The sequence below is a fragment of the Staurois parvus genome, unplaced genomic scaffold (assembly GCF_062004578.1).
Source record: "Staurois parvus isolate SC_StPar_1 unplaced genomic scaffold, SC_StPar_1.0 ptg001475l, whole genome shotgun sequence".
NCBI classification, from domain to species: domain Eukaryota; kingdom Metazoa; phylum Chordata; class Amphibia; order Anura; family Ranidae; genus Staurois; species Staurois parvus.
Window position 1 is genome coordinate 149961 of NW_028319271.1, and position 72089 is coordinate 222049.

A 72089-nucleotide genomic window follows, 5' to 3' on the forward strand; every position below is an offset into this window, starting at 1 on the left:
TTAACTTTTCTATTCCCCAAAGAAACTGAAAACAAATTATGGTATTAAATGTATTATATACAATATATTTTAATATTACTTAATATATACTAATAAATTATTTTCACTATTGTATTTCCCTAAGAAACTGAAATAAATGTGTGTATATATATATATATATATATATATATATATATATATATATATTATATTTTAAGAATATATGATATATTTAATATGTATTATTAAATGGTTTTACATTTTCTGTTATGGTATTAATTATATTATATACAATATATTTTAATATATTGTATTATATTATTTAATATATATTATTAAATTATTTTCACTTTTGTATTTCCCTAAGAAACTGAAATAAATGATATTATATATTTAATATGTATTAAATGGTTTTAACTTTTCTATTTCCCTAAGAAATTGCAAACAAATTATGCTATTAAATGTATTATGTACAATATATTTTAATATTACTTAATATATACTATTAAATTATTTTCACTTTTGTATTTCCCTAAGAAACTGAAATAAATGATAATATAGTATATTTTAAGAATATATTATATATTTAATATGTATTATCAAATGGTTTTAACTTTTCTGTTTCCCTAAGAAATTGAAAATAAATTATGGTATTAAATATATTGTATTATATTATTTAATATATATTATTAAATGATTTTCACTTTTGTATTTCTCTAAGAAACTGCTATGCACGGTAGCCAATCAGCTTCTCACTTCAGTTCGTTCCATGAAGCTTTGACAATAAAAGCTGGAAGCTGATTAGTTCCTATGCAGAGCTGCACCAGATTTTGCACTTTCTTGTTTTAAGTAAATGGACCCCAATAGCAATGTGCCCCCCAATAAAGTTCATAATTTGTTTGGGTGCAATTATACGCAACATCACAGAAACCAGAGATCCCACCCATGAAGTCCAAACGTCGTGTCTTCTCTGCACATCACATTCCTCCATCTGTGACACCCTTCAGAGAAGACTCAGCGCAGGTTTTTAACATCTTTACAAAAGCAGGTCAAACTTCCTTCAATCTAGAACAGGGGTCAGCAGGAGGAATAGTGCCCCATCATTGGTGTCAGTGGGAGGAATAGTACCCCGTCAGTGGGAGGAATAGCACCCCATCATTGGTATCAATGGGAGGAATAGTGCCCGATCATTGGTGTCAGTGGAAGGAATAGCGCCCCATCATTGGTATCAGTGGGAGGAATAGTGCCCATCATTGGTGTCAGTGGGAGGAATAGTGCCCCATCATTGGTATCAGTGGGAGGAATAGTGTCCCATCATTGGTGTCAGTGGGAGGAATAGTGCCCTATCATTGGTATCAGTGGGAGGAATAGTGCCCCATCATTGGTGTCAGTGGGAGGAATAGTGCCCCATCATTGGTGTCAGTGGGAGGAATAGTGCCCCATCATTGGTGTCAGTGGGAGGAATAGCGCCCCATCATTGGTGTCAGTGGGAGGAATAGCGCCCCATCATTGGTGTCAGTGGGAGGAATAGTGCCCCATCATTGGTGTCAGTGGGAGGAATAGCGCCCCATTATTGGTATTAGTGGGAGGAATAGCGCCCCATCATTGGTGTCAGTGTGAGGAATAGCGTCCCATCATTGGTGTCAGTGTGAGGAATAGCGCCCCATCATTGGTGTCAGTGGGAGGAATAGCGCCCCATCATTGGTGTCAGTGGGAGGAATAGTGTCCCATCATTGGTGTCAGTGGGAGGAATAGTGTCCCATCATTGGTGTCAGTGGGAGGAATAGTGCCCCATTATTGGTATCAGTGGGAGGAATAGTGCCCCATCATTGGTGTCAGTGGGAGGAATAGTGTCCCATCATTGGTGTCAGTGGGAGGAATAGTGCCCCATCATTGGTGTCAGTGGGAGGAATAGTGCCCCATCATTGGTATCAGTGGGAGGAATAGTGTCCCATCATTGGTCTCAGTGGGAGGAATAGTGTCCCATCATTGGTCTCAGTGGGAGGAATAGTGCCCCATCATTGGTATCAGTGGGAGGAATAGTGTCCCATCATTGGTATCAGTGGGAGGAATAGTGTCCCATCATTGGTCTCAGTAGAAGGAATAGTGCCCCATCATTGGAATCAGTGGGAGGAATAGTGCCCCATCATTGGTATTAGTTGGAGGAATAGTGCCCCATCATTGGTATCAGTGGGAGGAATAGTGTCCCATCATTGGTGTCAGTGGGAGGAATAGTGCCCCATCATTGGTATCAGTGGGAGGAATAGTGCCCCATCATTGGTGTCAGTGGGAGGAATAGTGCCCCATCATTGGTGTCAGTGGGAGGAATAGTGCCCCATCATTGGTATCAGTGGAGGAATAGTGTCCCATCATTGGTGTCAGTGGGAGGAATAGTGTCCCATCATTGGTATCAGTTGGAGGAATAGTGCCCCATCATTGGTATCAGTGGGAGGAATAGTGTCCCATCATTGGTGTCAGTGGGAGGAATAGTGCCCCATCATTGGTATCAGTTGGAGGAATAGTGCCCCATCATTGGTATCAGTGGGAGGAATAGTGTCCCATCATTGGTGTCAGTGGGAGGAATAGTGCCCCATCATTGGTATCAGTTGGAGGAATAGTGCCCCATCATTGGTATCAGTAGAAAGAATTATGCCTGATTATTGGTGTCAATGGGAGGAATTAAGCCCCACTATTGGTGTCAGTAGGAAGAATGTTGCTCCGTTTGTGACACCAATGAGAGGAATAATCCTCCCTGGACAAGGGGCTGTAGTTTGGCAGCCTATTCCTCAATAAATGTGATATCTGGTAGAAAACCAGAAACCTCATATAGCATAAAACCTTTTACTGACAGGAGAGGTGACTCCTCCGGTACGTTGAAGTACGTGTTCTGTGAGTTTTCCAGCATGCTCCACCTATGGCGATTTGGGCCGGTCCTCCCTTTCCACAGCCCTTCCAAAGGTCCTACATGTAGAAAGGTTTCCACGTTATACCTGTTGTCAGTTTTCGGAAGGAATTGGCTTACTCTGATTGTACTCGGCTTGCTGCTCCTGACTCGGCACTGCCAGATGCTGTACTGTAGGGTTTCTCTACCGGGGGGTCCCATGAATTTCTAGGGTTCCTCCAGATCCCAAGAGCAGTGAGCAATGGTGGTTCGATCTCCCACCTACACTGACCACCAATGTAAGGAGGCCGGTTTCCACTCACCTCTTCTACGCTGGCCACCAACATTAGAGGACACCACCAGTTTTTACATTCCGTGTTTTCATTTCTGTTTTCTGCAGGTATTGCTTGTGAAAAGAATAGCTGGCGATCCACGGGAACCTGAAGAATATTTCAAGATTCTCTTGAGGCAAAAAAATGTTCAGAAAGGCTGATTTGTGGATCTGGTTTTCCTGCCAGAGCAAAAGCTGAAACATAGGCATTTGTTTGTCAAGGCTGGTGACCTTGGAGGCCAGCAGACTGGTGGCTTCTGATGTGCAACGTTTGGCTGTTGGACTTCTTTTATGGAGGACATTAGCCATTGCAAGCTGTTTAAGAAGCTCATTCATGCTACTACATGTAGCACAGACCCCGGGGTCTTGCAGTTTTGTCCAAGGTTCTATTCCCCATTGGGTGCGTGGCAGCCAGGCACACAGCAGCTCCACAACTCAATGACCAGTCAGCAAGTGTCTTTTTAATGCACGTTGAACTTGGTTGGGGTGTAGGGTGCGTCTTGGGATACTCCAAGTTTAGTGCACAATGTAGCAGAGGACTCTCTGATTATAAGTAGACTCCCCAGGGTGACCCCCTTCGGGACTAGCAGTAGGCGAACATACAACTCAGGGGGCTCCAAACACAGGAACAGTCCTAAGTCAGCAACTCTGAAGCCAGTGCTCAAGGGGTTAGGCAGCAATGGTCACCACAATCTCAATCAGGCCAATTCTCTCAATGTCCCGGTGTACCTGGATGCCTCCTTCCAATACCAGCCAGACGCTTTGGCAATGAGCCCCTCTGAATTTGGCTTCAGCAGCTTCTCTGAAACCAGGACCCATGGCTCTTCCTGAGCTGCGACCCTGGTGCTCTTTCAGAAAGTAGGTCATCCAGTTCTTCCTGAGCTGCGACCCCCGGTGCTCTTTCAGAAAGTAGGTCATCCAGTTCTTCCTGAGCTGTGACCCCCGGTGCTCTTTCAGAAAGTAGGTCCTCCAGCTGTTCCTGAGCTGTGACTCTGGTGCTCTTTCAGAAAGTAGGTCCTCCAAGCTCTCCTGAGTTGGGACCTCGCTGAACTCCAGCTAATCTGCCCCAAAGGATAGCAGACCTTCAGGCTGGGTCTTCTCTTCCAGGCCCATGACTATTTATACACCTGCCAGCCCCCTACTGGGCAGTCCCTCCCCCAGCGATTGGCTGAGGGTGCTTCATTATTCACATCCATAGTTTGCCTTTTCCAGACATATTCTAGAATCCACTAGAGGGCGAAAGTAGTTGAGCCTGCAGCCAGTAAGACCCAGAACAGTCAAAAATAATCACACTCAGCTCCACTGACTACAGAGGGCTCCTTTTTTGGCTCAAAAAGGCTAAATTTACCTTCATCACACTAGCAACCTAATCTTGGAGGGTGCTACATGTGGACCTGTCCTTGGCTGTCTTTGCTACCTGAGCCAAAGCCAGCACATAGGCATTTACTTCTTAAGGCTGGTGACCTTGGAGGCCAGCAATCTGGTGGCTTCTGATATGCAACATTTGGTCAATGGGTCTCTTTATGAAGGGCGTTAGTCCTTGGAAGCTGCTTAAAGCGGAACCTTACCCAGCTTTCCAATACCTTTCTTTAATGCAGTTTGCCGGCACTTCCTGTCCCATCCTTGTTAGGTGATTCCCTTGGACTCCTGGGATATCGCCATCATCTAGCCCAGGAGTCTTCTCTATTAGTGAATTCTTGTGGTATTTCGAGATCGTAAATCACGCAACCAGGAGGAGTTAGGCACCATTTTAAAGATGATCTACCCAGGGGGGATGTACATCGGGGCACTGATCACCGAGCGCTGTAAGTGGACACACTAAGCCGGGCACTGTCCTTAGTGCACATGCACCAGATTTGGTGGTGCATGCTGGACAAGCCAGCTGCCCAACATCCTGGAACTCACCGGGACCGTTTTTGAAGAGGATCTACCAAGGGGGATGTACATCGGGATACTGATCACCGAGCGCTGTAAGTGGACACACTAATCCGGGCACTGTCCTTAGTGCACAGGCACCAGATTTGGTGGTGCATGCTGGACAAGCCAGCTTCCCAACATCCTGGAACTCACTGGCACACACCTAAGATGGCTTCAGATGTCCACACCTAAGATGGCCACCGTCAAGGGGCCAGTAATCCAGACATTTGGCAAGTAAGCGCTTCATTTAAAATATTGTCCACATCCAAATTTAGAAAAGCGTTTTGTAAGGCTCACGAGTAGGAGACGGTAGCTCCTCTCTTAAGATGCTCCTCCATGTTACTCCACAGCCATTTCGCCGCACGCACGGTAAAATGACTACGAATTTCCTAAAACGGAACCTGTTGGGGATCCTAAATCGGAGAAACCGCGGCATAATGCTGCCAAAATCCACGGTTCCAATTCTTGCGAGGAGAAATGAGTTCTCAAGCTTGGCCTTTAGATAAGGTGACGAGGATCTGCAAGCAGCTCTGTGGGGCCTCTGCATGCCGGACTGATGTATAAATAATTTCTTTTGATCTTCGACTCGTCTGATATGTAGAGAGGAAGCCGGATGGTTCACCTTCCTTTATAAATTATTATTATTTTTAACATTCATCAAACCTTAAAAAAATAAACACCTGTGTGGCAATTGGAGGCTGATGGTTTGTGTGCCGTCTCGGGGTTTCCTGTACACCGTCCTGGTAATATTGGGGTTAAAGTGTCACTCTACTCTACTAGGGACTAAAGGAATGGAAGAACCTTCCAAATGAATCCGTGCATTGCACCGTAAAGCCTTCTTAGATCAGGACGTATTCACATGTCTCATTCCATCACATATCCCCAAAATAACATCAGTCCTTGTTTCGGGACAGTGGGTGGAGCCATACAGACCATTGCTTTACACCCCAAGGAGCCAACCATTGGTGTATACTGTAGATCAGCCATTGTCAGCTAGGGTTCCTCAGAATGTCACTCGGGTTTCCTTGAACTGTGGCTGGTTGACTTCCCTTTTGATGGTGCTTGCTGAATTCTGGGGCCAATTTCACTTGGCAAAAGCAGATGTATGACTCCAATGATCTTTTGAGTTGTGTAAGGATGGAATTGTGACCACCAATGTAAGGAGCATTCCTCCCGCTGACCACCAATGTAAGGAGCATTCTTCCCGCTGACCACCAATGTAAGGAGCCTTCTTCCCACTGACCCCCAATGTGAGGGACATTCTTCCCACTGATCACCAATGTAAGGGACATTCTTCCCACTGACCCCCAATGTAAGGGACATTCTTCCCACTGATCACCAATGTAAGGAGCATTCTTCCCACTGATCACCAATGTAAGGAGCGTTCTTCCCACTGACCACCTATGTAAGGGACGTTCTTCCCACTGATCACCAATGTAAAGGGACGTTCTTCCCACTGACCACCAATGTAAGGGACATTCTTCCCACTGATCACCAATGTAAGGGACGTTCTTCCCACTGATCACCAATGTAAGGGACGTTCTTCCCACTGATCACCAATGTAAGGGACGTTCTTCCCACTGATCACCAATGTAAGGGACGTTCTTCCCACTGACCACCAATGTAAGGGACATTCTTCCCACTGACCCCCAATGTAAGGGACATTCTTTCCACTGATCACCAATGTAAGGGACATTCTTCCCACTGACCACCAATGTAAGGTGCATTCTTCCCACTGCTCACCAATGTAAGGGACATTCTTCCCACTGACCACCAATGTAAGAGACATTCTTCCCACTGATCACCAATGTAAGGGACATTCTTCCCACTGACCACCAATGTAAGGGACGTTCTTCCCACTGACCACCAATGTAAGGGACGTTCTTCCCACTGATCACCAATGTAAGGGGCGTTCTTCCCACTGATCACCAATGTAAGGGGCGTTCTTCCCACTGATCACCAATGTAAGGGACATTCTTCCCACTGATCACCAATGTAAGGGGCATTCTTCCCACTGATCACCAATGTGAGGGACGTTCTTCCCACTGATCACCAATGTAAGGAGCATTCTTCCCAATGGCCAACAATGTAAGGGACATTTCCCCAATGATCCCAAATAAATGAAGGGTTCCCCTAGACCTGTAAATTATTTCAGGGGTACCCCTGGGGTGAAAAGGGGAAGGTAGTCTTTTAATCCATTTATTCCAAAACTGCATACAGCTCTTTCAGTCATTTTGCCCTTCATCAGTGCAATGAATGGAAACCATGGCCTCCATGGGGCTTCTCGGACATGAACTGAGGAGCACCTGGTATGAAAGGTCATCTCATTTGATGGTCTCTATGAAACATTTATTGAGTTAGGAGCATCAAATACAGCCAACAGGTTTTGAAACGGGGGGGGGGGGGATGCCTTCTTCTTCTTCTTCTCCTTCTCCTCCTCCTCCTCCTTCTCCTTCTTCTTCTCCTCCTCCCTCTTCTTCACCTCCTTCTTCTCTTTCTCCTCCTTCTCCTCCTTCTTCTCCTCCTTCTCCTCCTTCTCCTTCTCCTCCTCCTCCTTCTCCTTCTTCTTCGCCTCCTCCTTCTCTTTCTTCTCCTTCTCTTTCTCCTTCTCCTCCTTCTTCTCCTCCTTCTACTTCTCCTTCTTCTTCTGGGCTTGAGCAGTCGATGTTAATAGACACAACAAAATGCACTTGGGGACCTTTGTTAAGGCCCGATGAAGACTACTGTCTCTGGGTGGCACAGTCGCCTTTAGTGCCGTCTGGAGACTCCTAGTCGGTTCTGGATGCTGACCTATAGGTAGGCACCAAGGAAGGATACTTGGAGAGCATCTATTGTTGCTGGGAGGGGTAAGTGGTTTCTAGAAGGGGGCCTCTTGTTCCAGGAGGGGTCTATTGTTGCTGTGGGGTCTGTTGTTGATGGGGGGGTAGGTGGTTACTCACTTGGGGTCGTTCTGGGAGGGTATGTTGTTGCTAGAAAGGTCAATTGTTCCTGGAGGGGTCTATTGTAACTGTGGGGGGGTGTATTGTTGCTGGGAGGATTTTTTTTTTTTTGCTGCTGCTGGAGGGGGATTTTTTTTTTGTTGCTGAGGGATATATTGTTGCTGGAGAGTAGTTTATTGTTACTGGCTGCTGGAGAAATCTGATGTTGCTGGGAGCAATCTAATATTGGTGGGGGGATCTATTGTTGATGTGGGGGATTTGTTGTTGCTGGGAGGATTTTTTTTGTTGTTGGGGGATCTATTGTTGCTGAAGAAAAGTCTATTGTCACTGGCTGCTGGATGATATTAATATTGGTGGGGAGTGATCTATTGTTAATGTGGGGGATCTGTTGCTTGGATGATTTTTTTTATGGGTGATCTATTGTTGCTGGAGGAATCTAATATTGGTGGGAGGAATCTTATATTGGTGGGGGATCTATTGTTGATGTGGGGGAATTATTTTTGTTGCTGGGAGGAATCTAATATTGGTGGGGGATCTATTGTTGCGATGGGGATCTTTTGTTGCTGGGGTGGTAGAGGTCATATTTTCTTGCTGGGGGAATAGATGGGGGCTGGGTCTATTTTTACTGGAGCGGGTCTGTTGGTGAAGGTAGTGATTTTCTACTTTTAAGGGGGTCTCTTGTTGCAGGGGGATCAATAGTTGCAGGGGGGAGCTATGATTACTGTGGTCTATTGTTATACTTTCTTGTATTAAGATGGCACCACAAAATGATTTGTTCTGTATTCCTTAAAACGGATGGTGCTAGGAGGTACTTAGGGACCAGCGACCAGGAGCGATGATCAAAGTTGGGTAGGGGGCGGTAATGAGGGTAACTCGGGGGAGGGGCGTTAATGAGGGTAAGTCGGGGGAGGGGCAGTAATGAGGGTAACTCGGGGGAGGAGCAAGTACCTGCATCTATTCTCTGAGACATAAAGCCTTGATTAATTATATACACTGCTCAAAAAAAATAAAAGGCAGACTTTGAAACCCATCAGATCCCAATGGGGAGGAATCTCCTGCTGGGTCTCCATACTGACATGGACGGGGGATGGGTGAGGAATGTAAGGACGCCCCATCTTTGATGGAAATTAAAATGATCGACCTACAGAGGACTGAATTCACAGACACCCCGAAAATCAAAGTGAAGAAATGATGCAGTAGGCGAGTCTATTCTGGTGAAATGTCATTGCAGGAACTCAGAATGGTCCTCAGTAGTCTGTGTGGCCCCCACGTGCTTCTATGCATGCCTGACAACGTCAGGGGGGGGGGGTCCTAATGAGACCACGGATGGTGTCCTGGGGGATTTCCTCCCAGATCTGGACCAGGGCATCACTGAGCTCCTGGTCTGAGGTGCAACCTGGCAGCGTCGGATGGACCGAAACATGACATCCCAGAGATTTTCTATTGGATTTAGGTCAGGTGAGCGTGGGGGCCATTCAATGGTATCAATTCCTTCATCCTCCAGGAACTGCCTGCATACTCTCGCCACATGAGGCCAGGCATTGTCGTGCACCAGGAGGAACCTGGAACTCCCTGCACCAGGAGGAACCCAGGACCCACTTCACCAGGAGGAACCCAGGACCCACTGCACCAGCGTAGGGTCTGATAATGGGTCCAAGGATTTCATCCCGATACTTAATGGCAGTCAGGGTGCCATTGTCTAGCCTGTAGAGGTCTGTGCATCCCTCCATGGATATGCCTCCCCAGACCATCACTGACCCACCACCAAAACGGTCATGCTGAACCATGTTACAGGCAGCAGAACGTTCTCCACGGCTTCTCCAGACCCTTTCATGTCTGTCACATGTGCTCAGGGTGAACCTGCTGTCATCTGTGAAAAGCACAGGGCTCCAGTGGTGGACAATTCTGGGGTTCAATGGCAAATGCCAATCCAGCTCTATGGTGCCAGGCAGTGAACACAGGGCCCACTAGAGGACGTCGGGCCCTCAGGCCACCCTCATGAAGTCTATTTCTGATTGTTTGGTTAGAGACATTCACACCAGTGGCCTGCTGGGGGTCATTTTGTAGGGCTCTGGCAGGGCTCATCCTGTTCCTCCTTGCACAAAGGAGCAGATACCGGTCCTGCTGATGGGTTAAGGACCTTCTACAGCCCTGTCCAGCTCTCCTAGAGTAACTGCCTGTCTGCTGGAATCTCCTTCATGCTCTTGTCTTCTGGAATCTCCTCCGTGCTCTCGTCTCCTGGAACCTCCTCCGTGCTCTCGTCTCCTGGAACCTCCTCCGTGCTCACGTCTCCTGGAACCTCCTCCGTGCTCACGTCTCCTGGAACCTCCTCCGTGCTCTCGTCTCCTGGAACCTCCTCCGTGCTCTCGTCTCCTGGAACCTCCTCCGTGCTCTCGTCTCCTGGAACCTCCTCCGTGCTCTCGTCTCCTGGAACCTCCTCCGTGCTCTCGTCTCCTGGAACCTCCTCCGTGCTCTCGTCTCCTGGAACCTCCTCCGTGCTCTCGTCTCCTGGAACCTCCTCCGTGCTCTCGTCTCCTGGAACCTCCTCCGTGCTCTCGTCTCCTGGAACCTCCTCCGTGCTCTCGTCTCCTGGAACCTCCTCCGTGCTCTCGTCTCCTGGAACCTCCTCCGTGCTCTCGTCTCCTGGAACCTCCTCCGTGCTCTCGTCTCCTGGAACCTCCTCCGTGCTCACGTCTCCTGGAACCTCCTCCGTGCTCTCGTCTCCTGGAACCTCCTCCGTGCTCTCGTCTCCTGGAACCTCCTCCGTGCTCTCGTCTCCTGGAACCTCCTCCGTGCTCTCGTCTCCTGGAACCTCCTCTGTGCTCTCGTCTCCTGGAATCCCCTCTGCGCTCTCGTCTCCTGGAATCCCCTCCGCGCTCTCGTCTCCTGGAATCCCCTCCGCGCTCTCGTCTCCTGGAACCTCCTCCGCGCTCTCGTCTCCTGGAACCTCCTCCGTGCTCTCGTCTCCTGGAACCTCCTCCGCGCTCTCGTCTCCTGGAACCTCCTCCGCGCTCTCGTCTCCTGGAAGCTCCTCCGTGTTCTTGTCTCCTGGAATCTCCTCCATGCTCTTGAGACTGTGCTGGGAGATACAGCAAACCTTCTGGCAATGGCACGTATTGATGTTCCATCCTGGAGGAGTTGGCCTGCCTGTGCAACCTCTGTAGGGTCCAGGTATGGCCTCATGCTACCAGTAGTGACACTGACCCTAGCCAAATGTAAAACTAGCAAAAAACAGTCAGAAAAGATGAGGAGGGAAACAAATGCCACCTGTAAAACCATTCTTGTTTTGGGGGTCATCTCATTGTTGCCCATCTAGTGCACCTGTTCATTTCATGAACACCAAAGCAGCTGAAACTGATTACCACCCCCCTCTGCGACTTACCTGACCAGATCCATATCCCAGGAGTCTCATTGACTAGATTACAAAGTGTCCTTTCATTTTTTTTGAGCCGTGTATTTTCCTTCAGCCAGCAGCTGTAGTTCTTCTCTAATCCCGGAAAACTTCGGCACGTCACTCTGCCCAGCGTCCACCAGGAGGAGTAAAGCCAGGAAATCTGAGGAACCGTGACGGGAACCAATGAGGAAAATCAGATTTTGGAAGGTTTCCCCGCTGGCCCATGTGAAAGAAATGACTGCGTCCTGGAATCTCTGGGATCGGCCATGTTGGGATGAATGATACACTTGTTGTGGATCGCCGTCTTCTGCGTTTTTTATATATCAGTCCATCGCCCACACAAATGTTTGGCATCCTCGGCTTCCCAGCGATGACCGAACGTCGGATCTCACAGCTGGACGCATGCTGGATCCTGACCGATGCAACGCCAAGGCCAGCAGAGGGCGCCCCATCCAGCCGGAGAGAACTCGGATCTCGTGTAGTGCCGGGGTCGGCTCTCCTGGCACCGCTCGTTCATCCCGAGGGGTCCACTTATTTCAGAGACGGAGATGTAGCCGAAGATATCCGGTCTCCATTCCGGCAGCGGAAGATTCCGTACAGCAGAGCTCAGACTGGGAGAGGGAGAGCCTAACTAGCTGTGCTGCAGTGCAAGGAGCATGCTGGCAGCAGAAAAAAAATTGTTTTTCATTCCTTATTTGACGAATTTATTTTCGTTCGATTCATTTCATTCGTTTTCAGAATTTGTCAAGTTCGACCGAAATCGAAATTTCAAACAAAATTTGAAAAAAAATTCTAACATTCCAATCCAAAATCCATTATCCATATGCTGTGTTTGCTGGTGTAGGAGAAGTTGCACAACCATATCGGAAAGTTCTATTTTTTTGTTAAGCAAAATTTTCACAGTGCCTTTTGTTGATCACTACTCACGACACCATAGCGCAGCTCACAATTTATATTGTTTTGTTAAGTATTCTATTCTATTCTTTTCTCCTCTGTTCTTTTATATCCTATTCTAATGTATTCTATTCGAATACGAGTTCATTCTATTTGAAATTCGAATTTCAGAAGACAGTTATCTTTCTGTTTTATTCTGTTCTTTTCTATTCTGTTCTTTTCTATTCTATTTCTTTTATTTTATATTCTGTTCTATTTTTCCTCTATTCCTTTCTATTATTTTTTCTATTCTATTCTAATTTCGGAAGACAGTTATATTTTCTATTCTAATCTTTTCTATTCTGTTCTTTTCTATTCTAATATTTTATATTCTTTTCTTTGATTTTCTATTCTGTTCTATTCTATTTCTTTGATTTTCTATTGTGTTCTTTTTTTTCCCTCTATTCTATTCTAATGTATTCTATTCGGATTTCAGAAGACAGTTATATTCTTTCTATTTTATTCTACTCTGTTCTATTGTTTTTCTATTCTGTTCTTTTCTCATCTATTCTATTATTTTATATTCTATTCCAGTGTATTCTATTCGAATACGAGTTCATTCTATTTGATATTCAAATTTCATAAGAGAGTTATCTTTCTGTTTTATTCTGTTCTTTTCTATGCTATGCTTTGATTTTTGTATTCTATTCTTTTCTACTCTATTCTGTTCTATTTTTCTTTTCTATTCTGCTCTTTTTTCCTCTATTCTTTTCTATTATATTATAATTTCGGAAGACAGTTATATTCTTTCTATTTTATTCTATTTTTTTTTCTATTCTAATCTTTCATATTCTGTTCTTTTCTATTCTTTTCTTTGATTTTTGTATTCTATTCTTTTCTACTCTATTCTGTTCTTTTTTTCCTCTATTCTTTTCTATTATATTATAATTTCGGAAGACAGTTATATTCTTTCTATTTTATTCTATTTTTTTTTCTATTCTAATCTTTCATATTCTGTTCTTTTCTATTCTTTTCTTTGATTTTCTATTCTAATTCTATTTCTTTGATTTTCTATTCTTTTTTTTTTCTCTATTCTAATGTATTCTATTCAGTTTTCAGGAGACAGTTATATTCTTTCTTTTTTTATTCTACTCTGTTCTATTGTTTTTCTATTCTGTTCTTTTCTCATCTATTCTATTATTTTATATTCTATTCCAGTGTATTCTATTCTAATACGAGTTCATTCTATTTGATATTCAGATTTCAGAAGAGAGTTATCTTTCTGTTTTATTCTGTTATTTTCTATTCTATGCTTTGATTTTTGTATTCTATTCATTTCTACTCTGTTCTGTTCTATTTTTCTTTTCTATTCTGTTCTTTTTTCCTCTATTCTTTTCTATTATATTCTATTCTAATTTTGGAAGACCGTTATATTCTTTCTATTTTATTCTAATTTTTTCTGTTCTAATCTTTCATATTCTGTTCTTTTCTATTATAATCTTTCTATTCTTTTCTTTGAATTTCTATTCTATTATGTTCTAATTCTATTTCTTTTATTTTCTATTTTGTTCTTTTTTCCCTCTATTCAGAAGACAGTTATATTCTTTCTATTTTATACTACTCTGTTCTATTGTTTTTTTATTCTGTTCTCATCTATTCTGTTATTTTCTATTCCAGTGTATTCTATTCTAATACGAGTTCATTCTATTTGAAATTTGAATTTCAAAGGACAGTTATCATCTTTCTGTTTTATTCTGTTCTTTTCTATTCTATGCTTTGATTTTTCTATTCTGTTCTGTTCTATTTTTTTATTTTCTATTCTGTTCTTTTTTTCTTCTGTTCTTTTCTATTATTTCCTATTCTATTCTAATTTCGGAAGACAGTTATATTCTTTCCATTTTATTCTAATCTTTTCTATTCTTTTCTTTGATTTTCTATTCTATTCTGTTCTAATTCTATTTCTTTTATTTTCTATTGTTTTTTTTTCCTCTATTCTTTTCTATTCTATTCTAATATATTCTATTCAGTTTTCAGAAGACAGTTATATTCTTTCTATTTTATTCTACTCTGTTCTATTGTTTTTCTATTCTTTTTTCTTTTCTCATCTATTCTGTTATTTTATATTCTATTCCAGTGTATTCTATTCTAATACGAGTTCATTCTATTTGAAATTCGAATTTCAGAGGACGGTTATCATCATCTTTCTGTTTTATTCTGTTCTTTTCTATTCTATGCTTTGATTTTTCTATTCTAATCTTTTATATTCTTTATTTGACTTTCTATTCTATTCTTTTCTATTTCTTTTATTTTCTATTCTGTTCTTTTTTTTCCTCTATTCTTTTCCAATTTCGAAAGACCGTTATATTTTTTTCTATTTTATTCTGTTCTAATTGATTCTATTATATTCTTTTATTTTCTATTTTGTACTGTTTTACTCTATTCAATTTTCTTTGTCACGTACTTACATACTGCCATCAATTTCAGCACTTTACATATATATTGTACATTCACATCAGTCCCCGCCCCCGAGGAGCGTACAATCTAAGGTCCCTAACTCACATTCATACATACACATACTAGGGACAATTTAGACAGGAGCCAATTAACCTACCAGCATGTCTTTGGAGTGTGAGAGGAAACTGGAGTACCTGGAGGAAACCCACGCAGGCACAGGGAGAACATGCAAACTCCAGGCAGGTGGTGCCGTGGTTGAAATTCGAACCAGCGACCCGAGTACTGCCAGGCGGAAGTGCTAACCATTTAGCCGCCGTGCTGCCCATATTCTTTTGTATTCTGTTCTATTCCGTTCTTTTTTCATCTATTCTTTTCTATTTTTTTAGATTATATTCCAATTCGAATTATTGTTTTTGAAATTCTGGTGCTAACCATTTAGCCGCTGTGCTGCCCATATTCTTTTGTATTCTGTTCTATTCCGTTCTTTTTTCATCTATTCTTTTCTATTTTTTTAGATTATATTCCAATTCGAATTATTGTTTTTGAAATTCTGGTGCTAACCATTTAGCCGCTGTGCTGCCCATACTTTCCTTCTACCATTTTTATCTATTTCTGTGAGGCGGGGGTTTTAATCCGTCTTCTTGGAACAGCGGCAATCTTTCAGCTTCACAATAGGAAGAAAAATTCATAAGAAGCAAAACACAGACTTGCAGAGACCCTCGTCCGGGCCAACTGTGCAAACATTTTCACCTTTGTGATCTTGGGGGACCAGAGCGACGTTGTGGGAGCTGGAAGAAGGGAGTCCAGCCGTGGCCCCGTAGTAGGCCATGACTCAGTGGTTGAGAACCACCGATCTAGACAATTTGATGTTGTTACAATGTATCATCAAATGACACTGTTGGAGGGTAGAGATACTGTTGAGGTTGGAGGCTGAGGGCTCTCAGGGGGCTTGAGGGCACTGTGGGACACTATGGGAGGTTGGGGGATACTATGAGAGTTGGGAGGCCTGGGAGAAGGGATGGGGCCTGGGGGCACTGTAGACCACTATAAGAGGTTGGGGACGCTGTGGAGCGCTGGAGGCTCTGCACCAGGTTGGGGGGAACTTTGGAGACTGCGTGCTCTCAAGGGGATTAGGGGCACTGTAGACCAATATGGGAAGTTGGCGGATACTATGGGAGCTGGGAGGTCCGGGAGAAGGAATGGGGCCTGGGGGCACTGTAAGCCACTATAAGAGGTTAGGGACACTGTGGAGCGCTGGAGGCTCTGCACCAGGTTGAGGGGCACTTTGGAGACTGTGTGCTCTCAGGGGGATTAGGGGCACTGTAGACCACTACGGGAGGTTAGCGAATACTATGGGAGTTTGGAGGCCTGGGAGAAGGGAGGGGGCCTGGGGGCACTGTAGGCCACTATAAGGGGTTGGGGACACTGTGGAGCGCTGGAACACTGCACCAGGTTCTGGGGGGCACTTTGGAGACTGCATGCTCTCAGGGGGATTAGGGGCACTGTAGACCACTACTGGAGGTTGGCAGATACTATGGAAGCTGGGAGCCCAGGAGAAAGAAGGGGGCCTGGGGGCACTGTAGGCCACTATAAGAGGTTGGGGACACTGTGGAGCACTGGAGGCTCTGCACCAGGTTGAGGGGTGCTTTGGAGACTGCATGCTCTCAGGGGGATTAGGGGCACTGTAGGCCACTATGGGAGTTTGGGGAATACTATGGGAGCTGGGAGAAGGGAGGGGGCCTGGGGCACTGTGGCTACTATAAGAGGTAGGGGACACTGTGGAGCACTGGAGGCTCTGCACCAGGTTGAGGGGAACTTTGGAGACTGCGTGCTCTCAGGGGGATTAGGGGCACTGTAGACCACTACCGGAGGTTGGCAGATACTATGGGAGCTGGGAGCCCAGGAGAAAGAAGGGGGCCTGGGGGCACTGTAGGCCACTATAAGAGGTTGGGGACACTGTGGAGCACTGGAGGCTCTGCACCAGGTTGAGGGGTGCTTTGGAGATTGCATACTCTCAGGGGGTTGGGGAACACTTTTGGAGCTGGGAGGCCTGGGCGAAGGGAGGGGGCCTGGGGGCACTGTAGGCCACTATAAGAGATTGGGGACACTGTGGAGAGCTGCAGGCTCTGCAGCAAGTTGAGGGGCACAGTGTAGGCTGAGTGTTTTTAGGGGGTCTCTGTAGGCCACTATGGGAGGTTGGGGGCACTATGGAGAACTGGCGGCTCTGCAGCAGGTTTGAGGGAGCTGTGTAGGCTGAATGCTTTCAGGGGGCCTGGGGGGCATTATGGGAGGTTGGGGGGCCATTATGGAAGAAGGGAGGCCAGATATGGCCTGGCAGTAGTAGGCCATGACCCAGTGGTTGAGAACCATTGACTTAGATTTTTTCCAGGGGAATCTATTCTTTGAAGGGGGTCTATTGTTGGTGGGGAGAGGTCTGTTGCTGCTGGTGGGGTTTATTGGTGCTTGAGGGGATGTATTGTTGCTGGGGGACATGTATTGTTGCTGTGGAAATTTATTGTTGCCAGGGGATCTATTGTTGTTGGAAGGGGGTCTATTGTTGTTGGTGATGGGAGGTCTATTGGTGCTATTGTTTCCAGGAAGCTCTATTGTTGCTGGAGGAGGGGTCTATTTTTGCTGGGTGGGGGGGAATCTATTGTTGCTGGGGGAGGTCTATTGCCGTTGACAGAAATCTATTGTTTCTGGAAGGATTTGTTGTTGCTGGGTGGGTCTACTGTTGCTGAGGGTCTATTTTTGCTGGAAGGCGGTCTGTTGTCGGTGGGGGATGTCGATTGTTGGTGGGGAAGATCTATTGCTGCTGGTGGGGTTTATTGGTGCTTGAGGGGATGTACTGTTGCTGGGGGACATGTATTGTTGCTGTGGAAATCTATTGTTGCCAGGGGATCTATTGTTGTTGATGACAGGAGGTCTATTGGTGCTATTGTTTCCAGGAAGCTCTATTGTTGCTTGGTATATATGTTGCTAAAGGGGGGGGTCTATTGTTGCTGGGGGAGGTCTATTGCTGTTGACAGTGATCTATTGTATCTGGGAGGATATGTTGTTGCTGGTTGGGTCTATTGTTGCTGTAGGGGGTCTGTCGTTGCTAAGGGTCTATTTTTTGTGGAAGAGGGTCTGTTGTCAGTGGGGGATGTCAATTGTTGGTGGGGAAGATCTACATCTGCTGGTGCGGAGGGTTATTATTGCTGAGGGGATGCATCATTGCTGGAGGGGAATCTATTGTTGTTTGGGGATCTGTTGTTGCTGACAGGGGATTTATCATTGCTGGGGGGGGGTTTATTTGTCACTGGGGTGGTCTGTTGGTGAGGTGAGGTCTACTGAGACTGGTGAAAGGGGGGGTTATTGTTGGGTATGTATTGTTGCTGGGGGGAATCTGTTAATATTGTGGTAGTGTATTGTTGCTGGAGGGGGGTCTATTGTTGTTGTTTGTGTTGGGGGGGAGAGAGGTCTATTGCTGCTGGTGAAGGGTGTATTGTTGCTGGGGGACATGTTTTGTTGCTGGGGGGATGTATTGTTGCCAGGGGATCTATTGTTGTTGATGACAGGAGGTCTATTTGGTGCTATTGTTTCCAGGAAGCTCTATTGTTGCTGTGTATATTTGTTGCTGAAGGGGGGGTCTATTTTTTCTGGATGGGGGGGTCTATTGTTGCTGGGAGAGATCTATTTCTGTTGACAGTGATCTATTGTTTCTGGGAGGATCTGTTCTTGCTGGGTGGGTCTATTGTTGCTGTAGGGGGTCTGCCATTGCCAAGAGTCTAATTTTGGTGGAAGAGGGTCTGTTGTCGGTGGGGGATGTCAGTTGTTGGTGGGGAAGATCTACTTCTGCTGGTGCGGAGGTTATTATTGCTGAGGGGATGTATCATTGCTGGAGGGGAATCTATTGTTGTTTGGGGATCTGTTGTTGCTGACAGGGGATTTATCATTGCCGGGGGGGATTATTCGTCACTGGGGTGGTCTGTTGTTGGTGAGATGAGGTTTACTGAGACTGGTGAAAGGGGGGGGTTATTGTTGGGTATGTATTGTTGCTGGGGGAATCTGTTAATGTTGTGGTGGTCTATTGTTGCTTAAGGGGGTCTATTGTTGTTGTTGTGTTGGGGGGGAGGGAGGTCTATTGCTGCTGCAGAGTGTATTGTTGCTGGGGGGATGTATTGTTGCTAGGGGGATATATTGTTTCTGGAGGGGATATATTGTTTCTGGAGGGGATATATTGTTGCTGGGGGGGGATGTATTGTTGCTGGGGGGGGATGTATTGTTGCTGGGGGGGGGATGTATTGTTGCTGGGGGGGGGATGTATTGTTGCTGGGGGGATGTATTGTTTCTGGAGGGGATGTATTGTTCTTGGGGGGGATGTATTGATGCTGGGGGGGTGTATTGTTTCTGGGGGGGATGTATTGTTGCTGTGGGGATGTATTGTTGCTGGGGGGATGTATTGTTGTGCTTGGGGGGATGTATTGTTGCTTGGGGGGATGTTTTGTTGTTGGGGGATGTATTGTTGCTGTGGGGATGTATTGTTGCTGTGGGGATGTATTGTTGCTGGGGGATGTATTGTTGTTGGGGGAATGTATTGTTGTGGGGGGGGGGGTGTATTGTTTCTGGGGGGATGTATTGTTTCTGGGGGGATATATTGTTGCTGTGGGGATGTATTGTTGTTGGGGGGGATGTATTGTTGCTGTGGGGATGTATTGTTGTTGGGGGAATGTATTGTTGTTGGGGGGGGTGTATTGTTTCTGGGGGGATGTATTGTTTCTGGGGGGATGTATTGTTGCTGTGGGGATGTATTGTTGCTGTGGGGATGTATTGTTGCTTGGGGGGATGTATTGTTTTTGGGGGGATGTATTGTTGATTGGGGGATGTATTGTTGCTGGGTTGGGTGAATTGTTGCTGAGGGGATGTATTGTTTCTGGGGGGGATGTATTGTTGCTTGTGGGATGTATTGTTGCTTGGGGGGGATGCATTGTTGCTGGGGGGGTGTATTGTTGGGGGGATGTATTGTTCCTAGGGTGGGGGGTCCATATAAATTGGTGTCACAAGATGATACTTGGTTCTGTATTCTCTAAAAGGGGCAGTTCTGAGAGTTGGGTGGGGGGGGGGTGACAAGGGGCGATGCTTGGAGGTGGATAGGGGGGCAAAGACCAGGGTGACTTGGGTGAGCGGGGAGAGTACCTGCACCTATTCTCCAAAAAAAAAAAAAAACACCCTGTTTCTAGCTCTTGGAAAAGTGTTGGGGTACAAAAATATAAGTGGGGCCCCAGACGTCGTAGAATTGAGTCTAGACGTGAAGGTTTACCATCACCTTCGATGACAGAGAGAAGGATCAACCACCAAGAATAACCCAACATGAGCCCACACCCAACGCCGTCATACCCCCCCCCCCCCAACGCCGTCATACCCCCCCCCCAGGATCTTCCCATCTCTCCCTCCCCAACCTTCCATTCATAAGAAAACAAGTTTTCACCGGAACTTCCAATTTGGATTTAGTTTCGGACACACAAGTACGATCACATGAAAGGAGTTGAAGGAGAATCTGAGGTCATTTCCTCATCCCGGCTCCTTCAATGACTTTTCCATGCCAAGGACCAGAAGGAAACGCGCGACCGTCTCAGACGTCTTAAGTTACGAGTCTTCCAGAGGGAAATAATGACGAGATGGAAGTGCCGCCCGAGCGATGAAGGCCGTAAAGCTTTGATTCTACAACGTCAACATCGGAAACGAGGAGCGAAGTCGGCCAAGTGTTGGAGAAACCACAAATAAAAGACGACGCCTTAATAAAACCCTCCTGTGGGGGGGGGGGGGACCTCCGCATTCATAATTGGCTTGTTTTCTGCTCACCAATTTCCCAAAGGGGGAGAAAAGCTACCGGGTGTAATTAAGACATTATGGAAGTCAGTTATCTCTACCATGTGTTGATCCGGGGAACACGACACACATCAGCCCCCGCCTTTACGAATAAAGAAAGCAAACCATTTCCTGACATTGTAGCAGCCGGTTGGCGCAGAATTACCATCATTGAAACACTTTTTCTTTTTTTTTTTACATTCATTATATGGTTCTGATTTGCCAGATGAATATATTGCGCTGTCAGGACATTGTCATAGATTTAGTTTAATGCTGCAACTAATGCGATGAACAGATGCGGCTGGAAGGATTTTACCAGATGTTGTCTCTCCTTGTAGTGTAACGTATCTCCAGATCCACACATTTCCTGGTGGCTGCCTGTTGGAGGATCGCTCGGGAATGTTCTGTTAGGTTTTGGTTTTTTTTGTTTTCTTTTTTCAAATTTTCATTTATTTTTTTATTTGTTTCAGTTGAATATTTTTTTCTTTAGAACAAACAACAGAAAAAAAATATATATATTTTTTGCCAATAAAGAGTTGTGTTGAGATTTGTAAAAATGAGGGTGGAACAAAAATCACGAATAACAATAATATAATAATAAATTATAATATATAATCCAATAATATTAATACATAATAAAAAGACTGTATTTAATGTAATCATAAAATATAATAAAAAAAATAAGATATATATTTTATTTTTTTTTTATTTATATGATTAGATTAAATACAGTATATTTTGTTGAGAATCCTTTACTGGCAATGACTGCCTGAAGTCTGGAACCCATGGGCATGACCAAAGACTGGGATTCCTCCTTTCCGATGCTTTTCCTGAAGTCTGGAACCCATGGGCATGACCAAAGACTGGGATTCCTCCTTTCCGATGCTTTTCCTGAAGTCTGGAACCCATGGACATGACCAGAGACTGGGATTCCTCCTTTCCGATGCTTTGCCTGAAGTCTGGAACCCATGGACATGACCAAAGACTGGGATTCCTCCTTTCTGATGCTTCTCCAGGCTCTAACTACAGCTGTCCTCAGTTGTTCTTTGTGGGTCTTTCTGCCTTTAGTTTTGCCTTCAGCAAGTGAGATGCATGCTCAATTGGGTTGAGATCAGGTGACTGACTCGGCCATTGCAAAATATTCCACTTATTTTCCTTCAAAAGCTCCTGGGTTGCTTTTGCAGTATGTTTTGGATCATTGTCCATCTGTACTGTGAAGTGCCGTCCAATCAACTTTGCTGCATTTGGTTGAATCTGGGCTGACAGTATCTCTAAATACTTCAGGATTCATCCGGCTGCTTCTGTCTTCTGTCACATCATCAATAACCACCAATGATCCAGTGCCAGTGGAAGCCATGCATGCCCATGCCATCACACTGCCTCCACCATGCCATCACACTGCCTCCACCATGCCATCACCCTACCTCCACCATGCCATCACACTGCCTCCACCATGCCATCACACTGCCTCCACCATGCCATCACACTGCCTCCACCATGCCATCACACTGCCTCCACCATGCCACCACACTGCCTCCACCATGCCATCACCCTACCTCCACCATGCCATCACACTGCCTCCACCATGCCATCACCCTACCTCCACCATGCCATCACACTGCCTCCACCATGCCATCACCCTACCTCCACCATGCCATCACACTGCCTCCACCATGCCATCACACTGCCTCCACCATGCCATCACCCTACCTCCACCATGCCACCACACTGCCTCCACCATGCCACCACACTGCCTCCACCATGCCATCACACTGCCTCCACCATGCCACCACACTGCTTCCACCATGCCATCACCCTACCTCCACCATGCCATCACACTGCCTCCACCATGCCATCACCCTACCTCCACCATGCCATCACACTGCCTCCACCATGCCACCACACTACCTCCACCATGCCATCACCCTACCTCCACCATGTCATCACACTGCCTCCACCATGCCATCACCCTACTGCCACCATGCCATCACACTGCCTCCACCATGCCATCACCCTACTGCCACCATGCCATCACACTGCCTCCACCATGCCATCACCCTGCCTCCACCATGCCATCACACTGCCTCCACCATGCCACCACACTGCCTCCACCATGCCATCACACTGCCTCCACCATGCCATCACCCTGCCTCCACCATGCCATCACCCTACCTCCACCATGCCACCACACTGCCTCCACCATGTATTACAGATGACGTTGTGTGCTTTGGATCATGAGCTGTTCCAAGCCTTCTCCACACTTTTTTCTTCCCGTCATTCTGGTACAGATACATCTTAGTTTCATCCATCCAAAGAATGCTTTTCCAGACCTGGTCCGGCTTTTTTAGATGTTTTTTGGCAAGGTCTAATCTGGCTTTTCTATTCTTCAGGCTTATGAATGGGTTGCACCTTGGGGTGAACCCTCTGTATTTGCACCTTGCGGGGAACCCTCTGTATTTGCACCTTGCGGTGAACCCTCTGTATTTGCACTTTGCGGTGAACCCTCTGTATTTGCACCTTGCGGTGAACCCTCTGTATTTGCAGCTTGCGGTGAACCCTCTGTATTTGCAGCTTGCGGTGAACCCTCTGTATTTGCAGCTTGCGGTGAACCCCCTGTATTTGCACCTTGCGGTGAACCCTCTGTATTTGCACCTTGCGGGGAACCCTCTGTATTTGCACTTTGCGGGGAACCCTCTGTATTTGCACCTTGCGGTGAACCCTCTGTATTTGCACCTTGCGGTGAACCCTCTGTATTTGCACCTTGCGGTGAACCCTCTGTATTTGCACCTTGCGGTGATCCCTCTGTATTTGCACCTTGCGGTGAACCCTCTGTATTTGCACCTTGCGGTGAACCCCCTGTATTTGCGGTGAACCACCTGTATTTGCACCTTGCGGGGAACCCCCTGTATTTGCACCTTGCGGTGAACTCTCTGTATTTGCACCTTGCGGTGAACCCCCTGTATTTGCGGTGAACCCCCTGTATTTGCACCTTGCGGTGAACCCTCTGTATTTGCACCTTGCGGGGAACCCCCTGTATTTGCACCTTGCGGTGAACTCTCTGTATTTGCACCTTGCGGTGAACCCCCTGTATTTGCACCTTGCGGTGAACCCTCTGTATTTGCACCTTGCGGTGAACCCTCTGTATTTGCACCTTGCGGTGAACCCCCTGTATTTGCAGTGAACCCCCTGTATTTGCACCTTGCGGTGAACCCTCTGTATTTGCACCTTGCGGTGAACCCTCTGTATTTGCACCTTGCGGTGAACCCTCTGTATTTGCACCTTGTGGTGAACCCTCTGTATTTGCTCTCGTGAAGTCTTCTCTTGATTGTAGACTGTGACAATGACACGCCCACCTCCTGGAGAGTGTCCTTCACTTGTCTGGATGTTATGAATGGGTTTTTCTTTACCATAGAGAGGATCCTGCGCTCACCCACCACTGTTGTCCTCCGTGGACATCCATGATTTATGTTGCTGAGCTCCCCAGTGGGTTCTTCTTTCCTCAGAATGTACCGAACTGTTGATTTGGCCGCTCCTAATGTTGTAATTTGTAACAATTGTGCATAAAAGAAAGAGTTGGAAAAGCTCCAAGAATATAAAAAAGGATTAAAATAAAACTGAAGGCAAAACTTTTTTTTTTTTAATTTTTGGTAAGAATGGAGAGGGGTTAGACCACTTGTCAAGTTTTAAGTGAGGTTTGTGCCCCCCCCCCTCCCCCCTCCCTCTGTTTCTCCTGCTGAGTGAAAAAATATTCCAAATTTTGTGTTATCTCCAGAACCAGAATAGAGGGGGACATCTTCCACATAGGGACGTCAGTTCTGGAGGCACCCAGGGCGTCCCTCACTTTGGAGAGATTTCCTCTCACTTCCTGTTGTGGCCATAGAGGCAGGAAGTGAAGGGAAATTTCGCCGGTGGGTTATATCCCTCCTTTACTCTATCCAAAATTTATATTCTGTTTTAATCAGGGCTGAGGAGTACTGAGACAGGGTGCTGGGAAGTTTTCAGGAAGCTATTTACAGCACCCTACCTGCGCCTCCCACCAGCCATGATCTGCCTGCGTTGCATAGTGAAGCACACAGACCCAGTGATGCTACAATAAGGCGTGTAATGAAAATGGAAAGGTTTTCGTTGTACACATTATGAGCGTAGTGATGAGGAGCCGCTTTCTGCCACGTATCGTGTTGAAGGGTTAACGGGAGATTGCTTTTCCACACCTCCGTAGGCAGAGACAATGAGATGCGCCTCGCACTGCGGCTGATCTTCCTCATTTATATTTCAGAGACTGTTCCTCCACATCTGGATCGTCTCACTGCTAGGAATGGAGCCGAGCCAAAAAATCAGCTGCCCACAACAAGGACTGCAAACCAAAGGTATGTCTGCCTGCATAGTGCAGCAATAAAATAGGAGTGTCCCTTGTGCTGGGGGCCGCCCCACCCCCACCCCACCTTCCCATAACAATGATTTTCTGTTTCTCCAGAGGGATGAATACAACCCTGGACCTGTCATAGGCACAGGTCAAGATTGATGATTATGCCCACCCTTTCCGGTCCCCTCCTCCATTCATAGAAGCTGTACTATAGCTTCCATCAAAGAAAAGTGCTCTATGAATGGAGGACGGGTGGATGAATGAAAGGTTCTCCTCTTCCATTCATAGAAGGTGTAGTATAGCTTCTATCAATGAAAATGGAGGAGGAGGACCTGTCAATTATCCATTCGCCCTCCATTCATTGAGTGCTTTTCATTGACTGAGGCTATAGTACAGCTTCTATGAATGGAGGAGGCAGACCTGTCATTCATCCACTCGCCCTCCATTCATTGAGCGCTTTTCATTGATGGAAATTATAGTACAGCTTCTTTGAATGGAAGAGGCAGACTTGTCATTCATCTACTCGCCCTCCATTCATTGAGCGCTTTTCATTGATGGAAATTATAGTACAGCTTCTTTGAATGGAAGAGGCAGACCTGTCATTCATCCACTCGTCCTCCATTCATTGAGCGCTTTTCATTGATGGAAATTATAGTACAGCTTCTTTGAATGGAAGAGGCAGACTTGTCATTCATCTACTCGTCCTCCATTCATTGAGTGCTTTTCATTGACAGAGGCTATGGTACAGCTTCTATGAATGGAGGAGGCAGACCTGTCATTCCTTTAGCCGATCTCCATTCATTGAGTGCTTGAATGGAGGGGGAGAACTATTCCTTCATCCACCCATCCTCCAATCATTGAGCGCTTTTTTTATTGATGGAAGCTAGAGTAGCGCTTCTATGAATGGAGGGGGAGAACTTTTCATTAATCCACTCATCCTCCATTCATTGAGTGCTTTTCATTCATGCAAGTTATAGTCCAGCTTCTATGAATGGAGGAGGCAGACCTGTCATTCATCTAGTCGTCCTCCATTCATTGAGGGGAGAACCTTTCATTCATCCACCCATCCTCCAATCATTGAGCACATTTTCATTGATAGAAGCTATAGTATAGCTTCTATGAATGGAGGGGGAGAACCTTTCATTCATCCACCTGTCCTCCATTAATAAAGCACTTTTAATTGATGGAAGCTATAGTACAGCTTCTATGAATGGAGGAGGGGGTTGGACATACCTGGGTCATTTTTGGATTTCTGACTGTCCATACAGCAATGCAAATGTGGCCGATCCAGCAGGGACCAGCTGAATTTTGATCAGTGTGTGGGCTTCCCCAATCAACAGAAGTTGATTGTTTAATTGAGTGTTGAAGGGATGCAGCAGAGAGGGACTGATCTGCGTGTGAGTCAATGACAGTCTGTGACAGCACAACCACCTGGGAAACACCATTGTGTATTAGGCTGGCAGTAGATTAGGGTGAAAAAAAACTGAACCTGTGTCCTCTTATATTAGATGCTCCGAGCATAGTCCCCCTTCACATGAGGAGTCCTCATCAGAGTTCCTCTTTAGTACATCATGACTACTCAGCAGATTGCCCCCTTACATCAGTGTCCCCATCAGTCATTCCTTACATCACTGTCCCCATCAGAGTTCCCCCATACATCAGGTGTCCCCCAAAAGAGTGCCCCCTTACATCAGGTGTCCCCCAACAGAGTGCCCCCTTACATCAGGTGTCCCCCAACAGAGTGCCCCCTTACATCAGGTGTCCCCCAACAGAGTGCCCCCTTACATCAGGTGTCCCCAACAGAGTGCCCCCTTACATCAGATGTCCCCATCAGAGTCTTTCCTTACATCAGTTTCCCCCATCAGTTTCCCCCATCAGAGTCTATCCTTACATCTGTCCCCTTCAGAGTGCCCCCTTACATCCACCAGTGTCCCCAGAGTGCCCCCTTACATCAGTGCCCCAATCAGAATGCCCCCTTAAATCCATCAGTGTCCCCAGAGTGCCCCCCCTTACATCAGGTGTCCCCCATCAGAGTGCCCCTTTACATCAGGTGTCCCCATCACAGTGCCCCTTTACATCAGGTACCCCCCTTTCAGCAGGTGTCCCCATCACAGTGCCCCCTCCCCCTTTCATCAGGTGTCCCCATCACAGTGCCCCCTCCCCCTTTCATCAGGTGTCCCCATCACAGTGCCCCCTCCCCCTTACATCAGGTGTCCCTATCAGAGTATCCCCCCTTACATCAGGTGTCCGCCGTCAGAGTCTATGCTTACATCAGTACCCCCATCAGAATGCCCCCTAAAATCAGTTGTCCCCCTCAGAGTCTATCCTTACATCTGTCCCCATCAGAGCGCCCCCCCCTTACATCTGGTGTCCTCATCAGAGTGCTCCCCCCCCTTACATCAGGTGTCCCCATCAGTCTTTCCTTACATCAGGTGTCCCCATCAGAGTATTTCCTTACATCAGAGTGCCCCCCTTACATCGGGTGTCCTCCATCAGATTGCCCCCTTACATCAAGTGTCCCCATACATCAGGTGTCCCCATACATAAGTGTCCCCATCAGTCTTTCCTTACATCAGGTGTCCCCATCAGAGTGCCTCCCTTACATCAGGTGTTCTCATTAGAGTGACCCGTTACAGCAGGGTTCCCCATCAGAGTGCCCCCCTTACATCAGGTGTTCTCATCAGAGTGCCCCCCTTACATCAGGTGTTCTCATCAGAGTGCCCCCCTTTACATCAGTGTCCCCCATCAGAGTGCCTCCTTACATCAACTGTCTTCATCAGACTGGCTCTTGGATCAGTGGATACACTTTAAGAAACCTGGGGAGGCACAGCCCATCCTAGCACCCTTCTAGATCTGGCCCTGTTCCATGTTGGAATTTTTTTTGCCAATCAGGAGCACCCACCATACAGTGTCCAGGTGAGGAGGAATTTCTACATCCACCTCTTTTTTTGTAGTACCCTGGTACCCATCCTGTGGCCCTTTTGGTATTTGCTGCGTGGCCCTTTGCAGACCCCAGCAGTTACTAGGAGAAGCATTCATTTGTAAAGAGGCTACAATGACAGCGATGGAGCAGGTCTCCAGCCTCTACCTCCTGTATTGTCTTCACTTCCCAGCCACCCCTGTTGCACATCGGCAGTCTCTGATCACCTCTATATCAGAAATCTCTGACAGCCTTCTTTCATATATTGAATATTATGTGTGGCCCTTTTGGAGCAGTCAGGGGCCACAGTTGAGGCCCCCCTACACCAGAGGTGCTCAACCCCTTGCAGAGTGACGGCCACTTAGAGTGGAAGTACAGTCCACTTTGTAAGTTGTACCTACAATAAGACTTACCTGTAGGCACAGTGACCATCTAATAAACTTGCACCGTTTAGGAGATATTCACAAAGCATGCAGCCAGTGAAATCACCGGCGCATGCGCTCTGAAGGAACGGCACACCTAGCCGTCCCTTCAGTGTTCCGTGCCGCAGCCGAGGGCTCCCGGTACTGACGTCATCGTGGTAGTGACTTTTGCAGAGACCACATAGAAGTGGATACTCTAGTGGACCAGAAAAATGGAGGAGGAAAGTGTAGAGTCTTTATAGGGAGTAAGGCTGAGTGATGTCCGACACCAGAAACACGCAGAAGTTCCTTGTGTCATATATGTGTAATATTTCATGCCTTTAATGAGATTCTCACCTTTTTTTGATCTTGGTAGCCTGTGTCCAGATCTTGAAGGAAAACCGGTGGCAAAGGAGAGACCACCCCTACCTATGTATTCCTGCTGAACAAGGTAAATGCTGGGATGGGGACTCCGGAAATTAGATAGGACTCCCTTTATATGGAGATGATGCTGGAAAACGAAGGTAGGCGAGACCTCTGCTGGAGGGAGATTTATGGAATGGTTTGATATCTTCACCCCAAAACAATGGATCAATAATAATGGGAAGCCTGGCACTTGCCCTTTGGGCGTTCTCCGAACTCCTCTCTGTATGAACTTCCTCTTTGCCCCATGGTGTAGTCCATGGGATCTTCTCATCTGTTCTGGAGAACATTCTGTGAATCATGTGGACCTTTGTGGATTGTGTAAGGTAATGTGGGATTTCCTCCCTCCAGTCCCCAGCAGCCAAAACCTGTCGGCAGCTGCTGAGTAGGGATGAGTTCCAAACTCGGCTCTGCCTGAACTTCCACTTTGTGCAATTTACTGGGTCCATTCAGCTGCAGGCCAGGTCATTCCCCAACCCCGCAGTACATGGAATCCAAGGACCAGCATGGCTGGTGACATCAGTGCTCTTGTATGGACACGTGCTCATATTTAGTCAAGGTCATTGCTAAAGTAAGGGCATGTGTCTGTCTAAGGACATTGGCATCACCAGCATCCCTCCCCTTTGTTTACACCTGCAGCTGATTGGACTAGAGCAGTGGTCTCCAAGCTGTGGCTCTTTGCTTTCCTTGATCTAGCCTGTGGGACACACATTCTCCCACTGATATGAGGCACTTATTCCCTCAACTGACATCAAAGATAGAGTGCTATTCCTCCCACTGACACCAATGGTGAGGCGCTATTCCTCCCACTGACGCCAATGATGGGGCGCTATTCCTCCCACTGACGCCAATGATGGGGCGCTATTCCTCCCACTGACGCCAATGATGGGGCGCTATTCCTCCCACTGACACCAATGGTGAGGCGCTATTCCTCCCACTGACGCCAATGATGGGGCGCTATTCCTCCCACTGACGCCAATGATGGGGCGCTATTCCTCCCACTGACGCCAATGATGGGGCGCTATTCCTCCCACTGACGCCAATGATGGAGCGCTATTCCTCCCACTGACGCCAATGATGGGGCGCTATTCCTCCCACTGACGCCAATGATGGGGCGCTATTCCTCCCACTGACGCCAATGATGGGGCGCTATTCCTCCCACTGACACCAATGATGCGGCCATATTCCTTCCACTGACACCAATGGTGAAGCGCTATTCCTCCCACTGACACCAATGATGGGGTGCTATTCCTCTCACTGACACCAATGATGGGGCGCTATTCCTCCCACTGATACCAATGATGGGACACTATTCCTCCCACTGACACCAATGATGTGGCCATATTCCTTCCACTGACACCAATGGTGAGGCGCTATTCCTCCCACTGACACCAATGATGGGGCACTATTCCTCCCACTGATACCAATGATGGGGCACTATTCCTCCCACTGACACCAATGATGGGGCACTACTCCTCCCACTGACACCAATGATGGGGCACTATTCCTCCCACTGACACCAATGATGGGGCACTACTCCTCCCACTGATACCAATGATGGGGCCATATTCCTCCCACTGCTACCATATTCTAATTACATAGGGCAGTAAATTGGCCCTTTGCTTAGACAGTTTGGAGACCCCCCCAAACTAGAATGTAGCACAAAGTGGAAGTTCAGATGATCTAGTAGAGGGGTCTCCAAATGTTTCAAACAAAGAATGGGCCAGTATACTGTCCTTTAGACTGTAAGAGGGCCAGAGAGGATAGAAAATGACCTGGCCCCGCATCTTTGAAAATAAACACAGCCTCAGGTTGTTAGACGGTAGGAGTTGTAGTGCCTCACCATTGGTGTCAGGGAGGATTAGTGCCCCACCATTGGTGTCGGTGGGAGGAATAGTGCCCCACCATTGGTGTCGGTGGGAGGAATAGTGCCCCACCATTGGTGTCGGTGGGAGGAATAGTGCCCCACCATTGGTGTCGGTGGGAGGAATAGTGCCCCACCATTGGTGTCGGTGGGAGGAATAGTGCTTCATCATTGGTGTCGGGGGGAGGAATAGTGCCCCATCATTGGTGTCGGTGGGAGGAATAGTGCCCCACCATTGGTGTCGGTGGGAGGAATAGTGCCCCACCATTGGTGTCGGTGGGAGGAATAGTGCTTCATCATTGGTGTCGGTGGGAGGAATAGTGCCCCATCATTGGTGTCGGTGGGAGGAATAGTGCTTCATCATTGGTGTCGGTGGGAGGAATAGTGCTTCATCATTGGTATCAGTGGGAGGAATGGTGTCAGTGGGAGGAATAGTGCCCCACCACTGGTGTCAGTAGGAGGAATAGTGTCCCATCATTTGGTTTCATGGGAAGAAGTACTGCCCCATTGTTGGTCTCTGTGGGAGGAATAGTGCCCCAAGGGCCAGAAAAAGGGTAGTAAAGGGCCCCATCAGGCCCTTGGGCTGTTTGGAGACCTCAGATCTCTACATAAAGAGGACCTGTCACTGCCTGTTATCAGATGGGATGTTTACATTCCTTGTGTTGATAAAATAAAAAAATGAAAGCACCCTTGTGCAAAGGTGAATGCACACGTTGGTCCCACATTGGTATGTAAACTGTGATTGCACCACATGAGGTCACCATGAACATCAGATCGAGAGCAATAGTTCTAGCACCAGACTTCCTGTGTAAAGGCTTTTAAAGCACCGCCTATGGATAATAAAATGTACGTCATATTCATTTACTCATGTAACATCATCCTTTATATTTTATCAAACAATCAGGTATTAAATTGTCTTTTTGTGCAATAAAATTCATTAACCACTTTCCGTCCGACCCATGTACATAAACGGCCGGACGGGAGCAATACAAGGGTGGGTGGCCGTTTATAAACGTCCTCCTGCTTCCCTGCCTGTGCTTGCTCCCTGGGAGCGAGCGGCACCGCGATCTGGGGCTCGCTGTGGAACAAATCTCTGTGAGGTCCTGATTCATGTGATCCCCGATTGGTAAATCAGTGATCACATGAATAGGTGTAAGCAAGATGTCACTTCCTGACATCATTGCTTACTACGTGTGAAATCTAAGAATGATCACAGAGATCACATGGTACAGGGCCATTCACAAAAGTCTTGTACTGTGTGACCAATCACAGCTCTCACAGTATTTCTCAATGGCCTGAGGAATGCAGCCAGAGAGAAAGAGAAATGATTGCTTTTACAGCCTTTGTGGGTGTAAAAGCAATCGGTGTAAAAAAAAGAAAAAAAAAAATCTTCATCACCCCCCACAAGTAGTACAGGGTCACCATGGTGACAGTATGTTAGCAAAACAAATAATATTAAAAACTAAAATAAAAAATGTGAAAATGTTTTTGAAAAATTATAAAATTTTGGTTATAAACTAATTTGAGTTTTTTTTTTTTTTTACTAAAAAGATAACTGAATACATTTTGGCCAAGCTTTATGAAGAAAGATTTGCAAAATTTTATAAGAAAAACACTTTTTATTCTCCAAAATGTTTGGACTTTTTCATTTATATAGCAAAAAAATTAAAATCCCAGTGGTGAATAAATACCATCAAAATAAAGTTTTATCTGTCTCAAAAAAATGCTAAAAAAGTCATATGGGTACAGTGTTGCATGACCGCGCAATTGTCATTGAAAGTGTGATAGCGCTGAAAATTGGCCTGGACTGGAAGAGGGTGACAGTGTCCGGACTTGAAGTGGTTAAAGTGTATTTTTTTCCCTGATAAAACACTGCGCAAATACTGTGCGACATAAAAATTGCAACACCCATTTTATTCTTTAACCCCTACAGGGCACTGTCACCCCCTTCCTGCCCAGGCCAATTTCCAGCTTTCAGCGCTGTTGCATTTTGAATGACAATTGCGCGGTCATGCAACACTGTACCCGTATAAAATTTTTAGCATTTTTTTGACACAGATAGAGCCTTATTTTGGTGGTATTTATTCACCGCTGGGATTTTAATTTTTTTTGCTATATAAATGAAAAAGTCCAAAAATTTTTAAAAAAGTGTTTTTCTTATAAAATTGTGCAAATAAATAGTATTTCATCATAAATCTTGGACAAAATTTATTCCGTTATCTTTTTAGTAAAAAAAAAAAAAAAAATACGCCAAATTAGTTATAACCAAAAATTATAATTTTTAAACTTTTTTTTTTACATTTTTATATTAATATTTGTTTTTTGGTTTTTTTTTAACATACCGTCACCCTAGCACTACAGTGTCACCATGGTACTACTTGTGGGGGGTGATGAAGATTTTTTTTTTTTTTTTTTACAGTGATTCCTTTTACACCCATATAGGATGTAAAAGCAATCATTTCTCTTTCTCTCTGTCTGCATTCTTGCAGCCATTGAGAAATACCGTGTGAGCTGTGATTGGTCAGAGCTTGTCACATGGTACAAGGCTGTTGTGAATAGCCCTGTACCATGTGACCTCTGTGATCATTCACAGATTTCACACGTAGATGTCACAAGTGACATCGTGCTTACTACTTTGCATGTGATCACTTGGCCAATCAGTGATCACATGATCGGGACCTCGTACAGACGTCCCGTCCGACGATCGGTGTTTCACTGTGTCCGGAGGACACCGGATCGCGGTGCTGTGTGCTCCCAGGGAGCGCGCACAACTAGAAATAGCGGGTGCCACCGCCCCTGGAGTGCCACCGTCCTGCCGTTAAAAACAGCAGGCGGACGGCAAGTGGTTAATCACCTGGGGGGGGGGGGGGGTGTTATCTTTTCTTAAACAAACCAAAAACCACTAAAAATTTTGAAAAAAAAAAACACGTTTCTTCTTAGTTTTTTGTTATACAATTTTGTAAATAAGTGATTTTTCTCCTTCGCTGATGTGCGCTAATGAGGCTGCAGTGATGGGCACTGATAGGTGGCACTGATGGACACTAATGAGGAGGCACTGATGGGCATTGACAGGCATCACTGATAGGTGGCACTGATGGGTAACATTGATGTGGCACTGATGGACACTAACAGGTGGCACTTCTGGGGCCACACTGATCATCAGTGCCCTGATGATCAGTGTAGATGTCATCTCCGCCGATTACCGGCTCTCCTCTGTCAGCGTGACAGCTCATGGGGAGAGCAATGCCGATCACAGCATTTCCCTGTTTACATGTGATCAGCTGTGATTGGACACAGCTGATCACATGACCGAGCCGACAGCTTCGGCTCTTTCCGTGGATCGGTGATCCGCTGTGTCCCGGCCACACGCTCAGTGAGAACGGGAGGACATCATATGACGTCCTCCCAGAACAAGAGAACCGCCTTGCGCCCGTCATTGGACTACATGGCGGGTGGGAGGCGGTTAAAAAAATATCGAGATAACATTCGGGGTTTTTTTTAAGTAATTTGCTAGCAGAAAATACTGATTTTTACATGTAAAAAAAAAATAGTCCAGGTCTTGCAGTGAAGAATGTAAGCATGCCGCTCCCCGGTAAGAAAGCAGTCGGGACGCACTAAATATAGGACAAAACATTTTTATTCTGTTATTAGTTTAATATCGTACATCCTTCATAAATGTATTTATCAATTTTACAGTTTTTTTTTGTACTTCATTTAAAAGGTATACTTGAGTCTCCTACATCATTTCCTAGGCAGAAGGCCTGCTACCTCCGCTGCCAGACAAGACGTCTTCTATACATGGCTGTGTCTTCTGGCAGTAAAAGAGTTTTTTTTGTTTTTTTTTATCTGTAAATGAGGTAACATTTCACAGTACAATTTCTTCAAGTTTGTTTGTTTGTTTTTTTTTTTAAATAACTAAATTTTCTTTTTTCTGTGTTTTTTTTTTCTGTTAAAATAAAAAAAGTAGGAAAAAGGGTCTTTACAAAGGAAATCCCGCAATTCAAAGAAAATAAGTTCCATTTCTGACATTCCGAACGGTCCTGCCTGATGCGTTGTGTTAAAAAAAGGAGTAGTGGGGAACTGGATATGCTGGAAATTTCATAACTGGTAAGAGGACCATCCTTTTCGGGATACCTGAAAAGACAACGAGAGAGAGAAGGTAGAGACAAAACAAAAAAACTCTGATATTTGCCGACAACTTAAGCCGGCCATACATGGGTCAATTTTCAAACGATTTTTAGTTCGAAAATCAGATCTAAGAATAATCGACCGATTTTTGCTCTGCTAGTGGGGCCAATGGCATCGGTCAGTTTTTGTGGTTTCTCTGCTTTTTGTTTATCGGGCATGTTGGAAAATTTGGGAAAAACGACTGATTTTCAAAATCATTGATGGCACCATCGGATTCCAGATCGAACGACGTTTCGATTTTCGAACGAACAATCGTTTGAAATTTGAACCATGTATGACCTGCACTACTCTGTGCAGATGATACAATATAAAATGAACTAGGGTTGCACCAATATCGCTTTTTTTTTCTTTTTTTTAACTGGGGAGTATCAATACTTTCCAATTGCTCGCCGGCACCGAGTAACGATACCTTTGTGGTGCGATTTGAGCCAATATAAAATAAATGGGATCAAAGAGTACTGCATAGAACTGCAATGCGGTGCAATTCCTCTCCGAATCGCACCGTTCCTGTGTGATCGCAGGCTTGGCATAGGGGCTTTGAGCCCGAGTTCACACAGGAGTGGTGTGGGGAAACCTCCCTGCGTGATGGGTTCCACCAGTGATGCTCAAGCTGCCGATCTGGCTGCGGCTTGGGCTCCTCCTGCCTCTCCCATGACTTTGTTCCTCCCCAGCCTCTAGCAGTTCCATCCATCCCCTCCCAGACCCTGCTGTGCCAGATTGCAGATCCCCCGCTGTCAGGGATTCACCGGTCCAGGGAATTGGATTTGTTCCCCCTCCCAGCGGGTTCCATTCATTCCATCCGATCCCCCGCTGTCAGACACCGAAAAGCTGCTTCACCAGTCCGGGGATTAGAAATCCCCACAGCTTTCTCTCCTCTCCTGACAGTACAGGCTAGATGGCTTCTGATTGGCCAGCACCATCACACAGACATGTAGCTGTTTAGCCTGTACTGTCAGGAGAGGAGAGAAAGCCGTGGGAATTTCTAATCCCCGGACTGGTGAAGCAGCTTTTCGGTGTCTGACAGCGGGACCGGATGGAATGAATGGAACCCGCTGGGAGGGGGAACAAATCCATGGGAGAGGCAGGAGGATCCCGAGCCGTAGTTGGAACGGGAGCCAGAGTTTTACCCGTCACGCAGGGAAGTTTCCCACACCGCTCCTGTGTGAACACAGGCTCAAAGTCACTATGCCAAGCCTGGGTTCAGGAACTGTGCGGGGAAACTGCATACAATTCAGACAGGAATCGCACCGCAATGGGCGGGGGGAGGGGGCACTGCAAGGGTAGTTTTTTTCTTGTACCCGAAAAAAATCCAAATGCCCCTTTCCTTATATATGGGCAGCACAGTGGCTAAATGGTTAGCACTTCCGCCTGGCAGTATGAGGGTTGTTGGTTCGAATTCCAACCACAGCACCACCTGCCTGGAGTTTGCATGTTCTCCCTGTGCCTGCGTGGGTTTCCTCCGGGTACTCTGGTTTCCTCCCACACTCCAAAAGACATGCTGGTAGGTTAATTGGATCCTGTCTAAATTGGCCCTAGTATGTGTATGTATGAATGTGAGTTAGGGCCCTTAGAGTGTACACTCCTCGGGGGGCGGAGACTGATGTGACTACAATATATATGTAAAGCGCTGCGTACATTGATGGCGCTATATAAGTACCTGAAATAAATGATATATGTTTTATATTTGTCACACGTAAATGATTCTGATCAAACAAATTTTAATATTACACAAATATAACCCGAGTACATACAAAATGGTGTTTTTAAAATTATGATTTTACTTACCGAGGGGGAAGAAAAAGCTGTCCAAACCTACCTGCTCCTATGTGAAAAAGTATTTGCCCCCCCCTTGCTAAATCATGAATTAACTGTGATTGATTAACCCCATTTTTTGGAAGTCTGAGTTAAATTTCACTTGCCCCCCCAGGCCTGATTACTGCCAAACCTGTTGAATCAAGAAATCCCTTAAATAGAAGCTGTCTGACAAAGTGAAGCACGCTAAAAGATCTCAAAAAGCAACACGTGCCGCAATCTAAAGAACTTCAAAAACAGATCAGAAAAAAATAATTGACAAAGCCAATTAGCCATTTCTAAGGTTTTGGGACTCCAGCAAACCATGGTGAGAGCCATTATCCACAAATGGAGAGAACTTGGAACAGTGGTGAACCTTCCCAGGATTGGCCGGCCTACCGCAATGACTTCAAGAACACAATGACTCCTCATCCAAGAGGTCATAAAAAAAAGCCAGATCATCTAAAGAACTGCAGGCCTCACTTGCCTCAGGTAAGGTCGGTGTTCATGATTCAGCAGTAAGAAAGTGACTGGACAATAATGGCCTCCATGGGAGAGTTCCAAGGCCAAAGCCACTGCTGACCACAAAGAACACTAAGGCCCCTCCCACATTTGGCAAAAAAACATCTTGATTATCCTCAAGAAATTAAATATTCTGTGGACTGATGAGACAAAAGTTGAACTTTTTGGAAAGTGTGCGTCACATCTGGAGTAAAACTAACGCAGCATTTCACAAGAAGATCATCATCCCAACAGTCAGACATGGCGGTGGTAGTGTGATGGTCAGAACCTGGATGACTTTCCATCATTGATGGAACCACGAATTCTGCGCTCTACCAGAAAGTCCTGAAGGAGAACATCTGCCCATCAGTTCCTGACCTCAAGCTCACTTGGGTTTTGCAGCAGGACAATGATCCCAAACACCAGCAAGTCCACCTCTGAATGGCTCGAAACCACAAAAGTCAGATTTTGGATTGGCCTAGTCAAAGTCCAGACTTCAATCCAATGGAGATGCTGTGCCATGACCCTAAACAGGCCGTTCGTGTTGGAAAACTCTCCAATGTGGCTGAATGAAAACAATTCTGCAAAGAAGAGCGGGCCGACACTCCTCCACAGCGTCGGGAAAGTCTCATCACCAGTGATCGCAAACATTGGATCGCAGTTGTTGCTGCCGCCGAGGGCGGCCCAACCGGTTATTAGGTTTAGGGGAGCAATTACTTTTTCACACAGGGCCAGGCAGGTTTGGACAGATTCTTCCCTTAATAAATGAAATCATTTTGTATTTATTGGGGTTATCTTTGTGTGATATTAACATTTGTTTGATGATCTGAATCTGAAAGTGTAACAAATATGAAAAAGAAATATATATATATATATATATATACAGTCAGGTCCATAAATATTGGGACATCGATACAATTCTAAAATTTTTGGCTCTATACACCACCACAATGGATTTGAAATGAAACAAACAAGATGTGCTTTAACTGCAGACTGTCAGCTTTAATTTGAGGGTATTTACATCCAAATCAGGTGAACGGTGTAGGAATTACAACAGTTTGCATATGTGCCTCCCACTTGTTAAGGGACCAAAAGTAATGGGACAATTGGCTTCTCAGCTGTTCCATGGCCAGGTGTGTGTTATTCCCTCATTATCCCAATTACAATGAGCAGATAAAAGGTCCAGAGTTCATTTTAAGTGTGCTATTTGCATTTGGAATCTGTTGCTGTCAACTCTCAAGATGAGATCCAAAGAGCTGTCACTATCAGTGAAGCCATCATTAGGCTGAAAAAACAAAACAAACCCATCAGAGAGATAGCAAAAACATTAGGCGTGGCCAAAACAACTGTTTGGAACATTCTTAAAAAGAAGGAACGCACCGGTGAGCTCAGCAACACCAAAAGACCCGGAAGACCACGGAAAACAGCTGTGGTGGATGACCAAAGAATTCTTTCCCTGGTGAAGAAAACACCCTTCACAACAGTTGGCCAGATCAAGAACACCCTCCAGGAGGTAGGTGTATGTGTGTCAAAGTCAACAATCAAGAGAAGACTTCACCAGAGTGAATACAGAGGGTTCACCACAAGATGTAAACCATTGGTGAGCCTCAAACACAGGAAGGCCAGATTAGAGTTTGCCAAACGACATGTAAAAAAGCCTTCACAGTTCTGGAACAACATCCTATGGACAGATGAGACCAAGATCAACTTGTACCAGAGTGATGGGAAGAGAAGAGGATGGAGAAGGAAAGGAACTGCTCATGATCCTAAGCATACCACCTCATCAGTGAAGCATGGTGGTGGTAGTGTCATGGCGTGGGCATGTATGGCTGCCAATGGAACTGCTTCTCTTGTATTTATTGATGATGTGACTGCTGACAAAAGCAGCCGGATGAATTCTGAAGTGTTTCGGGAATATTATCTGCTCATATTCAGCCAAATGCTTCACAACTCATTGGACGCTTCACAGTGCAGATGGACAATGACCCAAAGCAGACTGCAAAAGCAACCAAAGAGTTTATTAAGGGAAAGAAGTGGAATGTTATGCAATGGCCAAGTCAATCACCTGACCTGAATCCGATTGAGCATTTCACTTGCTGAAGACAAAACTGAAGGGAAAATGCCCCAAGAACAAGCAGGAACTGAAGACAGTTGCAGTAGAGGCCTGGCAGAGCATCACCAGGGATGACACCCAGCGTCTGGTGGTGTCTATGCGTTCCACACTTCAGGCTGTAATTGACTGCAAAGGATTTGCAACCAAGTATTAAAAAGTGAAAGTTTGATTTAGGATTATTATTCTGTCCCATTACTTTTGGTCCCTTAACAAGTGGGAGGCACATATGCAAACTGTTGTAATTCCTACACCGTTCACCTGATTTGGATGTAAATACCCTCAAATTAAAGCTGACAGTCTGCAGTTAAAGCACATCTTGTTCGTTTCATTTCAAATCCATTGTGGTGTATAGAGCCAAAAATGTTAGAATTGTGTCGATGTCCCAATATTTATGGACCTGACTGTATATATATACATATCAGGAAGGGGGCAAATACTTTTTCACAGGTACAGTTGTGTTCAAAATAATATCAGTGTGTTGAAAAAAGTGAATAAAGCTGAAAATCCTTCTAATAGCTTTTATTTCCATCCACACAAATGCATTGGGAACACGACACATTCTATTCCAAATCACAACATGAAGAAAAATATATCAAATTTGTGTTGTTCCTCTAAAAAAATGGAAGAAAAGTGAATATTAGACGGTTCAAAAAAAATCTCAGTGTTTGTATTCTTCTTTACAAACTCAAACATTCACTATATAAACTGAGAAATGTTTGAAGATTTTGCTTTCCTTTGAATGACTTCATGAATATTTGGTTGTAGTCGCACTGTTTCTGAGAACTGCTGTACATCTGTGTTGCATGGAGTCACCCAACTTCTGGCCCCTGTGATCAGGTATTCCAGCCCAGGATGATTGGACCACATTCCACAGTTCTTCTCTATTTCTTGGTTTTGCCTCAGAAATGGCATTTTTGATGTCACCCCACAAGTTTTCTATTGGATTAAGATCCGGGGATTGGGCTGGCCACTCCATAACGTCCATCTTGTTGGTCTGGAACCAAGATGTTGCACATTTACTGGTGTGTTTGGAGTCGTTGTCTTGTTGGAACACCCATTTCAAGGGCATTTCCTCTTCAGCATAAGGCAGCATGACCTCTTCAAGTATTCTGATGGATTCAAACCGATCCATGATCCCTGGTATGCGATAAATAGGCCCAACACCGTAGTATGAGAAACATCCCCATATCATGATGCTTGCACCACCATGCTTCACGGTCTTCACAGTGTACTGTGGCTTGAATTCAGTGTTTGGGGGTCGTCTGACAAACTGTCTCCGCCCACTAGACCCAAAAAGAACAATCTTACTTCCATCAGTCCACAAAATGTTGCGCCATTTCTCTTTAGGCCGGTCAATGTGCTCTTTGGCAGATTGTAACCTCTTCAGCACACGTCTTTCCCCCAACAGTGGGACTTTGCGGGGACTTCTTGCAGATAGCTTGGCTTCACATAGGCGTCTTCTAATTGTAACAGTCCTCACAGGGAACGTCACACCTTCTGTCATCTTCCTGGAGCTGATTGTTGGCTGAGTCTGCGCCATTTTGGCTATTCTTCTATCCATTCCAATGGTAGTTTTTCGCTTTCTTCCACGTCTTTCAGGTTTTGGTTGCCATTTTAAAGCATTTGCCATCATTTTAGCTGAGCAGCCGATCATTTTCTGCACTTCTTTATATGTTTTCCCCTCTCCGATCCACTTTTTAATCAAGGTACGCTGTTCTTCTGAACAATGTCTGGAACGACCCATTTTCCTCAGAATTTCAGAGAGAAATGCACTGTAACCAGCATGTCCAACATTTGCTGCCTTCCTTCCTTAAATAAGGGCAATAATTGCCACCTGTTTTTCAAAGAATGAATGACCTCACTAATAGAACTCCACACGGCTATTATTGTGAACACAACTGTATATATACATACATAGCTTTTTTTTTTCTCTGAGAATAGGTAAAGGATGAAGGAACTCCTCCCCCCTTCTGTGTCACCTCTTGTTTTTGCCCTCCCCCGAGCACCGCTCCCTTGGTTCCACCTCCCCGTAGGACTCCTTTTAGGGAGTACAGAGCCAACTATCATTTTGTATGGAATTTGTTAAGAACACAGAGAAAAGCAATAAAAATAGATTCCCCTGCAGCCAGCAACAACAGATTCCCCCAGCAACAATGGGTCCCCACAACAAAATACCACCCCATCGACAACATCCCCCCAGCAGCAACAACAGATCTCCCACCCGCAAGCAACAATAGACCCCTCTCCAACAGTAGACCCCTTCTGCACAATAGATCCCTCCCCAACAGCAGGCCCCTCCTGAACAGTAGATCCCTCTCCAACAATAGACCCTCCTGAACAGTAGATCCCTCTCCAACAACAGGCCCCTCCTGAACAGTAGATCCCTCTCCAACAATAGACCCTCCTGAACAGTAGATCCCTCCCCAACAACAGACCCCTCCTGAACAGTAGATCCCTCTCCAACAGACCCCTCCTGAACAGTAGATCCCACTCCAACAAAAATAGACCACTATGCAAAAAACAAAATTTTGTTTACATACCATAAGCCGGCGCTGCGGCACTGTATCCATAGGGGGCTGCATATCCTGGGGGGGGGGGGTAAAAAAACAGGGTGAGAACATTAGAAAATTCTGAGGATACATTTAGAGGACGTTTAAAAGGCGGTGCGGAGACATTGTCGCCTCTTCATCGGCTTTAACCCATAAAACCCTGCTCTGCCGCACCACAACCACAACCTGGAAGGTCGGCTGCTCAGCCCCAGCGTCATGCACACAATGCCTCGCATCTTCTGAATAACTGCTGATTGGATGAGGCGGGCATGGCGAGGTCACTGCTCCGCCTCTTCAACCTGTCCAATCAGAACACCACTTTGCATTTATTCAGAAAACGCCTTTTTTTCCCTGAATGGTGCCAAGGGCGAAGAGCCAACCTCCTGTGTTTACAATGCAGCACAGGAACCTGGTGTAGTAGCTGTGTAGTAGTGGGCGCCGTTGCTGACTTCAGCTGTCGATCACCGGGTCCCAGCCGGAGATTCCCCGCCAGCACCCATCGAGTATTACTGACGGGGGGAGAGGTCTGTATGTAAACAATATGGATCTCTCCCCTGTCAGCTCCAGCACACTGCTTTGTATGGCTCTGCATAGCACAGCAATACAAAGCAGTGTGCTTCCATAGCAAAACACAGACACAGCACATAATGTGAAACATGCACAGCACACAGTTAACCCTTTGATGACCCCACATTAACCCCTTCCTGCCCAGTGCAGTTAGCTTTTTATTAGCACCGAGCACTGTATTGCTGTCACTGGGGATGTCAGTGACAAGTCAGTTCCCCTCCAGTGTCAGAATGCCCGCCGCAGTCCCGCTATAAGTCGCTGATTGCTGCCATTACTAGTATATACTAGTAGAAATAAAAAAAATTCCAGGTTCTAGATCAAGGTTTGATCTAGTTCAGTGCCAGGGTTAGTGTTTGGGTCAAGATCATGGTCAAAGGTCAGGTTTTTTTTGTTTGTTTTATTTACCTCTTGCCGCCGGGCGAACGCAAATGTGCGGCCTCCCAGCGTCTGGGACTAGACACCGAGCAGCCGCACATTTGTGTTCCATTAAAAAAAAAATATATATATATGTGCTGAGAGTGTGCGCCGTGCGAGCTCCCAGCACACATGTTCACTACTCACGGAAAGGTCCCGACCGCCTCTTTCGATCGGGACCTTTCCCGATCATGTGACCACCGTGACAGCGAATCATGGCGGTCACATGACCCTAAAATCCCTCCCCGACTCTCGACTTCTGGAATCCTTAAAGGGCCGGGAGGCGCTGGCGCCAAGGGGTTAAATTAAATCGGTATCGGTGTGTTTTAGGTAAAAAAAAAAAAAAAAAGCCAAAAAACAATGCGCACAAGAAACACGCTGCTAAATTAAAAAAAAATATTTTTTTTTTTTACTATTTTGGGCCAGTTTTCCTTGGATAAAAAAAAAAAACAAAACAAAAAAACAAAAAAAAAACAAAAATGCGCACTATTGTTTCTAGGCCGTACTCCGGGTACAAACAACAAATAACATACACATAGATGGTGTCGCTGCGATCATCAAGAGCTGGAAAATGTATTTTGGTTCATTCTTTGGTGGCAGGTTATGGTAGTAACAAGAAACACACAGCTAAGTTAAAAAAAAAAAAATTTTTTTTTTACTATTTTTCCTTGGATAACAATAATAATAAAAAAAAAAAAAACGGGATATCCGTGACCATTCACCACCAAATGAAAGCCCAATTTGTCTGGAAAAAAAACGCAGTATAATCCACCCGGATGTACAAAGTAGTTGCGGTGACACATACGGTTTTATGTTTTGTAAAAGTTTACTTCGGCTTTAAGATTTGTTCCACCCTCCGGCGTAAAGGGGTTAAGCAGCCCATAGATTATGCAGTTTTCTTTCCTCCCACCAAAGAAAATCGTTCCATTCCCCCCTATTGACACAGTCAACGTTGATGGGAGGAATCCCTCCCGCAGCGCTATCGTGCTCTATCGGCAAGAAGCCTTCCCTACCGGCAGAACACAATGATCACTGCTGGCAGATACAGCCGTCGGCGGTGATCGTAAGAGACAAATCTGTCGGGATGGTTGACCCGAAGTCGTTCTGTGGACTGACTTCAGTACAATCAGTCTGCCCAAAGAAGGATCGAAATTCGGCCGGTTCCTGCTGAACCGGCTGAACTTCGGCTTTAGAGGTTGAGGTCGGTCACCAGCAACGTCCTTTAGCAGATTTTGTAGATCATGAGATCAGACAATTTCTGTTTTGTTTTTTCAGTCATTTTGGATGGGGCGCGTACCTGGGGGTCGTGGATCCAGGGACGGGGCGCGTACCGGGGGGGTCGTGGATCCAGGGACGGGGCGCGTACCGGGGGGGTCGTGGATCCAGGGACGGGGCGCGTACCGGGGGGGTCGTGGATCCAGGGACGGGGCGCGTACCGGGGGGGTCGTGGATCCAGGGACGGGGCGCGTACCGGGGGGGTCGTGGATCCAGGGACGGGGCGCGTACCGGGGGGGTCGTGGATCCAGGGACGGGGCGCGTACCGGGGGGGGTCGTGGATCCAGGGACGGGGCGCGTACCGGGGGGGGTCGTGGATCCAGGGACGGGGCGCGTACCGGGGGGGGTCGTGGATCCAGGGACGGGGCGCGTACCGGGGGGGGTCGTGGATCCAGGGACGGGGCGCGTACCGGGGGGGGTCGTGGATCCAGGGACGGGGCGCGTACCGGGGGGGGTCGTGGATCCAGGGACGGGGCGCGTACCGGGGGGGGTCGTGGATCCAGGGACGGGGCGCGTACCGGGGGGGGTCGTGGATCCAGGGACGGGGCGCGTACCGGGGGGGTCGTGGATCCAGGGACGGGGCGCGTACCTTGGGTTATGTATCCAGGGGCAGCAGCAGCAGCTCCCACGAAGGCTCCTCTGGCCAATGCCACCCGTCCTCTTCCTCGAGCCGCCTGCACAGCCGCCGACACCGCCGTACTGACCGCTCCTTTAGCCTGCGAAGAAAGCACAGCAATGGCGGGTCAGGAGGGGAGGTTGCTGCGGACGGAACAATCAGCGAGACAACAAAACAGAACATGTGACGTTATTTTCAGTAGAGGAACAGTTACATTGGCCGAGGTTGGAGCACATGGATGTGTACATGCGTGTGTGGGTCATACATGTGGAAGGCTGCAAATCACCGGAGTAGTCACCGCTGTGCACCAACAGGCTGCCCTGTGAACGCAGGAGATTGCTCGCTTGTCATGGCTGCCAGTCAGGGAACGCTTCGCATTTTCACAATGAATGCGACGCGTTCTCTGATTGGACGAGGTGGACAGGGGTGCTATGATCTCCACCTCGTCCAATCAGAGACTATCTTGTATTCATTGAGAAAATGCAAAGTGTTCTCTGACTGGGGCCTGTGCCGTGCAGGGGACTGCCTGTGTTCACTAGGCAGCACCCATAAACTAGAGGGGATCACTGTAGTAGCAGTGTAGTCAATGTGTAGTAGCAATGTAGCACAATTGTATTTGTAGTGTAGCACAGGTATAGTCGTGGTGTAGCACAGATGTAGTCATATTTTAGTAGCAGTGTAGCACAGGTGTAGTCGTAGTATTGTAGTAGCAGTGTAGCACAGGTGTAGTAGCAGTGTAGCACAGGTGTAGTCATGGTGTAGTAGCAGTGTAGCACAGATGTAGTCGTAGTGTTGTAGTAGCGGTGTAGTCGTAGTAGCGGCGTAGTCGTAGTAGCGGCGTAGTCGTAGTAGCGGCGTAGTCGTAGTAGCGGCGTAGTCGTAGTGTTGTAGTAGCGGCGTAGTCGTAGTATTGTAGTAGCGTCGTAGTATTGTAGTAGCGGTGTAGTCGTAGTAGCGGCGTAGTCGTAGTGTTGTAGTAGCGGCGTAGTCGTAGTGTTGTAGTAGCGTCGTAGTATTGTAGTAGCGGTGTAGTCGTAGTAGCGGGGTAGTCGTAGTGTTGTAGTAGCGGCGTAGTCGTAGTATTGTAGTAGCGGTGTAGTCGTAGTAGCGGCGTAGTCGTAGTGTTGTAGTAGCGGCGTAGTCGTAGTGTTGTAGTAGCGGCGTAGTCGTAGTATTGTAGTAGCGTCGTAGTATTGTAGTAGCGGTGTAGTCGTAGTAGCGGCGTAGTCGTAGTGTTGTAGTAGCGGCGTAGTCGTAGTGTTGTAGTAGCGGCGTAGTCGTAGTGTTGTAGTAGCGGCGTAGTCGTAGTGTTGTAGTAGCGGCGTAGTCGTAGTGTTGTAGTAGCGGCGTAGTCGTAGTGTTGTAGTAGCGGCGTAGTCGTAGTGTTGTAGTAGCGGCGTAGTCGTAGTGTTGTAGTAGCGGCGTAGTCGTAGTGTTGTAGTAGCGGCGTAGTCGTAGTGTTGTAGTAGCGGCGTAGTCGTAGTGTTGTAGTAGCGGCGTAGCACAGGTGTAGTAGCAGCGTAGCACAGGTGTAGTAGCGGCGTAGCACAGGTGTAGTAGCGGCGTAGCACAGGTGTAGTAGCGGCGTAGCACAGGTGTAGTAGCGGCGTAGCACAGGTGTAGTAGCAGTGTCTACTACAGTGATTTCCAGCTTCTGAACAAACCATTTATAGTGGAACTTTCCCCATAACAACTTGATAAAAAATAATGTTCCTCAGCAAGGAAGATACATCCCACAATAATAATTCTGCATGATTATTCTAGAATATTCCTGGAATGCCGGGATCGCAGTCACATTGGTTTGTGTCCCCAACCAAACTGTCAAACCATCCAATGACTGGTGTCCCAACTGATCACGTGTGCAGCACCATGGCAGTTGCAGATCAAACAGAAGCAGCTTCCTTGGCTGTAAGGCCTCGTTCACGTCATACGTGAGAAACACTGATGGGAACTGACATGCAGATTTCACTTGCAGAGACACCCATTTCCATGCGTGCTTTCAGTTAGTTATACACGCTACAGATTCCTGCGCAGAAAACAGATCTGCAGGTGATCCCAGTGTTGTGGTGTGCACAGGCCACATAGAGAACAATTGATTTTGTTGTGCCCTCACAGAATGTGTGCAGAAAAACTGACATCTCTGACCCCAAAGGCCGGTTCACACCGCAGAAACGCAATCTGAATGCGCGTTTTTAATGAATGTGTGACAGATGCTTTTTTTTTTTCCTTCTTTGTTTTTAGTCATTTGGGGTCCACTGCATTTTTTTTCTTTTACTGATTTCCAGTACAATTCTGTGCAGGAAAAAGGCAGCCTGTTTTTTTTTTTTTTTTTCTGGAACCGGAACGCACTGGATCTGCAAGCACTGATGTGAACTATGCCATTGACAACTATATAACCTACTTTCTGTGCGTTTTGGATGCAGAAAAAAAACCACACAGAAATGCATGGAGTGTGAACCAGCCCTTAAAGTGATAGTAAAGTCTTTTTTTTCCCATGTTTTACCTACAGGTAAGCCTTTAAAGTGATAGTAAACCAGCGCTGCCGCCTGCCAAGAGCCCACCAGTGCTGCCGCCTGCCAAGAGCCCACCAGCGCTGCCGCCTGCCAAGAGCCCACCAGCGCTGCCGCCTGCCAAGAGCCCACCAGCGCTGCCGCCTGCCAAGAGCCCACCAGCGCTGCCGCCTGCCAAGAGCCCACCAGCGCTGCCGCTTGCCAAGAGCCCACCAGCGCTGCCGCTTGCCAAGAGCCCACCAGCGCTGCCTGTCAGTGCCTCATGTTGGTGCAACCTCACCAGTGCAGCCTATAAGCATCAGTGAAGGAGAAAAATCACTTATTTACGAAACTTTATAACAGAAACTAAGAAAAAACTTTTTTTCTAAATTTTAGGTCTTTTTTCATGTTTTACAAAAAAAAAAAGAAAGAAAAATAAATCCCAGTGGGGATTAAATACCAAAAAAAACCTCTGTCAAAAAAAAAGATCATTTTGTTTGCGTAGTGTTGCATGACCGCGCAATTGTCATTCAAAGTGCGACAGCGCTGAAAGCTGAGAATTGGCCTGGACAGGAAGGGGTTGAAAGTGCCCGGTAGGCAAGTGCAGGGCCGGGACAAGGGGTTCGCTATAGGGGTGGGGGTGCCTTCTTTCTGTTAAAAGGGACAGGGAGTAATGACAGCGGCGGTGCGACAGCGAGTTACTTCTCAGCATAGGATTCCATAACCGTGCACATCATCAGCTGGGGGGGAGGAGGAGGAGGGGGGCTGGCTGGAGGGATCTAGCAGGACTTCATTTTCTAACTAAAGTTCCACTTGAAAATGGTATTTCAGGTACTTATATTGCACTGTCAATGTACGCAGCACTTTACATACATATTGTACATTCACACCAGTCCCCGCCCCCGAGGAGTGTACATTCTAGGGTCCCTAACTCCCCCATGGAAGAAAAATATATTTTAAAAATACTCTTCCCAAATATATTGACATATATTTGAAATACTACAATTTTGGCCGTATTCAACACACATTGCAATGCCTTTTATATATTACAAAATTATATGAAAAATATTTTTACAAATATATTCTTCAAATTATTTTTAAAATATAAAAAAGTCATTAACATATATTTGTAAATGCATTCCAAAAATGTAGATTAAATGTATTTTTAAAGACACACAGTATATTTGAAAATGTATTTTTAAAAATATTTTTCATATATTTTGTAATAAAAACACATTTCAACATACAATATATCCATCTAGACACACACACACCAAACTATGTTGAAACGCGTTTTTTATACATTACAAAATATCCGAAAAATATTTTTTTAAATATATATTTTTTAAATATACTCTTCAGATTATTTTTAAAATATAAAAAAGTAATTTTAACGTATTTTTACATATATTTGTAAATGCATTCCAAAAATATATTTTTAAAGACATGCAGTATATTTGAAAATGTATTTTTCATATATTTTGTAATAAAACCGCAACATACAGTGTGTGTGTGTGTGTATATATATATATATATACAGTCATGGCCGAAATTGTTGGCACCCTTGATATTTCTCCAGGAAATCATGTATTTCTCACGAAACGTATTGCATTAACACATGTTTTGCTATACACATGTTTATTCCCTTTGTGTGTATTGGGACAAAACAAAAAAAGGGAGGAAAGAAAGCAAATTCGACATAATGTCACACAAACCTCCAAAAATGGGCTGGACAAAAGTATTGGCACCCTTTCACAACTGCGGATAAATAAGAATGTTACAAGCATGTGATGCTCCTGTAAACTCACCTGGGGCAAGTAACAGGTGTGGGCAATATAGAAATCACACCTGAAAGCAGATAAAAAGGAGAGACGTTCACTTAACCTTTGCATTGTGTGTCTGTCTGTGCCACACTAAGCATGGACAACAGAAAGAGGAGACGAGAACTGTCTGAGGACCTGAGAACCAAAATTGTGGCAAAATATCAACAATCTCAAGGTTACAAGTCCATCTCCAGAGAACTAGATTTGCCTTTGTCCACAGTGCGCAACATTATCAAGAAGTTTGCAACCCATGGCACTGTAGCTAATCTCCCTGGTCGTGGACGGATGAGGAAAATTGATGAAAGATTGCAACGCAGAATAGTCCGGATGGTGGATAAGCAGCCCCAAACATGTTCCAAAGACATTCAAGCTGTCCTGCAGGCTCAGGGAGCATCAGTGTCAGCGCGAACTATCCGTCGACATTTAAATGAAATGAAACGCTATGGCAGGAGACCCAGGAGGACCCCACTGCTGACACAGAGACATAAAAAAGCAAGACTACAGTTTGCCAAAATGTACTTGAGTAAGCCAAAAGCCTTCTGGGAAAACGTCTTGTGGACAGATGAGACCAAGATAGAGCTTTTCGGTAAAGCACATCATTCTACTGTTTACCGAAAACGGAATGAGGCCTACAAAGAACAAAACACAGTACCTACGGTAAAATATGGTGGAGGTTCAATGATGTTTTGGGGTTGTTTTGCTGCCTCTGGCACTGGGTGCCTTGACTGTGTGCAAGGCATCATGAAATCTGAGGATTACCAAAGGATTTTGGGTCGCACTGTAGGGCCCAGTGTCAGAAAGCTGGGTTTGCGTCCAAGATCCTGGGTCTTCCAGCAGGACAATGACCCCAAACATACGTCAAAAAGCACTCAGAAATGGATGGCAAAGAAGCGCTGGAGAGTTCTGAAGTGGCCAGCAATGAGCCCAGATCTAAATCCCATTGAACACCTGTGGAGAGATCTTAAAATTGCTGTTGGGAAAAGGTGTCCTTCCAATAAGAGAGACCTGGAGCTGTTTGCAAAGGAAGAGTGGTCCAAAATTCCGGGTGAGAGGTGTCAGAAGCTTATTGATGGTTATAGGAAGCGACTGATTTCAGTTATGTTTTCCAAAGGGTGTGCAACCAAATATTAAGTTAAGGGTGCCAATACTTTTGTCCAGCCCATTTTTGGGGTTTTGTGTGACATTATGTCATATTTGCTTTTCTGCCTCTGTTTTATATTTGTTCCAATACATACAAAGGGAATAAACATGTGTATAGCAAAACATGTGTTAATGCAATACCTTTTTTGTGTGAAATACTTGATTTTCAGGAAAAATATCAAGGGTGCCAACAATTTCGGCCATGACTGTATATATTTTTTTTTTTAATATATTGAATACGGCCAAAATTGTAGTATTTCAAATATATGTCAATATATTTTGGAAGAATATTTTTAAAATACATTTTTCTTCCATGTAAGCTCACATTCATACATACACATACTAGGGACAATTTAGACAGGAGCTAATTCACCTCCCAGCATGTCTTTGGAATGTGAGAAGAAACCGCAGTACCCGGAGGAAACCCACACAGGCACAGGGAGAACATGCAAACTCCATGCAGGATGTGCCGTGGTTGGGATTCAAACCGACCACCCTAGTACTGCCAGGTGGAAGTGCTAACCACTTAGCCACTTGAAAAGGGACATTAGGCGTGGCGTTGGGCTTCCAGCATTTCTTCCTCCATTTCTGCACGGTAGTGACGCAGACAGATCCCAGCTGTATGTAAATCTGACTTCCTGGACCTGGATGTGCAGGACTTTCACACAAAAACCTCACATTTCCTCCCCCCGATATTTAACAGCTGAACAGGGACAAGACCCGCTCTGCCGCTTCCTGTTCTGTCTGGGAAGAAACTCGAACAACCAGAGGAGAGCGCATCTCCCCGCCGCGAAATGAAAGAGGCCGAGCTGGAAAGTTCCCAAATAAATCCGGGCCGGGCTTTGTGATGGTAATGAAGCCGTAAGCGTGCAATTAATTCAGTCTGCAAACACCCAATAACAGCAGAAGAGGAACGCGCACAAGTTCTGCTCCCTGATTTACACATCTGAGGAGGCTTTCTTCTCCATCAGCTGAAATCTGCAGCATATTTATGACCCGGCGAGTCTTTTGTGGATCTGCTCAGGGAGGGAATATATATTCTTCCTGTGTCTGAAATGTTTACCTGAACAGACAATGAAATAGAACATCTCTGCATTATTAAAAGAGGAATTTTTAAAAAATGGACGGACGGGGATTTTAATGCGGGAGAGATGTGCTTTGTCTCTGCTACTTCCCTGTGCGGTGGTGCAGCACTCTGTATAAATTCTGACTGTGCTCCTGCACATGTGCGGGGGTGACGTCGTCCCCGCCCCGCACATGACAGAGGCCAGCGATCGAGACCGGTAAGCCAGCCGCCTGAAGATGTCAGCGCCAGGGCGGGGAGCTCTGGGGCGGAGCATCACTGGATCCAAGGTGAGTATTGTTCCACTTTAGGATATCCAGCATTGCCTTCTGATAACTGGGCAGCACAGTGGCTGAGTGGTTAGCACTTCCGCCTGATCCCAAATCCCAACCACGGCACCACCTGCCTGGAGTTTGCATGTTCTCCCTGTGCCTGCGTGGGTTTCCTCTGGGTGCTCCAGTTTCCTCCCACATTTCCAAAGACATGCTGGTAGGTTAATTGGCTCCTGTCTAAATTGGCCCTAGTATGTGTATGTATGAATGTGAGTTAGGGACCTTAGATTGTAGGCTCCTCAGGGGCGGGGACTGATGTGAATGTACTATATATATATATATATATATGTAAAGCACTATAAAAGTACCTGAAATAAATCAATAAAATAACAGAACATTTATACTTCCAGCACAAAACCCCAAAAATCAAAGAGCTCCGTTCCCGCTTATAGGTAAGTGGGCGGAGCCATGCAAATCGCCCCCCCCCCTCCCTTTTGGTGCATCCTGAACGGCTGTTGTATAGCAGACATATAGCCATCAATTTACAGAGCCTTCATCAGTGCTAGTACCCCCGAGCATGTGCAGGAGCTCAGTCAGAATTTGTACAGAGCGCCGCGCCTGTGCGACTCACCACACAGGGAAGTAACAGAGACAAAGCACGTCTCTCCCACGTCTCTCCTGCATTGAAATCCCCGCCCCTCCGCCCATTTTTTAAAAACTCCTCTTTTAATAATACAGAGATGTTCTATTTCATCGTCTGTTCAGGTAAACATTTCAGAAATATGCAGAATATATATTCCCTCCCCGAGCACAGATCCACAAAAGATCGATAACAGGCAGCCAGCTGCATGGATCTCCACGCATGTCCTGGAGTGTGCAGCCATGTGGGAATAACACACAGATCAGGATACAGACCATGCATCAGACCTGCGAGCACATACACACTCGAGGATCGCACTTGGAGGTCTGTGAGGCCGGCTGCCTCCACAGGTCTGCATGGAACACTTGTGCATCCCCATGCGGGTGAAGACAGCCCTTCATCCAGGTGGACAATCGGTACATTCATGTGAACAAGGCGTTAATATCGCACAGCAGCCCAACAAAAGGAACCATGTACAGTGATGTCTCCAACCCAAAACCAACCTTCGACGCGTTTCACCACTTCTGGCTTGCTCAGAAGAATTCCTGTCCTTGTGAGCAAGCCATAAGTGGTGAAATGTGTCAAGGAAGGTTGGTTTTGGGTTGGAGGCCCTATCCTTGTGAGCAAGCCAGAAGTGGTAAAATGTGTCAAGGAAGGTTGGTTTTGGGTTGGAGATCCTATCTTTTAAGGCAAGCCATAAGTGGTGAAATGTGTCAAAGAAGGATGGTTTTGGGTTGGAGACCCTATTCTTGTGAGCAAGCCAGAAGTGGTGAAATGCGTCAAAGAAGGTTGGTTTTAGGTTGGAGACCCTATTCTTGTGAGCAAGCCAGAAGTGGTGAAATGCATCAAAGAAGGTTGGTTTTGGGTTGGAGACCCTATTCTTGTGAGCAAACCATAAGTGGTGAAATGTGTCAAGGAAGGTTGGTTTTGGGTTGGAGATCCTATCCTTGTGAGCAAGCCAGAAGTGGTGAAATGCATCAAAGAAGGTTGGTTTTGGGTTGGAGACTCTATCCTTGTGAGCAAACCATAAGTGGTGAAATGTGTCAAGGAAGGTTGGTTTTGGGTTGGAGATCCTATCCTTGTGAGCAAGCCTGAAGTTACGAAACGCAGCAAGAAAGCGTGGTTTTGAGTTGGAGACATCACACTATGCAGCCAACGCACTGATCTTTACAAACACCACAAGAAGAGCTAATTGTATCTGACTTTTTTTCCTATTTTCAGTGAAGAGTGGATATGGACTGTGATGACCGGCACCCAGGTTGCTCATGTGCAGGGAAGGCCAGTCTTGAGCGAAGCTTTGGATCTGAGTGTGTTTCTCAACTCAAACTTGATCAAAAATGGAAATATATGTACATTTCAAAACACAAGAAAAAAAAAAAAAAAACATTTTTAAAAAATTGTGAATTTTTTGAATTGCCAGTTGTGCACTCGCTCTCCCGCTATACTCGTCTCCAAAGTCTCACCTGTGGAATAATCTTTTTCTTCTTGTTATTCGCTGCGTTTGGACCAGAGAAGAGCTTCTCTAGGGCAGCCAGGGCTGCACTGGCTTTTGCTACCTTTTTGTTTGGGCCGGCACCCCTGAACTTCTGAGCGTCCACCTCCACCTGAAAAAAAAAAATAATAAAAAAAAAAATTTGGGAAATAGAAAATTTACAGATTTTATCTTTACTTGAATCCAACCCAATTTTCTGAAAAGCCTTAGCGCTTCACAATGGTTCTGAGGGCATCGTTTAAAAAAACCCAAAACACAATGCTTACAAAATAAAATGTATGGAGGATATTAAGGAGGAACTGTGGTCCCATTTTATTTTGGCCCTGCCCACCTCATCATCTTTATTTTTCTGGTGTGTACGAGGATGTTCCGAATGGCTCCTTCCTGGCCTTTTGCGTCCTTGCAGAGCCCAGCGGCATGTTTTGCATGCATCTGAAGGCATGGCGGGGTACAGGACCTTCTGTACCCTCCTCATCCATGTGCAAGATTGTAGATGTGCCGCAGGATTCTGCTGAGACCCAAACCCTGCGCCATATGTGCAGAACTAGGAAGGGGAAGTGGAGGGGAGAGTACACTATACCAAGGCAAAAATTCTGTGATGCTAAAAAAAATATATATATATATATATATATATATATATATTATAAATATAAAAGTAATATAAAGTAAATATAATATAAAGTATATATACACACACAATATGATATATATATATATACACAATATAATATATACAATATAATATATATGTATATAATATATACATATATATGATATCTATATATAAATAAATACTTTTATTTATTTTTAATTTTTTTATTATATATATATAAATATATATATATATATAAAAAATAAAATAAATATAAATAATACATATATATATAAATAAATGTATTTATTTTAGATAGATAGATAGATAGATAGATAGATAGAGATATAGATAGAGATATAGATAGAGATATAGATAGATAGATAGAGATATAGATAGAGATATAGATAGAGATATAGATAGATAGATAGAGATATAGATAGAGATATAGATAGAGATATATATATATAGATAGAGATATATATATAGATAGAGATATATATATAGAGATATATATATATAGAGATATATATATATATATATATATATATATATATATATATAGCACAAATTCAGCACATGTGCGGCATGTAGGCATTAACGCCCACCCTTATCCTGCCGCGCAAACGTATGGAGAGGTTGTAAAGCGTTTAAACACAGCAGAGGTGCCATAGGTTGCTGCAATCGCAAACAAAAGCAACACTCCTGATTTTACTCTATATAAACCCACTGTCCACTAGGTCTGTGCAGCTTTCCTGCTGATCTCATCAACTTCGTTCTTGCTGGTTTTAGGCACCTATATTTAAACATACATCCAAGATATAGAGAGTCATTTCCTATATCTAAATTAACTATGAGCAGCAAACACAAAGTATAAAAATGTAACATGGGCTGACCAACACCATGGCATTGATGTACCAATCAACAACTTACATATTTGTTTGGTTGCTGTAGCCCCTTCCTGCCTGCAATCTGTAGATTAATGTTTCCTGGCGCTTTGCCCCCTGCTGATAGGATTTTATTCTACGCTTCCCTTTTGACAGCCAGCAGCTGACACTGAGCGGAGCTGCCACCTGTCAGATCCAGCTGTCAATGACGGCACCGGGCCCCGCTAATGATCCGAAGGCAATCACTTTGTCAGCTATGACAAGTAATTTCATGCAGGATAGGAGGTCCATTCACAAAACAAGCCTTCAGAACCGTAGCTGCTGATTTATTATTATATATATATATATATATATATATATATTATTTTTTTTTTCCATTTATTTATTTCGTCAATTTTGTGTGTATATATATATATATATATATATATATAAAGAAAAAAAATATCTAGAGAGCGAGAGAAAAAATAAATAAATATATATATAAAAAAATAAACACGTGTGTGTGTGTTTTATTTACTTCATTTATTTATGTTGTATATATTAAACTAATTTGGCAAAATAAATAAATGAAGTAAATAAAACACACACATATATACAGTGAGGAACAGAAGTATTTGAACACCCTGCGATTTTGCAAGTTCTCCCACTTAGAAATCATGGAGGGGTCTGACATTCACATTGTAGGTGCATTCCCACTGTGAGAGACAGAATTTAAAAAAAAATCAGGAAATCCCATTGTATGATTTGTAAAGAATGTATTTGTCTTGCACGGCTGAACAGAAGTATTTGAACACCTAAGAAACAGCAAGAATTCTGGCTCTCAAAGACCTGTTACTGTGCCTTTAAAAAGTCCACCTCTACTCCACTCATTAATCTAACTTAGTAGCACCTGTCTGAGCTCTTTAAAGACACCTGTCCACCCCACAGTCAGTCAGACGCCAACTACTACCATGGGCAAGACCAAAGAGCTGTCAAAAGACACCACAGACAAAATTGTGGACCTCCAAAAGGCTGGAAAGGGCTATGGGGCAATTGCCAAGCAGCTTGGTGAAAATAGATCAACTGTTGGAGCAATTGTTAGAAAATGGAAGAGGCGAAAGACGACTGTCAGTCTCCCTCGGACTGGGGAACCATGCAAGATCTCACCTCGTGGGATATCACTGATAAGAAAGGTGAGGAATCAGCCCAAGACTACAAGGGAGGAGCTGGTCAATGACATGAAGAGAGCTGGGACCACAGTTTCAAAGGTCACTGTCGGTAGAACACTACGCCGTCATGGTTTCCAATCATGCATTGCACGGAAGGTTCCCCTGCTCAAGTCATCACATGTCCGGGCCCGTGTGAAGTCTGCCAATGACCATCTGGATGATCCAGAGGAGGCATGGGAGAAAGTCATGTGGTCAGATGAGACCAAAGTAGAACTTTTGGTCTAAACTGCACTCGTCGTGTTTGGAGGAAAAAGAAGGATGAGTTGCATCCCAAGAACACCATCCCTACTGTGAAGCATGGGGGCGGTAACATCATGCTTTGGGGGGTGCTTTTCTGCGAAGGGGACAGGACGACTGCACTGTATTAAGGAGAGGATGAATGGGGCCAATTATTGTGAGATTTTGAGCAACAACCTCCTTCTCTCAGTCACAGCATTGAAGATGGGCCATGGCTGGGTCTTCCAACATGACAACGACCCGAAGCACACAGCCAGGAGAACCAAGGAGTGGCTCCATAAGAAGCATATCAAGGTTCTGGAGTGGCCTAGCCTGTCTCCGGACCTAAATCCAATAGAATATCTTTGGAGGGAGCTGAAACTCCGTGTTGCTCAGCGACAGCCCCGAAACCTGACAGATCTAGAGGAGATCGGTGTGGAGGAGTCGGCCAAAATCCCTGTTGCAGTGCAAACCTGGTCAAGGACTACAGGAAACGTCTGACCTCTGTAATGGCAAACAAAGGCTTCTGTACCAAATATTAACACTGATCTTCTCAGGGGTTCAAATACTTCTGTTCAGCAGTGCAAGACAAATACATTCTTTACAAATCATTCAATGTGATTTCCTGAATTTTTTTTTTAAATTCTGTCTCACAGTGGGAATGCACCTACAATGTGAATGTCAGACCCCTCCATGATTTCTAAGTGGGAGAACGTGCAAAATCGCAGGGTGTTCAAATACTTCTGTTCCTCACTGTATATATATATATATATATATATATATATATATATACATACATACACACACACATATATATATATACATACATACACATGTTTATTTTTTTCATATATATATATATATATATATATATATATATATTTCTTTTTCTCTCTCGCTCGCTCTCTAAATATATTTTTTTCTTTATATATATTTATTCTCTCTCTCTCTCTCTCTCTCTATATATATATATATATATATATATATATATATATATACACACACATACACATATATACACACACACAAAATTTAAAAAATAAAAGAAAAAATAAAAGAAAAAAAAATTATATATTATATATATATATATATATATATGTATATACATACATATATATATATATATATATATATATATATATATATATATATATATATACATACACACACACATATACATATTCACATACATACACCACTTTTTTTTTTCTTTTTGCATTTGTCAGCCAACAATAAATACAGAGCAGTGTTTTTATTGAAAGCGTATACCAGATAGGATCCGCAGAGTTCTAGAATAATGTAGAAATAATTAGGTATGCAAATTAGTCATAGAGTTATTGCTGCGTTTACCAGCTCATGCTGATACTGCTAAATTTGGCCCGGGGTAAATCAATTTAATTCCAACCATAAAATATTTTTCCACCTACTCATTCTGTAACAAAAAAAAGACTGCAATATCTAGAATATCACATTTAAAGCTGTGGCATGTTCGCTTTTTGAGGAAGCTTTGTCCATAATTATCAATATAGCCCCAAAAACCTGCGCTGAGAAAAGAAAAAGAACGCTGATACTAAAACAAATAGCAGCTGGACACTATACCCGGATACCAGGCATTCCAAATGTGACCTCAGCAGAGCTGAGCGCAGTCACGATGTTCCGGGGTATTTTACTGCGAGTTCCAGCTTTCTTAATTCGTATTGGAGGGTCTGAAGCCAATATTTAGGAGGCGGTTTAGACAATTTTCTGTTACTCTTCCGGGCTGTTTTTGGAGGACCGTTCTATATCCACGATGTTACCAATATCACATTAAAGAGCGCTGACTGACCACTCTTAGTAGGGGGTCACAACCCTGCCAAGCTGACTTGGGCCGAAAGCCAATTACCCAATCAAAAGTGGTTGGATCAAGGCTACTGATACTTTTGAGTTCTGATGTCCTAAGCTGAAGATGTCCTTCTGCTCCCTATAGTAATACAACTGTAGAAAAACAACACACTGGAAATGATGGGTCCTCTTACCACTAGATGTGGGACAAGCCAGGGATGCCAGACACCTTAACAGAAACATTAGCTGTTAATGTGGACCAAAGCCGATAACCCCATAAAAAATGGTTGGATCAAGGCTATTGATAATATTGAACTCTACTGTCCTAAGCTCAAGATACCCCTCTTCTCTCTGTAGCCAAAGTATGGCAGCCTGCCTCAACCAGGGTTCCGCGGAACCCTGAGCTTTCTGCAGAGGTTGCAGGGGGTTTCTTGAGAAGCTCTGTTCTCAAGGAGTCCCTTAGCAACCCCTGGAGGAACTCAAGAGGTTCATTATCAGAACATCATTTAGGTGGAAATCCAGAGGTTGGTTATTAGGTAAACCCCATTCAGGAGGAATCCCAGAGGTTGGTTATTAAGTAAACCTCATTCAGGAGGAATCCCAGAGGTTGATTAATAAACGCCATCAGAAGAAATTCCAGAAGTTGGTTAATAAATCAACCCCATCAAGAGGAATCCCGGAGGTTGGTTATTAAGTAAGCCCCATCAGAAGGAATCCCAGAAGTTGGGTATTAGGTAAACCCCACTCAGGAGGAATCCCAGAAGTTGGTTAAGTAAACCTTATCAGGAGGAATCCAAGAGGTTGGTTAAGTAAACCTCATCAGGAGGAACCCCAGAGGTTGGTTACTAGGTAAACCCCATTTAGGAGGAACCCCAGAGGTTGGTTACTAGGTAAAACCAATTCAGGAGGAATCCCAGAGGTTGGTTAAGTAAACCTTATCAGGAGAAATCCAAGAGGCTGGTTAAGTAAACCTTATCAGGAGGAATCCAAGAGGCTGGTTAAGTAAACCTTATCAGGAGGAATCCAAGAGGCTGGTTAAGTAAACCTCATCAGGAGGAATCCCAGGAGGTTGGTTACTAGGTAAAACCCATTCAGGAGGAATACCATGAGGTTGGTTAAGTAAACCTTATCAGGAGGAATCCAAGAGGCTGGTTAAGTAAACCTCATCAGGAGGAATCCCAGGAGGTTGGTTACTAGGTAAAACCCATTCAGGAGGAATACCATGAGGTTGGTTAAGTAAACCTTATCAGGAGGAATCCAAGAGGTTGGTTAAGTAAACTTCATCAGGAGGAACCCCAGAGGTTGGTTACTAGGTAAAACCAATTCAGGAGGAATCCCAGAGGTTGGTTAAGTAAACCTTATCAGGAGGAATCCAAGAGGCTGGTTAAGTAAACCTTATCAGGAGGAACCCCAGAGGTTGGTTACTAGGTAAAACCCATTCAGGAGGAATCCCAGGAGGTTGGTTACTAGGTAAAACCCATTCAGGAGGAATCCCATGAGGTTGGTTACTAGGTAAAACCCATTCAGGAGGAATCCCAGAGGTTGGTTAAGTAAACCTTATCAGGAGTAATGCCAGAGGTTGGTTAAGTAAACCTCATCAGCAGGAATCCCAGAGGTTGGTATTCAGTAGACCCCATCAGGAGAAATCCTGGAGGTTGGATATTAAGTAAACCCCATCAGGAAGAATCCCAGAAGTTGGTCATTAAGTAAACCCCATCAGGAGGAATCCCCGAGGTTGGTTATTCTGTAACACCCTATTCCAAAGGAATCCCCAAAGTTAGTTATCCAGTAGCCCCTATTCAGGAGGAATCCCAGAGTTTCTTGATTATTAAGTAAACCCAATTCTCTACTCAGATTTAAAACTATCAACATCCTACTGATCCCACTACTATACCATGAGCTGTAGGTCTAAAATTTTTAATTTGGGTTCCTTCAGACCTGAAAACTATTTCAGGGGTTTCCTTCTTAGCAAAACGGTTGACAAAGGCTGCAGTATGGTTTATGGAAAAACATCAAGAAACTGGAAATGAGAAGTTCTCATACTACTATATGTGGGACAAGTCAGGAGATGACTAATACCTGAAGAGAGGAATTAGCCGTTGACTTGGACCAGAGGAGAGAACCTTGTCAAAATCAAGTCCCAAGATTAGATTTTCTTGGGAAGACCAGTCCTTATTGCAACCTTTCCAAGCCAGAAACTTCAGAGGTGCTGACCCCTCTGGATGATTACTACTCACCTCCATTACAAACCGTTTGTCATGGCTTCCTCCGCTCTCTGATATCAACTCATATTTAAGGCCTCGCCTCTTTTCATTCAGTTCCATAACAGGGTTTTTTCCACTGGCGGTAAGGATAGGACCCTGAGTACGGACCTGTAAAAAAAATAAAATTCAAATATTGACTCCAAAATCAGTATGTTGTGCTGTGAACTAAACCATTATTACGCGCCGTGTAAAAGCCAACACATTGATTTTTAACCGAAACCTTTTAACTGAATTATTTATTCTCTAATTTAATAAGAAGTTGTGATAACTTAGAGTGGCTCCTAAGACAGCGGCAGACAGCTTCGTGCTAATAAATGCTGCAAGTAATTACTACAAGCACACAAATTAAATCGAGCAACCCGTGCAGCATGGCCTCCGAGTAAACAGTCAATGGAACATCTGTGAGCTAAGCAGGCGGAGAGTTTAGAAAAGAATCCTTCATTCATTATTCATCTTTTTTACATCATGGTAGGAGTCAGCTATTGGCCTTGTATACAGGATGTTCTTCGGTACAGTATCTGGAGAAAATACACTCCGCAGACAATGTATACGGCGGGTCAGCCTTTTGTATTTATCCCTTTGATAATAATTTCACAGCCCATCTTCAGATTTCTGAGATACTTTGGTTCTGTGGTAGTCTAGTCCAGTGTTTCTCAACCTTTTTTCAGTCAAGGCACCCTTAAAAATGATGGACAATCCAGAGGCACCTTTTAAAACTATGGACAGTCTTGAGGAACCCCATTCTAAAATGTGAAAAACTATTCTAATTCTGAATGTGGAGATGTGTAGGATGTGGTTCAGATCTCGGTCTGGTGGGATGAATGTGGAGATGTGTAGGATATGGTTCAGATCTCAGTCTGGTGGGATGAATGTGGAGATGTGCAGGATGCAGTTCATATCTCGGTCTGGTGGGATGAATGTGGAGATGTGTAGGATGTGGTTCAGATCTCGGTCTGGTGGTATGAATGTGGAGATGTGTAGGATATGGTTCAGATCTCGGTCTGGTGGGATGAATGTGGAGATGTGCAGGATGCAGTTCATATCTCGGTCTGGTGGGATGAATGGGGAGATGTGTAGGATGCGGTTCATATCTCGGTCTGGTGGGATGAATGGGGAGATGTGTAGGATGCGGTTCAGATCTCGGTCTGGTGGGATGAATGGGGAGATGTGCAGGATGCGGTTCAGATCTCGGTCTGGTGGGATGAATGTGGAGAAGTGTAGATTGCGGTTCAGATCTCGGTCTTGTGGGATGAATGCGGAGATGTGTAGGATGCGGTTCAGATCTCGGTCTGGTGGGATGAATGCGGAGATGTGTAGGATTTGGTTCAGATCTCGGTCTGGTGGGATGAATGGGGAGATGTGTAGGATGCGGTTCAGATCTCGGTCTGGTGGGATGAATGCGGAGATGCGTAGGATGCGGTTCAGATCTCGGTCTGGTGTGATGAATGTGGAGATGTGTAGGATGCAGTTAGATCTCGGTCTGGTGGGATGAATGTGGAGATGTGTAGGATTTGGTTCAGATCTTGGTCTGGTGGGATGAATGGGGAGATGTGTAGGATGCGGTTCAGATCTCGGTCTGGTGGGATGAATGCGGAGATGCGTAGGATGTGGTTCAGATCTCGGTCTGGTGTGATGAATGTGGAGATGTGTAGGATGCAGTTAGATCTCGGTCTGGTGGGATGAAGGCGGAGATGTGTAGGATGCGGTTCAGATCTCGGTCTGGTGGGATGAATGGGGAGATGTGTAGGATGCGGTTCAGATCTCGGTCTGGTGGGATGAAGGCGGAGATGTGTAGGATGCGGTTCAGATCTCGGTCTGGTGGGATGAATGGGGAGATGTGCAGGATGCGGTTCAGATCTCGGTCTGGTGGGATGAATGCGGAGATGTGTAGGATGCGGTTCAGATCTCGGTCTGGTGGGATGAATGCGGAGATGTGTAGGATTTGGTTCAGATCTCGGTCTGGTGGGATGAATGGGGAGATGTGTAGGATGCGGTTCAGATCTCGGTCTGGTGGGATGAATGCGGAGATGCGTAGGATGCGGTTCAGATCTCGGTCTGGTGGGATGAATGTGGAGATGTGTAGGATGCAGTTAGATCTCGGTCTGGTGGGATGAAGGCGGAGATGTGTAGGATGCGGTTCAGATCTCGGTCTGCTGGGATGAATGGGGAGATGTGTAGGATGCAGTTCAGATCTCGGTCTGGTGGGATAAATGGGGAGATGTTTAGGATGCGGTTCAGATCTTGGTCTGGTGGGATAAATGGGGAGATGTGTAGGATGCGGTTCAGATCTTGGTCTGGTGGGATAAATGGGGAGATGTGTAGGATGCGGTTCAGATCTTGGTCTGGTGGGATAAATGGGGAGATGTGTAGAATGCAGTTCAGATCTCGGTCTGGTGAGATGAATGTGGAGATGTGTAGAATGTAGTTCAGATCTCGGTCTGGTGAGATGAATGTGGAGATGTGTAGGATGCAGTTCAGATCTCGGTCTGGTGGGATGAAGGCGGAGATGTGTAGGATGCGGTTCAGATCTCGGTCTGGTGGGATGAATGTGGAGATGTGTAGGATGCAGTTCAGATCTCGGTCTGGTGGGATGAATGTGGAGATGTGTAGGATGCAGTTCAGATCTCGGTCTGGTGGGATGAATGTGGAGATGTGTAGGATGCAGTTCAGATCTCGGTCTGGTGGTATGAATGTGGAGATGTGCAGGATGCAGTTCAGATCTCGGTCTGGTGGGATGAATGTGGAGATGTGTAGGATGCAGTTCAGATCTCGGTCTGGTGGGATGAATGTGGAGATGTGCAGGATGCAGTTCAGATCTTGGTCTGGTGGGATGAATGTGGAGATGTGCAGGATGCAGTTCAGATCTCGGTCTGGTGGGATGAATGTGGAGATGTGTAGGATGCAGTTCAGATCTCGGTCTGGTGGGATGAATGAGATGTGCAGGATGCAGTTCAGATCTCGGTCTGGAGGGATGAATGTGGAGATGTGTAGGATGCAGTTCAGATCTCGGTCTGGTGGGATGAATGTGGAGATGTGTAGGATGCAGTTCAGATCTCGGTCTGGTGGGATGAATGAGATGTGCAGGATGCAGTTCAGATCTCGGTCTGGTGGGATGAATGAGATGTGCAGGATGCAGTTCAGATCTCGGTCTGGTGGGATGAATGAGATGTGCAGGATGCAGTTCAGATCTCGGTCTGGTGGGATGAATGTGGAGATATGTAGGATGGATGTATCAGACAAAAGCTGACAATTATCGGCTGGCATGGAGCGCTGTGCAATGAAACTGCACAAAGATGACTCTTGACATTACACTGCTGGGGCACTTGGGAGAGTTCAGGTAGGAAGCTTTAAGGATTAAATACCAGTGTGCTGGCTAATGACGGGATAAATATACGTTCGGCTGCTGCAGCACAAACAGGTTCTTCTGGTCTTCGGTTACAAAGCAGCACTTAGCTAATACTAAACTGTCACTACCTGGAAACCCAAGCAAGGGGCTCATATAATCCGGTCACCCTACGCTCTTCCTAAAGGGATCATTCCTGCAATTGTAGAGCGTGAACTATTCCTGCTCCTCGGTGAAGGAGGCGCCGATCAAAGCGAACATTCATGTCCTTCAGGACCTCACTGATGTCAGCAAGTCCCGATCGATGGAATACAGACAGGCTTTTATAGATTTTATGTGCGGGAGAACCTCAAACCCAGCCTCTCTCAACCTTTTTAACCATTTCAATACCGATAGAGCTTTCCTTCGGTGGTATTTAACCACCACTGGGATTTTTATTTTTTGCTAAACAAACAAAAAAAACCCCTGAAATTTTGAAAAAAGAAAAACAGTTTTCTTAGTTTCTGTGATAAAATTTTGCAAATAACTTATTTTTCTTCTTCACTGATGGGCACTAATAAAAGTTGCATTGATGGGCGCTGATGAGGAGGAACTGATGAGGCTGCATTGATGGGCGCTGATGAGGAGGAACTGATGAGGCTGCACTGATGGGCGCTAATAAAGGTTGCATTGGTGGCGCTGATGAGGAGGAACTGATGAGGCTGCACTGATGGGCACTGACGAAGCTGCATTGATGGGCGCTGACGAAGAGGAACTGACGAGGCTGAATTGATGGGCGCTGACGAAGAGGAACTGACGAGGCTGAATTGATGGGCGCTGATGAGGAGGAACTGACGAGGCTGCATTGATGGGCGCTGATGAGGAGGAACTGACGAGGCTGCATTGATGGGCACTGATGAGGAGGAAGTGACGAGGCTGCATTGATGGGCACTGATTAGGAGGAAGTGACGAGGCTGCATTGATGGGCACTGATGAGGAGGAAGTGACGAGGCTGCATTGATGGGCGTTGAAGAGGAGGAACTGATGAGGCTGCATTGATGGGCGCTGATGAGGAGGAACTGATGAGGCTGCACTGATGGGCGCTGATGATGCTTGCACTGATGTGCACTAATAAAAGCTGCATTGATGGGCACTGATCAGGCAGCACTGATGAGCATTGATAAGCTGCACTTATTATCAGCTCTCCTTTCCTCACACAGACACAGAGGTCAAGGAGCGTGCCCAACGTGCACCTACTTAGCAAAGAACATATTTTTCTTAATCACTAACGAGGCGGCACTGATGGGTGCTGACGAGGCGGCACTGGTGACCACTGATAGGCTGCATTGATTATCAATGTGAACAATTTACTGACAACCTTGCCGGTTATTGGCTCTCCTTTCCTCACACAGACACAGAGTGTGAGGAAAGGACTGATGATAACCGACATGTCAGTTTACATGTGAACAGCTGTGATTGTGACACAGCTGATCACATGGTAAAGGGCACCTGTGATTGCTCCTTTACCCCGATCTGTGATCAGCTGTGTCCAATGACACAGCAGATCACAATGTAAATACAGTTGCCGGTTATCGGCTGCACTTTCCTCACCCTGTCACAGAAATGCCACCCAGCAGGAGTGCCCGTCGGTGCCGCCAATCAGTGCCGCATACCAGTGCATCATCAGTGCCGCATACCAGTGCATCATCAGTGCCGCATACCAGTGCATCATCAGTGCCGCATACCAGTGCATCATCAGTGAATATTAAGTAATAATCCTCCTGCGCTTCAAATGAATAAGTGATAACAAACAGCTGCTAACACCAAATTCTATACCCTTAGGTGAATAAAATAATAAAAATGTGTAGCACTCTATCTATATTAAACATGTCAATAAATATACATAATAAATAGATCGAAATAAGTGTATAAAGATTACATACAAAAATGCGATCAGGGTTCACCCTGAGGAAGTCACGTGGTGAGCATGACGCAACGCGTAGGTGCGCGGTGACGTAGTTCCGGCGGACGCCATCTTGGTTTACCGAAATCGATGCAGAGTACACCCATAACATACAAAAAAGTGATCTGATCCTCCAGGGATCTATGACACACTATAATGTGACACAAAACGTGAAAAAGACGTGAATGAAACAAATTGGTCCAATATTGGACCCAATATATAGTGAATATTCAAATAAAGCCCCCCCAATCCCAAAACTGGGATTAAAGAAACATGGATAGAAGTGCAATAAACAGTGTATCCCTAAAATGGGGATAAATCCTGAATAAAGTGATAAGTGTGCTCAAACTCAAATATACAATATACACCTGAAAAACATCACCCAAAAAAACTGTAAAATCTCAACAATCCATATATAGAAAAAAAACTGTATAATGAAATATACATAAAAATTGTAAAAGTGGAAATCTGCAAAATGTGATCCGATTTTCAAGGACATGCAGGTGATGCGGTGCATGAATGTGCAAGTCGATGTGAATCCTTAAATGGCTAAAATGCCCCCTCACCTCCTTACCGGGACCCAATGGGCCAACGCGCCTTTCGGATCACACCAGGATCCTTCACGGGCAGTAACTCCTCAATAAACGATATCCAAAGAAAATCTCCATCAATGGTGGCTCCTAAACATCGCAGGTTCCCCTTCAAGAGATAGGTACCGCAATGCAGCCAACTCACTCACATGGATCACATTAATGCCATAGAAGAAGAAGAAAGATCTTCCATCGTGTAACACGATTTATTTTATGTGTATAACAAAACGCCAAATTTCCACTCACTTGTGAGCAGATATACATAAACATTCACACCACGTTATGGGTGTACTCTGCATGGATTTGGGTATACCAAGATGGCGTCCGCCGGAACTATGTCACCGGGCACCTACGCGTTGCGTCACGCTCACCACGTGACTTCCTCAGGGTGAACCCTGATCACATTTTTGTATGTAATCTTTATACACTTATTTTGATCTATATATTATGTATACCTGTTGAAATGTTTAATATAGATAGAACGCTACACCATTTCATTTCATTAGTGCATCATCAGTGCCGCATATCAGTGCATCATCAGTGCCACATATCAGTAAATCGTCAGTCCCCCCTCATCAAGGCCTACCACTGCTGCCTCACCAGTGCTACCTATCAGTGCTACTTAGTGCCGCCTCATCAGTGCTACTTATCAGTGCCGCCTCATCAGTGCTGCCTATCAGTGCCGCCTCATCAGTGCTGCCTATCAGTGCCGCCTCATCAGTGCTGCCTATCAGTGCTGCCTATCAGTGCCGCCTCATCAGTGCTGCCTATCAGTGCTGCCTATCAGTGCCGCCTCATCAGTGCTGCCTATCAGTGCCGCCTCATCAGTGCTGCCTATCAGTGCCGCCTCATCAGTGCTGCCTATCAGTGCCGCCTCATCAGTGCTGCCTATCAGTGCCGCCTCATCAGTGCTGCCTATCAGTGCCGCCTCGCCAGCGCCCACCAGTGCCGCCTCGCCAGCGCCCACCAGTGCCGCCTCGCCAGCGCCCACCAGTGCCGCCTCGCCAGCGCCCACCAGTGCCGCCTCGCCAGCGCCCACCAGTGCCGCCTCGCCAGCGCCCATCGGTGCAGCCACATCAATGCACAACAGTGAAGGAGAATAATTACCTGTTTGCAAACTCTTTTTTTCAAACTTTTTGCTCTTTTTTCATTTATAGCACAAAAAATAAACCCCCCAACGGCGACTAAATACCACAAGAAAGCTCTATTAGTGTGAAAAAAATGATAAAAATGTCACATGGGTCCAGTGTTGCATGACCGCGCAATTGTCATTCAAAGTGCGACAGCGCTGAAAGCGGAAAATTGGCCCGGGCAGGAAGGGGGTGACAGTGCCTGGTAGGCGAGGGGTTAATCAGCAATTCATTAAAATGATTACCAGGACAAATGCCCAAAGGGCCCATTTTTGGGTTCCACGTGTGAGAATCTGCAGCCCAGTGACCTCTGTTTGGTTGGCTCTCCTATCTCCGGCCTGCACTCACCTCCACTGTGTTGGAGCTGTCTGTACTGGAGCTCCCCGTGTTATTGCTGGAATTCGATGAGATTGTCTCGTTCTTGCCTTCATTATCTGATTTCTCATCTGAACTAAGACACTCCATATCTGTGTCAAAACCAGTTGGGTATCCCATGGCCTGTAAAACCTGCAGAAAGAAAAAGTCACACCGCGATTAATCAATGGCTAGCGCCAAGGAAGATATTTCACATCAGAGTGGAGGCTGCCAACACAGTATTGTGAATGCTACTACTGACACGCATCACCATACACGGGTCCCCAAACTATCTCAGCGAAGGGCAGGTTTACTGTTCTGTAGGCATTGGGGGGGTCAGACTGGCCTGTGAGCAGGGGCGGACTGACCATTTGGAAACTCGGGCACTGCCCGAGGGCCCGGAGTCAGTAGGGGGCCCCATGAGATGCCCCTGGTACCTTTTTCATAGGCTTTTTTGAGTTTGGGCAAGGACACAGGGGCCCCATGATCCCCTATTGCCCGGGGGCCCCATGAGTTGTCAGTCCGCCCCTGCCTGTGAGAGTATAAAATGTCTGGTGTCAGTGGGAGTAATCAATGTCCCATCATTGGTGTCGGTGGGAGGAATGGCGCCCCGTCATTGGTGTCGGTGGGAGGAATGGCGCCCCGTCATTGGTGTCGGTGGGAGGAATGGCGCCCCGTCATTGGTGTCGGTGGGAGGAATGGCGCCCCGTCATTGGTGTCGGTGGGAGGAATGGCGCCCCGTCATTGGTGTCGGTGGGAGGAATGGCGCCCCGTCATTGGTGTCGGTGGGAGGAATGGCGCCCCGTCATTGGTGTCGGTGGGAGGAATGGCGCCCCGTCATTGGTGTCGGTGGGAGGAATGGCGCCCCGTCATTGGTGTCGGTGGGAGGAATGGCGCCCCGTCATTGGTGTCGGTGGGAGGAATGGCGCCCCGTCATTGGTGTCGGTGGGAGGAATGGCGCCCCGTCATTGGTGTCGGTGGGAGGAATGGCGCCCCGTCATTGGTGTCGGTGGGAGGAATGGCGCCCCGTCATTGGTGTCGGTGGGAGGAATGGCGCCTCGTCACTGGTGTCGGTGGGAGGAATGATGCCTCGTCATTGGTGTCGGTGGGAGGAATGATGCCTCGTCATTGGTGTCGGTGGGAGGAATGATGCCTCGTCATTGGTGTCGGTGGGAGGAATGATGCCTCGTCATTGGTGTCGGTGGGAGGAATGATGCCTCGTCATTGGTGTCGGTGGGAGGAATGGTGCCCTATTATTGGTGCCGGTGGGAGGAATGGTGCCCCATCATTGGTGTCAGTGGGAGGAATGGTGCCCCATCATTGTTATCAGTGGGAAGAATAGTGCCCCATCATTGGTGTCAGTGGGAGGCATAGTGCCCCATCATTGGTGTCAGTGGGAGGCATAGGGCCCCATCATTGTCAGTGGGAGGAATGGTGCCCCATCATTGGTATCAGTGGGAAGAATAGTGCCCCATCATTGGTGTCAGTAGGAGGAATAGTGCCCCATCATTGGTGTCAGTGGGAGGAATAGTGCCCCATCATTGGTGTCAGTGGGAGGAATAGTGCCCCATCATTGGTGTCAGTGGGAGGAATAGTGCCCCATCGTTGGTGTCAAATGGAGGAATGGTGCTCCAAGGGCCGGATAAAGGCAAGCAAAGGGCCACATCTGGCCTCCGGGACACAGTTTAGAGACCACTGATCTAAAATATGTAATGTAAGAGTAATAAGAGTGCGGTACACTGGAGACCTTTGCTGAGCACCAAGCCAAGTTGCTATTATATTTTACTTACTGGAATATATATATATGTGTGTGTGTGTGTGTATACACATTACATATATACACACACATACATATATATACACACACATTATATACATACACACACACATTATATACAGATATACACACACACACTTACATATATACACACATATACACACACATATACATACACACACACACATACATATATACACACATATATACAGATATACACACACATACATACACACATATACACACACATATACATACACACATATATACACACACTTATATAGTGCTGTCCATATACGCAGCACTTTACATATATATATATTGAACATTCCCATCAGTCCCCGCCCCCGAGGGTCATACAATCTAAGGTCCCTAACTCACATTCATACATACACATACTAGGGCCAATTTAGACAGGAGACAATTCACCTACCAGCATGTCTTTGGAGTGTGGGAGGAAACTGAAGTAACTGGAGGGATCCCATGCAGGCACGGGTAGACATGCATACTCCAGGCAGGTGGCGCCATGATTGGGATTTGAACCAACAACCCTAGTGCTCCTAGGTGGAAGTGCTAACCACTTAGTCACTGTGCCAGCCAATATATACGGTACAAAAACTGACTGCAGCACATTACGGGTGTTGCATCCCTTTTATTGAACTTATACATTTATCTTAATAACTGTAAAATGTCTATTAATTCCAAAAACAACCGACAAGATAAAATGAAGATACCTGATGGGTGTTCACGCAACACCTCCACTAACCTTTACTGCTACATGAAGCTTGGCTGTTTTCTTGGATGGTCCGGAGGCCTCATGTGTGGTTCCATCTACATCAACAGACATAGTGAAAACTGGTGCATGTACTGGACCTGATTGAGACAGCAGTTTGTATTGCAAGCCAGGTCGAATCTGGTTTAGTCGCATCAGTGCATTCATTGGCTGGTTAGAATCTATGGCTTTGCTGTCCAAAACTGGAGACAAAGATTTATTAAGTTACTAATACTAGCATGGCAAACCACAGGTTGAGAACATTCTAAGTTGCTAATGGAATAAACTGCTATGTATACATATAAATACTACCCAGGCAGGTCATCTTATAAAAGCAACAGCTGGTTGAAAAAAAAAAAAAAAGTGCTTATCTGGATCACCAAGCCACCAGATTCACCCGTGTAATGACGTGCTGCATGTGTGGTGAAAAGAATATGCAAATCTACACTACATGGCCAAGAGTTTGTAGACACCTGACCATCACAACCACATCTGACAACCCTCCAGGATATTGTGTTCACGTGTTTTCAGGGTACTGGTAATGCGAAGGCATACAAAGCCATTTCAGACCACTGGTCATTTCCAAAGTTTTGGCAAGAACGAGGGGAAGACTTTTTTTTTTTTTTTGCTCCACCAGGATTGTGCCCCAGTAGACATAGCCAGCTCCACAAAGACATGGTTTGGTGAGTTTGGTGTGAAGGAACTCAAGTGTCCTGCACAGAGTCCTACTATTTTACCAAATCTCACTCTGCGTCCAATTTCAATCAAGTGTAATATACCGTATTTTTCGCTCCATAAGACACACTTTTTTCTCCCCAAAAATGGGGGGAAAATGTCAGAGTGTCTTATGGAGCGAATGTAAAGCGGTCGGTCCGGTATTTCTGCCGCCACCATGTCAGAATATCGGGCCGGCCGCTCAGCTCTTCTCTCCTGCAGGACCTTACCTGTTCCTCGCTCCAGCGCTGCAGTCTTCCTGCGGCGGCTTCTGTGACAGCCGGGTGCCCACTGCGCATGCGCAAGAAGCGCTGCACTTTGTGAATGGTCCGGCGTCTTCTGGGACACATGCCAGGTCACAGAAGGAAGAAGGACGGACAACTCTGCGGAAGTGGGAGCGGGTACCTGTCAAATTCAGGTACCCGTTCCCCCTCTCTCCCCAAAGGTCCACAGTCTCTGGTATTCTCCATTACTGTCTGCAGTCTCAGGTCATCCCCTGCACTGTCTGCAGTCTCTGGTCATCTGTACTATGTCCCTGGTATTTTCCCTGTACTATGTCCGTAGTCTCTCGTCATCTCCTGTACTGTGTCTGCAGTCTCTCGTCATCTCCTGTACTGTGTCTGCAGTCTCTCGTCATCTCCTGTACTGTGTCTGCAGTCTCTCGTCATCTCCTGTACTGTGTCTGCAGTCTCTCGTCATCTCCTGTACTGTGTCTGCAGTCTCTCGTCATCTCCTGTAGTGTGTCTGCAGTCTCTCGTCATCTCCTGTACTGTGTCTGCAGTCTCTCGTCATCTCCTGTACTGTGTCTGCAGTCTCTCGTCATCTCCTGTACTGTGTCTGCAGTCTCTCGTCATCTCCTGTACTGTGTCTGCAGTCTCTCGTCATCTCCTGTACTGTGTCTGCAGTCTCTCGTCATCTCCTGTACTGTGTCTGCAGTCTCTCGTCATCTCCTGTACT

General features: G+C 45.7%; 1 protein-coding gene and 1 long non-coding RNA gene across 6 annotated transcripts in view; one reads left to right on the top strand and one right to left on the bottom strand.

The window, feature by feature from the left end:
- The first annotated feature begins 7764 nt into the window (after positions 1–7764).
- On the top strand, positions 7765–29529 carry LOC149435794 (uncharacterized). Its single transcript, XR_016308368.1, has 3 exons — positions 7765–7904; positions 24895–24985; positions 28679–29529. It is a non-coding gene; the product is annotated as an uncharacterized LOC149435794 (long non-coding RNA).
- A 4679-nt stretch (positions 29530–34208) lies between these two features.
- The window catches only part of STRBP (spermatid perinuclear RNA binding protein), a 230064-nt gene continuing 192183 nt past the window's right edge, over positions 34209–72089 (bottom strand). For 4 of the 5 annotated variants that reach the window (XM_089662431.1, XM_089662433.1, XM_089662430.1 and 1 more), the window contains exons 13-19: positions 70413–70621; positions 67864–68022; positions 60484–60618; positions 53494–53634; positions 44577–44703; positions 41723–41767; positions 34209–34723 (exon numbers count right to left, since the gene is read on the bottom strand). In XM_089662431.1, the coding sequence (XP_089518557.1) occupies positions 34647–34723; positions 41723–41767; positions 44577–44703; positions 53494–53634; positions 60484–60618; positions 67864–68022; positions 70413–70621 (893 nt within the window). In that variant the 3' untranslated portion in view covers positions 34209–34646. The remainder of the gene's footprint in view (positions 34724–41722; positions 41768–44576; positions 44704–53493; positions 53635–60483; positions 60619–67863; positions 68023–70412; positions 70622–72089) is intronic. The other variant, XM_089662435.1, reaches the window with a different exon arrangement.